The sequence below is a fragment of the Cricetulus griseus genome, chromosome 7 (genome assembly GCF_003668045.3).
Source record: "Cricetulus griseus strain 17A/GY chromosome 7, alternate assembly CriGri-PICRH-1.0, whole genome shotgun sequence".
Classification (NCBI taxonomy): Eukaryota; Metazoa; Chordata; class Mammalia; order Rodentia; family Cricetidae; genus Cricetulus; species Cricetulus griseus.
This window is the reverse complement of record NC_048600.1, coordinates 76,987,198-77,059,286: the sequence shown is the minus strand read 5'-3', so window position 1 is coordinate 77,059,286 and position 72,089 is coordinate 76,987,198. Positions and strand designations below refer to the sequence as shown.

The 72,089-nt window shown below is 43.9% G+C and overlaps 1 protein-coding gene and 1 long non-coding RNA gene across 3 annotated transcripts; one reads left to right on the top strand and one right to left on the bottom strand.

Moving 5' to 3' along the window:
- The first annotated feature begins 5,415 nt into the window (after positions 1-5,415).
- On the top strand, positions 5,416-7,439 carry LOC107978349. Of its 2 annotated transcripts, none has more exons than XR_004770789.1 (3): positions 5,416-5,554; positions 6,154-6,337; positions 6,763-7,439. It is a non-coding gene; the product is annotated as an uncharacterized LOC107978349 (long non-coding RNA). The 2 variants fall into 2 exon arrangements; XR_004770788.1 differs by lacking the exon at positions 5,416-5,554 and adding an exon at positions 5,827-5,916.
- A 24,667-nt stretch (positions 7,440-32,106) lies between these two features.
- On the bottom strand, positions 32,107-71,735 carry Cdrt4 (CMT1A duplicated region transcript 4). Its single transcript, XM_035448121.1, has 2 exons — positions 71,681-71,735; positions 32,107-32,570 (listed from the first exon to the last, which is right to left on the bottom strand). The coding sequence occupies exons 1-2, from the start codon at positions 71,733-71,735 to the stop codon at positions 32,107-32,109; spliced, it is 519 nt and encodes a 172-aa protein (XP_035304012.1).
- Between the last annotated feature and the right edge of the window lie 354 nt (positions 71,736-72,089).

Sequence of the window (72,089 nt, the reverse complement as noted above, 5' to 3'; positions counted from 1 at the left end):
GTGCCCCTAAAAAGGACTAAAACAGTACATACATTTCATGCCATGTGAACATCACTATAATAAAACAAAATCAGTAGAAAAGGAGATAAAACTATAGTTAGATAAAACAACATAGTAAAACACAAGAGACATCCAATGCCACTAGAAGAAGCGTCCTCAGTATCCTCCTTTAGATTCCAGGCAAAAGAAATAGCTCTGTTTCAGTAAGGCATGCCTTGAAAATTGAACAGAGGGATGAAAAAAATCAACCAACAGCATTCTCTGCCCACCCACTGAGCCCATAGGACCAGCTCTGAACTGTCAGGCCACTTGACATGGTCAAAGGTTGATTCACCGTGGCACCCATCATATTATTAAAGATAACAGCTGGCGTTTATTGAGCCCTTGCTCCCTGTAGGGCGCCATGGTTGGCTTTGTGCTTATCAGGTGGGGCTGAAGTGCTAAGGCTAGCCTTAGGACAGGGCTGAGCAGCCAGACTACAGGACCGATATTCAGTGGGCTGACAGGCTGCCTTCCTGGGTGGTCTTTTGCAGTGAACAGTGAGTCCAGGAATGTGGTTGGTTGAAGACTGATAATATTGAAGAAATTGCTTAAGAGAATATGTGCTTCTGTGTAAAGTCAGTTTGCTTTTCAACTAAGATTCCTCCAAAGAATTCAAAGAACTGGGACATAGCTTTCATGAATCCAGTGTTCTAACTTGCCAGAAGTATTTGCTTTGATGAAGAGCAACAGCTTCCTTGGAGAAGGAATGAGCCAGTTACAGGAATTGATAAGCCAGTGGATCTCAACCTGTGGGTCACAACCCCTTGAGGAGTGAGTGACCCTTACATAGGGGTCATATGTCAGATATGCCGCAGATCATATATTTACATTATGATTCATAACAGTAGCAAAATTACAGTTATGAAGTAGCAATGAAAAAAATTTATGTCTTGGGAGATGGGGGGGTCACCACAATATGAGAAACTGTGTAAAAGGGTTGCAGCATTAGGAAGGTTGAGAACCACTGTGATAAGCCTTTGCCATGGACAAGGGAAGGGCTTTTTGTGAGCCTTGTTCCCACTGACTCCCTCCATTTTCCTAGCCCCTAACTAAGACCCCTTAGTTACAGATAAAGTCCAGGAGAAACCCAGACTGCCTGGTCTTACTTCTCCAAACATTCAGGTGCAGCAGCTTTCCTCAAATACAGCATCCAGTGTTTCCTCCTCTGAGTTACCCAGCAAGGGTCTTTCTCTCCGAATCTGAGCCCTCCGATATCCTCACTGCCCTCCCAGCCCTCTGCCTCTTCATTTCTCATTCTTGTCCACTCGTACCATTTCCCAAAAGCACTAGCCGAGCCCGTCACATTGAGAACTGGCAGACAATTGGCCTTTTTGGCATCTTCTTTGTTATGACTCATGCCTCCCATTACCAAACCCCCATCAATGCAGGGCCACCACCTCCTGCAGGACACAGCAGCTTGCCTTCAGGAAAGGTTCCAAAATGGCCATTTGAGTATTGCTTCATTGTACAAGTGACCCTCAGTCCAGAGACCTGCACTCTCTTTCAGAGGGACAAGTTTTTGGTTCTCCATTAGCATTGGGGCCAGGTGGTCACCTGGCTGCACAGTGGAGGTGATGAGGGAGAGGAGAGGCATCTAACTTGTTAAATGCTTTCCCTGGAGTTAGCCCTTTCTTTGATTCTCACTGCCAGAGACAAATGGTACTGCTGCACTTCCAGAATATTTGGAAGTTTCTCTGGTGTAATAGGCTCAGTTTTTCTCCCCCTCACCCCCAAGATGAGAAATAAGCTTGCTGCACTTAATAATTGTTACTACTTCTCCATGCATATTGGACTTTCTAAAACATATACTCCTCTCCTCTATTTGTACTCCTTTATCCGTACAGACTCCTGCCTTCTTCTTTGGCCTCTCTTAACTAATGCTGATGAAGTGTAATGACATTTACCCACACTGCCCCCTTTTCAGGGTAGGGTTGAACCCAGGACCTTGTGAATGTTGTGTAAAAGTTTGACCAATGAGCTGCATCCTCAACCCCCACGCATCTTCTTAAATAGATATGCCAATTGGCCATTTGCCCTTCATTGCAAAGGCCTTTCTCGCCCCATTGCATCTATGGTCATTAGCTATATTACAGAGCTCAGGTCAATCAATCAATCAGTCACTGTGCCCTCTCCTATGGAATAGAATTACCTTGAAGACACACAACCAAGAGCCTGAAACCTTAGGTGCATTTGCATAGGCAAGGTAGGAGATGAATCAAGCTGTACTCTCTGTCATGTCAAGTGTTTCCCACTGCGTCTGTGTCTCCTATTGGTTTGCAGACATCCAGTGTCAGCACGGAATACCCAGCCCTTACCCTAGATGATCTCAGTGCCCAAAGGGCACACCCAGCCCTTACCATAAATGTTCTCAGTGCCCAAAGGGAAAAACAGAAGACCTTTTAGGTTGTCACACAATATACAGAGCCTCACACCTCAGGACCCACCCTGATGACACAGTGGTAAGGGGGCTACTTCTCCATCACAGGGGAGTCATTAAGCTCCACTTCTGCTCTGAGCTTCTTCGAATCCAGGCTCACATCTCTCCTGCATGGCACTCTCACCTGCTAAGTACCTTGGAGAAAAGGAAGACTACATCCAGAAGCATGGGCGATTCCTTCCTTCCTACTGGTATTGTTTGGATTTAGTCATACTGGTGAAGAGTTGGAGGCCTTGATTCAAATAACCGGAACTGCAGGTTTCCGGCTTAATTAGGTCCATTCTGATTATAAGGGGTGTGCTCTCAATGTCCAGCCTGAGAAGACAGAAGCAGACTGAGTGTTCCTCACGTACATAGTTTCACAGAGGAATGTGCAACCCACTGCTCATTTGAGAAGAGTGTATGGCATGCCTTCTCTGTCCAAACTCTGAGTTAGACTTGGAGGCACAAGGCTTGGTGCTAAGAAAGCAGTTTGTCCTGTCTTCTGGGAGCCTGAAATCTATAGAACAGGTAATAGGTACAAGCCCCATGTATGACAGACATATGCCAGGCTGGGAAAGAGTAGCTTTGATCTCTGGAATGGTAGATGACTTCTGCTAAAGGCGGCATCCTGCCCTACTTTACTTTCTGTTGCTGTGATAAACATCATGACTTGAGGGAGAAGGAATGTGTTTGCCTACACTTCCAGGTCACATCTGTCACTAAGAGGTGTCAGAGCTGAAACTCAAGCAGAGACCAAGGGACACTGCCTCCTGGCTCCCTCTCTCTGGCTTTCTCCATTTGCTCTCTTACACAGCCCAGACCCAACTGCCTAGGCATAGTACAGCCCATGGAGAGCTGGGCCCTCACACATCAACCATCAGTCGAGAAAATAACCTCAAAGAAATGCCCACAGGACACGCTGATAGAAGAAATTCCTCAGCTGAGGTTCCAACTTCCCCGATGTGTCAAAGCTGACACCAAGACCAACCTTCACACTTTGGTTTCTATGAGTGAGACTGTGGCAAATCCAGGGTCAGGGAGAAGCCCAAACTACAAGTAGAATTCTAACCCCGTTCCATGTGGCCAGGCCACAAAGCTGTGGTGGAATGGTGGGAGGTAAGAGAGGCCAGGCCTTGTATGGGCTCAAAGGTCACACAAAGAGTTGAACCTAGGACAGATGTGCCATTCACAAGAAACTGTCTCTGATTAGCAAATATAAGAGGGAGGTCATTGGAGATCCTCAGAAGGAAGGTGGCTTTGATGATTAATTCCCTGAAGGTGAGGAGCAGGGTGGAGTGTAGATTTTCCCTGGCATCTGTGTGGTGACATTTATCAAAACAGAATTGTGATACCCAGCCAGATTATCTCTACTTAAATTACAACAGAAAGAGAGACAGACAGACAGACAGACAGACAGACAGACAGACAGACAGATGAAGCTGATCAGTCCTTTAATCCCAGTACTTGGCAAGTAGAGGCAGGCAAATGCTCTATGAGCTCCACTGTCTGAGGACTGGTGGGAGACAGACTGAGGGAGAGACACACAGACACACAGACACACAGACAGACAGACGAGACAGAGAGAGAGAGAGAGAGAGAGAGAGAGAGAGAGAGAGAGAGAGAGATCAGCTCCTCTCTGTATCTCTATAGTGTTGCTTCATAGACAAGAAAAAGCCAAGCAAATCCATCTCCTCAAACTGACCCCACAGACTGAGCCTGGCTGGACTACGAAGTGGAATGTGAGCCCCTCTCAGTGCCTTGAACTCCCAAACAAGCACATACTGAGCACCATAGCAGCCTGCAAATTCAGCCCAGGGCCATTGCTTCTGTGGCGCAGAGGCATCCTGTCTCCTCAGTGTGCAGCTCGGTCTCCCTGCTCATCTGCTTCCTCTCTCCTGGTCCTAGTTCAAAGGCCACCAGACGCTGAGACCTATAATACTCTCCTAGCAGCAGAGCTTGCAGGCAGTGTCTAACTACAACCCAGTTTCCTGGATGTCTCCAAACTTGCACAGACAGAGAAGCAGTGATGTCCCAGCCTCCAGTTACACAGATAACCCATGGGTGGAGATGCTCAGAAAGGAGGGTCACCTCAAAAGTCATGGTTGAACTTAACTGTGAGTGGGACTTGAAGCCGACCCAGTCTCTGTTAGTGAAGAAAAGACACAGGTATTCACTTAAGTCCCTACAATTCAAAGGACATCACAGTCTTTACCCCACAGTGTAACTGTTGAAGCTTTGTCCCTCTAGTACCTCAGTTTGCCTTCAGTCAGAGGAAGGGATTTTATAGTGGCAAACAAGTTCAAGTGGGGCCACGAGGGTGGGCCTTAATCCACCATTATTGGTGTCACTACAAGAAGAGCTCAGCAGGGCACAGACCCACACAGGGGAAACCATTTGAAGACATGGGGAAGAAACGGTATCAACAAACCAGGAGTCAGAGTCTCAAGACATCAATCCTATCCATAAGTGGGTTTCAGAACTCCAACCTCCCAGACTGTGAGAACCTCAATCTCTCTGCTTTGGTTACCTCACTCCAGAGAGCAGCCTATTCAGACCACTAAAGTGTGCTGACAATGACATAAAAAATGTGCTATGGGCGTGGGAGGGGATGAGATGGCCCCTGAGGATCGAGATTTCCCTTGATCTCCAGAGAGGTCTGGCTGGATCCTTATCTCTCTAATGTACCACCTCCAAAGCCAGAATGGCTCCATAGAGAAGTCAGACAAGAAAGATGCAAGCACATCCAAGAGGAAAGATAGAGCGAGGGTAGACACACGGAGCACAGGGACTGGCGTGGGTGGAGGATAGAGAGTTTCGATACAGGAAGAATGAAACCAGTGGCAGAGGCAGTGACTTACAGCAGGTCTGGACCACAGAGAAAAAGACAAGTTACCTGGAAAGGGGGAAGTAGAGGCAGGGGAGTAGGGGTAGAGCAAGGAGGAAAACAGAAAAATGTGGCTAGCTCTGCTCCCACAGAGAGAGCAACCCCATTGCAATCTGTGACCTTTATACTACATCCGGGCGTCAAATTACCATACAGTGCTCCGAAGATATGTGGGCATGGGTGCAGCAGTTGAAAATGAAAGTTACAAGGTTTGTAAGGCAAGGATATGACTGACCAGATGCTGGAAACAGGTGGGGACTGGGAGGGAGAACAGCAGTGACCACCCTGGGGACCGGTGAGCAACCCTGGCCCTCCTGTCTGCTCATCTGAAATATCGATCTTGATCTTTGAATGCATTAAACAATGCAGGAGCCCAAGTGCACTGCATCCACCCCCCAGCTCTTAAGAGATCTTCTGTGAAAGTGTTCCTGGAAGAGGCAGTTAATGCCTACACCCACTTGTCCTGTGATTCATTGCCGAGCAGCAGGCCAGCTCACCTCCTTCATGGGAGTCCTGTGCTGAGGTCTTGGAATTCTGAAGGGCCACACGCCTCAGGGAGGTCAAACAGGAGGTATGGATGCCTACGTAAAAACCATACATCCTGCCCCTGTCCATTCACACAGGGCCTGCTGTTTAACCTATTGTAAGGTGGCTTTCTCAGGAGCCTGGGCTTTCTGCAGGCCTAGAGGCTGAGAGTGTACAAACGTAATTTTATCCTGGTTTATCCAGGTTATGAGCACAGCAGAAAAGTTGGAAGTTGGCAGTAGCTTGGATATTGTGTGGTTTTAATGCTGCTTCTGCTTCATAGGTGGGGAAACTGAAGCCATCTGGGATTCGAGTGCCATAGATGACACCGGAACTTAAACGCTGTGGCTCTGAAACCAGAAGGCACAACACGGCAGCCACTGGAGAATTCCCAGCCACTGGAAATACTTCAGTTTTAAACCTTCAGAGAGCCGCAGGACAAAAGTGAAGCAGAAAAGAAATGACGGGTAATGTTGGCCTTAGTCGTGCATGACACCTATTCCAGTATGTGCAAAATATAGCAGGTTTCTCTGTGCACACTTGTCAAGCTGCTAAGTTAGAATGGTCCGTGTGCCTGCTTGGCTTGGTTGAGAAGAGATGGCTGGGGCAAGAGTGGGTGGGTAGAAGCAGACTCTGCATACCACCATGAAAGGCTTCTCCAAAGAGAGCCACCAGTTGTAGGCCCACGAGGCTACACATTTAGCAGAAACTCTATAGTCTCCCCAGGGCGTTACTAGAGCAAGAAATGTTCCCGCAATAGAAGTGTGGGCTGTGGTAGACACTGTCCCAGTCTGCAACAGACAGAGGACTTTGTATCCAGCCACCCATTTTTAGGGTGCTTTTTGCTGACAGTGTATGGCTGTGGGCAGCTGGTATTCCATCTATCTGTTAGGTGGCTAAATGTGGGTGGCACTGCCAACTCCTGAGTTGGAATGCTGGAACAGAAGTGCCCGGGTGGAAAAGAGACCGCCTCACACTGGAGGACATGAGAGGTCAGCCCAGATGATCAAGTGGAATGCCAAAGCCCCTTGGCTCGGGGAATTATGCAGACTTCCAGAGCTGTCAAATTCCGGGAATCCATTCCTTTCCAGCAGTCTGGGATTCCCTGAAACACTGCTTCCAGTTGGTTTTGCCTCCACCTTCTCTACAAATGTTAATGTGCATCTCAGGACCACATGTTCCTTCTCTGAGCCTCTGAGGCAGGCTTCACATCAGTGTCACTAAACAGGTGAATCTACCAGAGCTGCTGAAGAGCAGGTTACCAAGGTAACAGAGCCCCCAAGCAAAGTTGGTATGTTGCCAGCAATCAGCAGGCCTCTATGAGTGCCTATCAAGCCAGATGCTCACACTGATAGCATTTAACAGTCTCCTCTGACAGCAGGTGGTCACCTGGGCTAGGTCAAATTAAGACATGTTGTAATTACAAAATACACACCAGAAATCCAAGACCTAATACAAAAAAGGGCAAATGGCCCAGTGAAATATTTACATTGAAATTGAAATTATTCACACATTGAGATGATAATGTTAGTCTTTTGTTGGGTTTAATAAAGTAGACACTGAAGTTCATTTTAACTGTTTCCTTTTCCTATCAGAAACCACTGTTCTTGTGGAAGCATTTCATTTAAGGAGGCCACGCCTCCTGGGATTTAACTCCAGTGGTATTGTCTGGGATTGGGCTAGCAATGTGGTGATTGGTGGCATAATTATGCCTGTTAGTTACTGACCAGGATAAAACGTGGAAACAAGTGTGGGATGGAGCTGATGTGGGACATGAGGCTGTCATCATCCCAGTCCCTTGCCTTATTCACCCTCTTGGAAGGCATGGCTGAAGATCCATAGCCTAGACTCAGGTCCCTCAGCTACTGTCACTGAAGAGTGAGGAGGAACACCTGGAACAAGACATTTTTCTGATGAGGGCTGGGGTATTTGTTGCTTCTGTCTCATGCTTTAGAAACAAACTTGGAATCTAGGGCTGAACACATGGCCTAATAATACAGTGATTCTCTATTCTATGTCCTGTTTTAGTGGCAGGTATATAAATATACACAGATGCCAAAACTGAATAGAACCAAATGCATGTGTGTGTTCTGCCTATACTATTGCCTGCAAATACATGTGAATCTATAATTATCTCAAAGTTCAAGGCCATACCGGTGCACCATGCTGAAAGCAGCATTGTTCATAATGGCCGAAAGGCAGAAGAACCTAAATGTCCATTAATAGATGAGTGGCCAATGAAATATGTATATATGTATAATGGAGAATATTGTTTAGCATTAAAAGGGAAGGAAATGCTGCTGCATGCTACATCGAGAATGAGCCTTGAGAACAGCATGTTAAATGAAGCTATACATAGAAGGGCAAATAATAAACAGCTCCACTTACATGAGATTATAGAGTATTAAGACTCATAGGGGCAGAAAGTAGCACAGTGGTCACCAGCAATACCTACAAATAAACCTAAACAAAGAGGAGACAGATTTCTGCAAGGAAAACTTTAAAAGACTGAAGAAATAAGTTGAGGAAAATACTAGAAGATTGAAAAGTCTTCCATACTCTAGGATTGGCAGAACTAATATTGTGAAAATAACTATATTACTGAATGCACTATATACAGATTATATGCAGTTCCCATTAAAATTCCAATGGTATCCTTCAAAAAATTGGGGTAAGGGAATCTTGAAATTCATTCGGATATACAAAAGACTCTGAATAGCCAAAGCAAGAAAAACCAGGCTGGAAATATCACAATAACTGGTCCCAAATTATACTACAGATCCATAGTAAAAAAAAATAGTAATTATGCAAAACCAGACAAGTAGATTGAACAGAATAGGGCACCCAGAAATAAAGCTATATTGCTGTAGCAACCTAATATTTGGCAACACTGTCAAAAATCTATACTGGAAGAAAAACCACTTCATCAATAAATGGTGCTGGGAAAACTTAGTATCTTTTCATAGAAAGATGAAACTAGATCCATAGCCCTCATTTTGCACAAAATCAATTCAAAATGAATCGCATATCTTAATGTACAGCCTGAAACTTTAAAGCAGCATGCAGAAAACATAGAGAAAACACATCAAGATAGAGGCATGGGCAAGAAATTACTGAAAAGAACTCCAAAGCACAGGACATAACCCTGATGATTGACAACACTTGTGCACAGCAAAACAGTCACCAGAATGACATGGCAGCTTCCAGAATGCAAGAAAATGTTTTTCAAATATACCACAGAGGAGTTAATATTCAGAATATATAAAGATCTATAAACATTATATACCCAAACTAAATCATCCAGTCAGTAAACAGACCCATGAACTGAAAAACAGTCCCCAAAAGAAGGAACACAAATGGCCAGTAAATATTTTAATAGGTGTTCAACATCCCTAGTCATCAGGGAAATGCAAATCAAAACCATTTTGAGATTCCATCTCACACAGACAGAATGGATGACATCAAGATAACAAATGACAATGGATGCTGGCAAGGGTGCGGAGAAAGAAGCTTGTACCCTGCTGATACAAATGTAAACTCTCTGCTCTACTAGAGGACCCAAGTTTGATTCTCAGCACCCACACCAGAAAGCTCACAGCTACCAGAAACTCCAGCTTCTGGGGACACCAACTCCTCTGGCCTCTGAGTTTAAAATATTTTAATGAAATCAAGCTAAAAATAAACCTAATGTATATACCAAGGTTCTGGGTCAGCATACCAAGAAGATATCTACACATCCATGTTAAGTGATGCACTATCCACAACAGCTAAAATGGAACCAGCTTAGATGTCTGTCAACAGATGCTTACACAAAGAAAATGTGGTGTAAGTACCCAGTGGGCTCTTATTCTCCTGTAAAGAAAACATGAAATTATGAGATTTTTTTCCAGGAAAGCAGATAAATCTGGAAATCATCATAGTAAGTGAAATAATCTAGGCTCAGAAAGACAAACCTTATATGTGGATTCTAGATTTATATGTTCATAATTATGTACATAACCCTGTATCATGAAACTTCAAAGGGTAACATGGGAGTGACCAAGAAGAGATCTTACGGAAGTGAGGAAGGAGGGAAGAAAAAAACAGGAAGTGATGGAATGAATACATGTGACCTGAAAGGAGGAATGGGGCTAAGAGGGGAACAGGGTACCAGCAAGAGGCAGCAGGAGACAGGGGGCAATGGGGAAGGGAACAAAGAACAAAATGTAAGTCTAATGGTTGTGGTGCACACCTTTAATCCCAGCACCTGGGAGGCAGAGGCTGGTGGATCTCAGAGTTTGAGGCCAGCCTGGTCTACAGAGTGAGTTCCAGGACAGCTGGGGCTAGGCAGAAAAACCTTGTCTAGAAAAACCAGAAAAATAAAATAAATAAAAGAACAGAAAGTATTTCTGAAAATGCCATTATGAAATCCATTACTTGCCATTCTAACTTAATAATATTTTAATGATATATGTATTTTATCACAGACTTTAATGTATTTTGAAATGTAAAGCCAACCAGGCTGAAAGATAGACAGCTTGCTTTTATCGTTCATTCTGTCCAGGGGAAATGGACCACCAATTTACTGAACATGTTCACTGCAGCTAAACAGACCTCCAGCTCCTGGGGCAGAGGCTGGGTAACACAGGTGCATGGTCCCGGGTGCTGGGTAGGTATGACCATGTTGATCTACAGTGCCCGGACTTCACCTTGAGGAAGTCAAGTACCCAGACGGCTTTTTCTCTTGTGCTGAAAGATAGAAGTATACCTCTGTCACAGAGTTAGTGTTCGTCAAAAACATTAAGTGGGAGTCAGGAAGTCAAAAGTCTGAGTGAAGGTACCCAGGCCTAGAGGGCAAAACAGTCGTACTGTAACACACAGAGACTAGAGCACTATTGATCATCATTCTCAATACCATTGTGAACAGGGCTTTACTGCACAGATGAGCTGCCCAACTCAACACTGAAGTAACCCTAAATTTTCCAATTGGTAGGAGTCCTATAAAGAACCCCTTAAATAGGATTGGGAAGCTATCTATAACCCCCTAGAGGTTGCCTACCCAAAGAAGGTGACTTCAGCATGCTCTACTGAGTGTCTCTGAGAGTAAGGAGACAAGAGCTACATTAACCAGTGCAAGACCGGGGGCCATTTTGGGTAATGGGGTCATTCCCAAAGGAAATTATTTCTGTTCCCTTGAAGTCACGTAACCTGGCCAGAAGCCTCCAGACTGCATGAAATGTGTGTTTAAAATACCAGGTACCTCAGAAATTTCTGGCCATCGGGGCATTTGTTTAGACAGGTCATGGCTCTACTCCTCCATTACAGCTCTGCACCCTCCACCAGGGCTCTGCACCCTCCACCAGGGCTCTGCACCCTCCACCAGGGCTCTACCCCTCCACCATGGCTCTACCCCTCCATCATGGTTCTACACACTCCCTTTAAACACTCAGCCATCATCTGCCAGCAGCTTGAGGCTGCCCCTCTGGCCCTGACACAGAACATGAGACCTTTCTGTAGGATTCTGCTCACTGGGTAATGTTCCTGCCACCACTGTCTCCAGAGCCAAGATATTCCACTGTTTATGAAAAACAGCATTGTTTTCCTCTTGGCTGTATAATGCCATGGGAAATTTTTGTGTGGTGATGTATAAATCCCAAAAAGTTTGGCTTTTGTTTTTTTTTTTAAGAGTTCCCTAAATTGTGGGTGGTTCCTCAACTTTGTTAGTATTTGCTAAACAGTCCTTGTCCATAAAATGCAACTGTAAATTCCCCACTGAAGCACTCCTCCCCAGAGATACCCTGGGGATGTGTGGATGCTCTCATTAGTCAGTGGAGGTGGTTGACTTTCTTCAGTGAAAGACTTCAGGGTTAGAAATTTACACTGACCACAAGCCTGAGCTGGCAGTCAGTGAGACAGTGTTCTGCTAGGCTGAAACCGCTGTAAGAAAGCCATTGTAATTAGTCCCAAATAAATCATTTGTTCTCGAGAAACCTTTCTTCATTGTTTCACTCTGGCCACGAAGAATAGTCTTGTGAACACCTCACTTAGGCATGTGGTGATGCGCTGATTTTAATGCCTTGAAAATACATAATGTGTGCTTAATTCTGCATTGGTAAACATGTTTTTAGATGTGTGTATTTCAGTAAAGCAAAACCCCAAGTGTGCATGGCAAAATGTTAATGGTGATTTCTAAGTAATAGAACTCGGTTTTCTTAAGCTCCTATATGCATACTTTTTTGGGAGAAAATGTGTATTGAATCTGAAACTGAAAACTAAAAATGCCTTAAGGAAAAGCAATGCAAACGGGAGGAGCCTGTGACAGATCTGGAAAAGGCTCACCTGTATCTGTAGTTTGCAGATCTCAGAGTTCTGGTTCAACTTATGGACTCCTCTGCATGTATATCTCAGGCCTATGCAGGAGAAAGATCACCAAGGAAGGACAGGCTTTACATTGTCCTGTGTGACTGGGACAAAATACATATAATGTGTACAAGTCTCTATTTGTATCAATTTTAATCTATATATTTTTTTACTTTTGTGTGTTGGTATTTTGCCTGCATCTGTATCTGTGGAGCACATGGGTGTCTAGTGCCTGTGGAGGTGAGAAGGAGATATAAGATCCCCTGGGGGAGGGGTTGTAGATGTGGGAACAAACCCAGGTCCTCTGCAAGAGCAGCAACTGCTTTTAACTGTTAAGCCACCTTCGGCCCCTGAATCTATAAAGTTTTAGATCTTATTTTTCTTTTCACCAACATGCAATGATTATGGTTTTTTTGTGGAAGAAATTGTGCTATTTCAAAACATGCATAGAATGTGTACTAATGAAATCAGGGTGGCTAACATGTCCATCTCTCCATTACTTTGTTTGGAGCCTCAAAGGTTCTCTCTTCTCCTTCTTCACTATATATAGTTATTACGGCTTGTAGAACCCACCATTCTTTAGATAACCCACCATGCTGTAGAACACTAGAACTTTAAAGAGATGGACAATAGATAGATGATATGTGATAAAATACATAGACAGCCAGATAGAAAACCAGATACCACTGCAAGCTCACTGAAAATGAGCAAGGAGTCCTCTACCTAGCCACTGACTCCAGTCCCTCCCTGCCTTCATTATTCTTACCAGGAGAAATAATAGCCCAGAGAAAAGAAAATGCTAAGACAAGCTAAATCCATGTACATATGGAATTACATGATGCTACTGAAAGGGAGAAATCAGACACAAGGAAGGAAGTGGCTGAGGTGGAGAAAGCCAGTGCAGCTGGGTTGTTGGGTTGTCTTTTTGTTTTTGTTTTGTTTTGTCTTTTTTTTTTTTCGGTTTTGCAAAAGGAGGAAGAATGCGGAGTAAAACTGCTTGAACAGCTGCTGTGTCCCTAGACAGGCAGTCATGGAGAAGTGGAGAGAAGAGCAGGCCTCGTTCATCAGGAACTTCAACAACGCACAGGCTTGACTTCTGGAAAATGTTAAGTGAAAAGTTCTATTCCTCTCCAAGGCTTAGGACACAGGGTCGCACCTCGTTGGAATGGATTAGCTGAGAAATGAGTCCTACCTCTAAAGTTAGAAGGCCCAAATTTAGCCAGCCCAGGAATTGTCCTATTATGCTAGATTGGAAATCCGGTTGGCTTAGAAGATAAAGTGGTGCCCTTGGGCAGTACCAGGCAGCACCGGGCAGCATCAGGCAATGCTGGGCAACACCGGGCAGCAATCTCTTTTTGACTGAGCACTGTGGGGCATCCAGAATCAGTTTTTCCCAGTGATCCCAAGGGCTCCACCATCTTCCCTGAGAGATTCTAGATTAGAGCTTCAAATTGGCTGGTGCCCTGGGTGCAGGCTTCCCTAAGGCTGCTATACAAAGATCCACAAAGAAAGAGGTGCTCTCCTTCTGGAGGCTGGAAATCTAGATCAAGATGCTAGCAGGGCTGTTGTTCTAGGGACTTTGAACAGTGTTTTCTCCACATCCACATAGTGCTTTTCCTGTACATCTGCCTCAGCATCCAAACTCCCACTGTTTGTTGTCACACTGGTTTAGGGTTCACCCTAATGTTCACATTTGACATGGTTATCTCTATAAAAATCCTATCTCCAAATAAGGTCACATTCTGACAAACCAGGGGGCAGAGAATTGGCATATAAATTTGAGCAAGTAACAGACAGACCCTCCTGTAGCCTGTGTTCAACCTTGTTTCCACAGCTGCCACCTTGGAGGTCGCTTCTGGGGACTCTGTCCCTTTATCTTCACACATAGCCAGCTTCTTGCAGTCACTTGTAGCTGTCTCCAAGGAAAGGGAAGAAGGAAATGGAACAGAGGAAAGTGGCCCCTTGGCACACACCAGCATGTCACTCACCCCCACCCTCAGATCCAAGCATAGGTGACCATCTTTCACCTAGTCACTGTGACAAATGTCCACATGTTGTTTAATTTTGGCAGAAAGTTTCCATAATTACAAAAAATAAACATATACACATATATACACATGCAAATATGCACAGTGTTTGCTTTATCTAATGAGCTCCCCGTGCAATAAAAGCCATTCAACATACATTCTTCTCTTGGTATCCTCTGGGAGTTAGTTCAGGGACATACCAAAAATCTATGACTGTTCTAGTCTCTTCTGCAAGACAGCATAACATTTGCATATAATTTATATACATTATCTGTGTACATTTATTGTTTATAGGCATCCCACTTCAGTTTCTGGTGCTGTGATGAAGACCATAACCAAAAAGCAACTTGAATAAAATGGTTCATTTCATTTTACATTTCACAATCCATTGTGGAAGGCAGGAACTGAAGCAGAAACCATGGAGACACTGACTGTTCCCCATGGCTTACTCAGCCTACTTTCTTATAAAACCCAGGACAACCCGCCCAGGGTTGGCACTGGTTCCAAATGTCTGAGCACTGACCTGATGCTATTAAAGCCCCCCTGAGACTCACTCACCGAATTGATTGCCCTCAAGATAGAACACTTTTACCCCATGGGAGAACTACTGGATTCCCATGAGAGGTGTCTGTAGCTCTGAACCTGCCGCCAGCTCTGAGGAGCATGATGGCCAAGGGGTGATATTCTGTGTGTCCAGCTTGTTCAGCATGCCTTAGGCCCCAAGCATACGCATTCCAAGGCCTCGGGTTGCATGGCAGTGGTGTACCCAAGCAGCCAACTGCTAGCAGTCACTCTGAATACACTCTTGGGGGACAGCATGTACCTCCTGTGGTAGAGAGCCCACAGGTCACACAGAATAAGCATATGGTGTCCTCAGTACTCCACTCCCTCTTCCACTGATGGGTCTGTGATCATTTAATCTTAGACAGGGCCTCTGGGTTGCCTTGTCTCCATCAGCTCAGCCTGGAGAGGATCCCATAAGTCTTGGAGGATCCTGAGCCCAGTTGCATTAGGTTTATTTCTCCAACAATCCAGGAGGAACCCCTATCACTAACTGTGCATTGAAAGTTACCGTTCGTAGGACTATGGGAGCTGTGTCTCTTCTGATCTCCTCCCCGCAAAGTCACTGCCTCCTTTAGTCCCAACTGTGTCTTCCAACTCCTGTTCCCTACAGACTACTACTTTTTATCAACTTCTTTGACATTTGGTCTGTTTCTTATCTGTGAGTATGCCAAGCATCCCATCCTAACCTGCCTTGGGCTCCTCTCTGATGTGTTTTCCTGGCAGGTCCCAGCAGTGAGAAATTTGGTTTTATCACGAACAGGTTTCCTTTGAAGTAAATTGTAGTTTTCAGTACATGCTTGCTGAGTAAGGAAATGAATGCAATTTGAGCCTTTTCCCAAAATGTCTCATTCACTACAGAGAATGGAAAGTTACCTATAGAGGGTGAGTAGTGATGCCAGCTAAACTTGGTGTCAGGAATGCTTTCAATTTTAGATTTCTTAGAAGTTTGGAATAGTTGCATATAGGATAAGATATCTAAGGTTTGAATGAGAATGACCACCATAGGCTCCTGTATTTGAATGCTTAGTCACTAGTTGGTGAGAGTGTTTGGAAAGGATTAGGACTCGTGGCTTTGCTGAAGGAGAGGGTTTTGAGATTTCAGAAGCCCATGGCATTTCCAGTTAGCTCTCTTTGCTTCATGCTTGTGGATCAAGAAGTAAGCTCTCAGCAATCCGGTGCCATGCCTGCCTGCTGTTATACCTTCTCCATGATGGCCATGGACTCCCACCTTCTGGAATTGTAAGCACACAATAAACTCTTCCATAAGTGGCCTTGGTAGTGGTATCTTCTAACAGCAATAAAAAAATAACTAAGGCAGACCCAAATGTAAATATGAAATTCATGTGTGTTTTTCTTTTTCTTTCCTGTCTTTTTCTGCACTGTCTAATATTTTTAGAACATTTGTATTTTGATGGTAGCATATCGTATGAGGTCAGGTATAGAACTGTCTGCTTGTGGAGTCATCTTAGCATGCAAAATATTTCCAATCTGAGTGTATTTTGGATTTGGGAATTTTAAAGATACCTGACTTGAAACTGTAACCAAGCCAGGGAATATGGGCAAGATACAATAATGACCCATAAGTGGGAGTTGATTAATACAGGTCCAGGCTTATTGCACATCTAAGAAGTAGAGAATTTTGCTATTATGTATGAGTTCTGAAATCAGTACCACAAGATAAATAATAGATAATAGATAGATAGTGTCTTAGTTAGGGTTTTTATTGCTGTGAAGAGACATCATGACCATAGCAACTCTTATAAAGTGAAGCATTTACTTGGAGTGGCTTACAGTTTCAGGGATTCAGTCTACTATCACCATGACAGGGAGCATGGTGGTGTGCAGACAGGTATGGTGCTAGAGCTGAGAGTGCTATATCTTGTAAGCAACAGGAAGTCAGCTGATGGTCACACTGAGGGAAGCTTGAGCAAAAGAGACTTCAAAGCATGTCTCCACAGCGATACACTTCCTCCAACAAGGTCACATCTTCTAATAGTGCCACACCTTTTGGGTCCATTTTCTTTCAAACCACCACAGATAGGTAGGCAAATAGATGAATGATAAACAGGTTTATAATTGGTAGGGAGATTATAGATAGATAGATAGATAGATAGATAGATAGATAGATAGATACCCACTATAAACATTATATGTAAATGGATGAATGATAAACAGGTTTCCAATTGGTAGAGAGATTATAGATAGATAGATAGATAGATAGATAGATAGATAGATAGATAGATAGATAGATAGATACCCACCATAAACATTTAGTTGCCTGACAAACAACATGCATGGAATACCTTTTCTTTCTCTGTTTTTGATCTACTTCATCCAAACAGCAAGTCCACTTTTAGTCCATTTAGTACACATCTTGGTTTTAAGCTACAATAAGAAAAAACATTGTCATGAAAGTCATGACAGTTGCACTGGTTCAGCATGTTATAGTCCAAGAGCATCCTCTGCACAGCACTCTTGTGTGGACCAGTGATCTCCTAAAATGGAATTCTTTGTATACCGTACCATCTTTTCTCACCAACAATAATAGAGTTTCCTGGTACATATCCTGAGTTCCTTTAGGGAAGTCCACACAGACTGGAACCAGAAGTGCCTGTTAGCTCACGCTAAGTTCATTCCTCCCAGCAGCTCTCCTGGCTTAGCACATCCTGGAGTTGCAATGAACTTCTCCTTTCATAGCTCCCTTCAAGTAATCTAATCATTGGGCAGCATTTTTGCACTCGAGGACTTGGAAAAGTGTTGTGGTAAGACACATGCACATACTTCCAAGTTATATGGAACCACACTGGCTTGCCAAGCAGTACCCCAGTGTTCTGCAGACCACTTGTTCAAATTCATAATTCCCACTTTCCTGCCAAGGTTCTTACAGGCAAAGTCTGCAGGAGTAGAACTCTTCTCTGGTTGGATTTTTATGATCCACATGGTGACAGCAAGCTGCAGAGCTACATGTCCTCATAAAAGCATCTTTGGCCAGGCGTTGGTGGTGCATGCCTTTAATCCCAGCACTCAGGAGGCAGAAGTAGGAGGATCTCTGTGAGTTCAAGGCCACCCTGGTCTCCAGAACTTGTTCCAGGACAGCCTCCAAAGCAATACAGAGAAACCCTGCCTCAAAAAAAAAAAGCATTTTGGGAGGGCCTCTTTTAGAATATTGACTTTAATAGAGGCCAAATTTTAGATTATTTCTATTAAAATGGGTTGACAAGACACATACAAATGCATACACGCAAACACCTGAATTGCCATGATGGCCAGTTTCTGGAGTGTGACTACTCTGATGGTGGTCAGTTTTAAACTACTAATATAATGTCGCTAATTGACATGTACAATTGCCACCACTTTTAATGAGATTTTATAATGAGTTAGAGACCTTTTAAGACTCACTGAATCCTTGAATGTCACTGTGATAAAAATGGAGATAATCTGAACAGTTGCCTCGCAGTGTCTGTAGGGCTTGAATGAGGTAAGATACATGTCATGGTCTACAGCAGTGTCTGCCACTCAATAAACAGCCATAATTATCATTTCCCCTGGCCAAGCTCCACTTCACAGATGACAGGAACCTCTGCCATGGTGGGCATGACTGTGGATAGAGCCAAGACCCTGAGCCTCCAGCTGGTCCACCAAAGAGGGCAATGCTACCCTCCATCTTCTCATCCTAGCCTCTGATTTCTAAGACTTCCCTGGGACTGATGCGTGGTGAACTCTAGGAAGATAGAAATGCTCCTGAAGCATAAGGACCTTCTGCAATTGGAAGAACAAGAAACTAAAAAGAAGAGCACAGAGTCAGTAAGAACAGGGCACCCAGATTGCCAGAACTCTAGTTCTGGATCACATCTATAGCACCAATACCCCTGATGACGTTCCACAGGCCAGGAGGCTCACCCCCAATTCAGGCCCAGCAGGACACTTGGGAGATGTGATTGATACTGAATTCCCAGGGAAGATGCTCTGGGCTGAATTCAGGTGACTTTCAGCTCACAGCTCATTCACTCAAATCAAAGCACTCCCAGTCTCATGACCATCCCTCTGCATGTCAGCCTGGTCTCTGAAAATAGGAGGCAAGAGCCCCAGGGTCTGTACATTGCCTCTGGTGTGTGTGAAGTTGACTGAACTCATCCTGGACAAGAAACAAAGTGTAAGCACCCATGGTGCCAAGAATTCAACCACTTGGAGGAGGGGAACGGGCATCCAACAAAAGGTTCCCAGGTAAGGGTCCCAGTGAGTCAGATCCTTTTGTAGCTGCTTCTCCAGAGAATGAAGTTTCACTTCCCAGACCTCTCAAAGAGGCTGCAGAAGGCCCAGGACAGGGTACACAATGGGAGCTTAAGACTCTATGAGAAAGGAGCAGAGAAGGAAAAATGTCTAAAGATCTGCTTTTGTTTCTTACATTCACCCACTCAAACATTAACTTCATACCAACCTCCCACTGCCTCTGAAGACCACAGGAAGACCTGGCTGATGCAGAAGAGCTAACCAAAGTGTATCTGCACTAGCTTGAGCCACAGGGTGGCCCCACAGTCTATCTAGTGTGTCCTGTGCAACCATCAAACACCAAGGGTACCAAGGGTGGGATTTCTTTTTTCTGATTTGCATTTTCTTTCCTTCCTCCCTCCTTCTTTCCCTCCCTTCTTTCCTTCCTTCCTTCCTTTTGTTTAAACAATATCTTGAGGACAGCTACATAAGTTGGAAAGTTCAAATCCTAGCCCTTCCTATCATACCTGCAGGCGGTAACTAAACCTCAGCACCTCTTCAACACTGAGGTTGAGCACAGCAGGGCCATGACCTCAGGAGAACTGAAGGCAGGCAGGAAAATCGTTACTTTCTGTACGTTGCCTTCCTCCTCGCTGTGACAAAACACCCGACAGAAGCAATCAGAGAGGAAAGGTTTAATCAGGCTCAAAATTCTAGAAGGTACAGACCATGATGACAGGGAAAGCCTGGTGACTGCAATGACTTTGTTCATAATGGTGGAAGCTTGCAGCATGATTTGTTCCCGTTCTATCAGACAGATCTGGAAGCAGAAGTAGCTATCACTTTCAAAGCCTGTTAGCTAGGCCATGGTCTCAAAGGTTCCATGGTCTTCCAAAACAGCTCCTCCTACTGGGGACAAAGGAAGGGCTCAAAGACGTGAGTCTGTGAAAGACATTTCACGTTCAAACTTTAGCGCCTTCCCACCCATGGTCATGAAGTTTCAGCAGGAAGACAGAGCTGGCCAGTGCACAGCCTCAGGGACCTGTGCTCCCTCAGTGTTTCTGTTGCTGAAGAGAAAAGATAGCAATTTTGCCACTTAAACTTGCCTACATTCCTGCCAAATGACTCAGGGTGGGGGAGAGACTGAGAAAAAAACAAAACACAAAAAACTTCAGAAAATCCCTCTGGCTTACTCCTTCCACATATTAAAAGATTGTGAGGCAAACTAGGTGCTGGTGGCACACTCCTTTAATCCTAGCTTTCAGGAGGTAGACACAGGAGGATCTCTGAGTTTGAGGTCAGACATGTCTACAGAGTGAGTTCCAGGACATCCAGGACATCATAGAGAAATCTTGTCTTGAAATTAAAAAAAAAAAGATTATAATGCTGTGTTAGTGACGCAGTTTAATTCTTGGTAGATCAATGAGTTGAAATGGTCTGAGAGAAAAAGAGAAAGCTTAGAATTGGATCTGAAGCAACATGCCCACCACAGTAGGGAATACAGTTCAGTAAATATTGCTGGCAAATCTGGCTGAGCATGGAGTGGGTCAAGTCAAGCAAATCTCTGCCATGTCTTTATATAAAAGATTACAGGTGAAAGTAGATATTTAAATGAAAAAAGTTGACAAGAGAACCATAAGATATGTGAAATAATCTTTGCATATTATCTTGAGCAAGGCCTTTATAATGGAAACAGAATTAAGAAGTCACAAATAGAAGTACTAACTAGATTGACAGTAAAATATTTAAATCTATGCAATAATACTAAAATGTCAAAGTACAACTGAAATAATGAGTGAGATATTTAAAAGACAGATTATGAACAAGGAGCTGACATACAAAGGGCTTAATACAAAGACTTGACTTAGAGTCCACAAGTCAAGATCATAACCACAATTGTGTGAATGAGCAAAACAATGGGGGGATATAAAAATGAAAACCAAAGGGGCCTGCTTGGTTTCCACAGGGTCCTTTCACTGCACAGGCAGAAAAGAGGGGGCCAGGCAAGCTACAGGGCACTCTCCAGCACTATTCACAATGGCTGGGGAATTGAAATCCAAATATTCATCAAGAGGACAAATAGTTAAACGTTCTCAGCGCTATACCCTTAGCAGGTATGTAGAAGAATGGGATGACTCTCAGTGCTCAGAGGCAACAGCCTCTGAGATCTCAAAGAGCTTGGGAAAACAAGAGTGGAACAGTGTGGATTACAGAATGTGTTTGTATGCGGGCGATGGGCGGGGCCATGCGTGCATTCACTAGTCTATGCTTTACTAAGCAACTACTGTGTGCCAGACACCGTTCCACACACGATGGACACAGCAGTGAACAAAACAGACAAACCCTCTGCTCTCGTGGAGCGTCATTCAGTGAAGGAGACCAACAGCAAACAATAAGTAGCCCCTATGCTGTGCCACACGGTACAGAGATGCAGAGAAAATGAATGTGAGGAGAAGAGAAGCAAGGCAACTTACATGGGGCCCTCAGAAAGTAACTCCCATGAGCAGCACGCGTGGGTGGAGACTTGAGGAGAGTATGGAAGAGAACCAGGCCGCTGGAGGAAGGTTCTAGAAGGCTCAGGAGGGCAGGTAGGAAGGCCCGGGGAGGGATCTTACTAATGTGGATAAGGCTTAGCAAGGCCACAGGAGCTGGAGCAAGAGCTACTGAAAGGGAGCTGCAAAAGGTACAGAGAGGTGAAGAGGCTGTTGGCTAGACTCTCACCTCAGGAGTGTGTGAAGTGATTTACTTCAAATTCTGAAAACAGACTAAGGAAAGATGCACATCATCTCATTAATGATGGTTGCCTTTAGGAGGCTGAACAGGGCTGGGGGAAGGCAGGTTGGGAACTCCCCTGTATTATATTTCTTGGACTCATGTGTGGTGTGTGTGTGTGTGTGTGTGTGTGTGTGTGTGTGTGTGTGTGTGTGTGTGTGTGTGCGCGCGAGCGTGCATGTGTGTGTGGGGGTGTGGGTGTGTGGGTGTGTGTGTGGGTGTGTGTGTGTGTTTCCATGTGAGTGCATGTGCACATGTGTGATAGCGTCTATAGGGGTCAGAGGTGACATATCTCAGTCATTCTCCACCTTATCTTTCAATAATATTTTTATTTATTCTTTGATTTTTTTTATATATTTACACTGTATTTTGATCATGTCCACCCAGCATTACCTCCAACTCCCCCCAACACCCCTGCAATCGCATCACCCTCCCACTTCCATGCCTTCTTTTTTTATTAATAATCTCTTGAGTTCGATCACTGCTGCCCGTTTGCACAGGGTGTGGGGCCACCCAATGGGGAAGGCCTACCTAGAAGCCTACCTTGGTTTTTGAGACATCTCCCATTGGACCCTGAGCCCACTACAGGATTAGGCTGGCCAGCCAATGAGCTCCAAGGATCCACTTGTCTCCACATCCACACCCTAACTCTAGCCCTGGAATTTTAGATGCATTGGGGATCCATGCTTGCACAGCAGGCCATTTATAGACTGAGCCATTACCCAGAATGTTTATTTTATCAGACATAAACACTTGTCTCTCACATCTGTGCCTTGATTGAGCTGGCCTTCCCTCCTACCTGCATTCACTAGGCACTGTACAGAACAAATTCCTGTGAAGTTAATCTACTTAAGACAAGCACTTATCTCTGTTACTAATGGCAGCAGCTTCACTGAGTGGCTCTGATACAGATCAAAGCTGGAATGTGCCCAAAGAAGGATTTGTCCCCCTGTCCCTAATGCTGCTGAGATTATGAGAGCACTGGCTCATCATCAATAGGTTACGCTATTTATGAGTTCACATCTCATTGGCCTGGTTGAAAGAAGCAGGCCATTGGTTGTGCCTGTGAAGAATGTATTTTTCCTAGGGATCTTGAGATTAATCTCTCCTTCTCTTCCTCTCCCCTTCCCTTTCCCTCCCCCCTCTTCCCTTCTCTCTCTATGCCTCTTGGCCACCATGAAGTACTAATGAGCTTCCTAGGACTCAGAAGGAACAGAATCAGCCTACCATGTACTGAGACCTCTGAAACTGTGGGCATGAATAAACCCATTCTCTTCTCAGCTTGTAAAGCTATTTTGTCACAGCTACAGAAAGATAACTAATGCATCTAGTTGAGGGTTCCTCATAACTGTAGCGTCATTAGCTGGGGTTGTCACCATAAACCACCATGTAGATGCTGGGAATTTAACCTGTATCCTCAAAGAGCATCCAATGCTCTTAACTGCTGAGCCGCCTCTCCAGCCCCACAATGCTGTTTTTTTCTAAGTGCAATGCCTCCATATGCACATACCTGTGACACACAGCAGAGGCAAGACTCTTTACTTACTCTTCCACACAGAGGGAAAGTGTCTCCCCTCCAGAGGTCCCGTATAGTTGCAGACCTGTTGATTATACAATCCCAGAGGGCATCACCTACTCTGTGTCATTATGAATTTGTATGTTTATTGAAACAGTTTTTAGCCCATGATTAAAAAGCCTTAAGATACAGTCTGATTCAGAACTCGGATATACAACAGTGATATGTGAGAGCAGAGAGATGTCACCTCGGGAGCTCCACAACCCACCTTACACACCCCACTGCCAGTCCTAGGCCTCAAGCAGGGAGTCTCCCTTTGCATCCCCCACGTGGGCCTTCAGCCCAATTCTGAGAGCTCGCTGTGCTTCAGGCTGCATGGACTGCCCGGCAGCTGGCAACACTGATACATTTGAGTTCTGCTTCTAATCAGGTCAAAATTCCATGGCTGCTTGCTGGGCACGTGTCCTGGGTGGTGACTGCAACCTGCCCTCTTTGGAGGGGCTGTGATCTGCCAACTCAAGGAGGATCCAGGCTGAGGATTGTGGAGCCAGGAGGGTGATGGTGTCCATGTGGTGAGGCTGGGTGTCTACTGAGAAAGGCCGAGGCCCAGAAGGATGGTTCATTTCTCTACTTGTGGAAGCTCGCAGTCTGTTTACCTAGGTCTCTGAATCTCAGCTGCCGGGTTTCACCTAGTAGCTGTCCCTCAGTACTGGCATCAAGTGAGAAAACTGAACATTTGAGTCCTTCCATAGAGACCTAGCCCTTCATATCCATAGGTACTGGCTCCAGACTCAACAAACTTGATGGACAGTATTTTTCTTCTCCATTTTTTATTTAAATTAGAAACAATATTTTTTACATGTCAATCCCAATTGCCTCTCCCCCCCTTTGTCCCCTACCCCCCCCCAACTAACACCCTACCTATCCCATACCCTTTCTGCTCCCCAGGGAGGGTGAGGCCTTCCATAGGGGGTCTTCAGAGTCTATCACATCCTTTAGGATAGGGCCTAGGCCCAAGACGGCTCAGGGAGTATCCCTCTATGTGGAATCGGCTTCCAAAGTCCATTCCTATGCTAAGGATAAGTACTGATCTACTACAAGCCCCAAAGATTTCTGAGGTCTCCTCACTGACACCCACATTCATGGGGTCTGGATCAGTCCCATGCTGGTTTCCCAGCTATCAGTCTGGGGACCAAGAGCTCCCCCTTGTTCAGGTCAGCAGTTTCTGTGGGTTTCACCAGCCTGGTCTGGACCACTTTGCTCATCACTTCTCCTTCTCTGCAACTGGATTCCAGTTCGGTGATTGGCTGTGGGTATCTGCTTCTACTTCCACCAGCTGCTGGATGAAGGCTATAGGATAGCATATAAGTTAGTCGTCAATCTCATTATCAGGGCATTTAAGGTAGCCTCTCCTCTGTTGCTTAGATTGTTAGTTGGTGTCATCCTTGTAGATCTCCAGACATTTCCCTAGTGCCTGATTTCTCTTTAAACTTGTAATGGTTCAATGGGCAATACTTTTAAGAACATTTTAAAAAGTATTGAATACATGGAGCTGTTTGTTGTCATTGATCACTAACCACACAGAATAGTAACATTTACATAATCTTCACATTATCGTGTTTAAAATCTAGAGGTGATATAAAGTATATAGAGGATCAGTTAAAGTCCTCTGCTCTGCTAAGCCAGTATAAAGACCCAGTCATTCTAATATGCAAGATTGGACAAGGTAGGCAATAGGAAATACCCTATTGAGTCTTTTCTAGGTCATAGAACTAGACACATCTTAGGAATAAAGTGTCAGTATCACCGATGGCATTGTGTCTATGATGAAAAAACTAAGGAAGCGATTAGTAGGAAAAAGTGAGGTGCAGGTGGCTACAACATTTCTAAAATTAATAGAGGAATTGCGGCAGGGGTGTTAGAATTAACATGGATGTACTGAGATCCACGTTCAAGGTGGAGCTGGCCCTTAGCAGAGAACAGAAATCAAGTTGAGGTTATGGCCTCCTGAAAGTAACCATATCTAGTAGCAACTAGCATTCTGCTGCTGCTCTTTTCCACAGGCCTTCGAGGTTTGACCTTCATACCCTGTCAGGGCTATGCTTTGGGAAGCTGCAAGGTCCTCAATGGCTATGTTGAGGTAAAGAGAGATAAATTTTTACTGGGATGGGATAGGTGGCGAGGGTGATGAGTGGCCACTGGGTTAGTTTTGTGGGGTATGCAAGCATTTCTCAGAGCTTTATTGGACAAAGTCCTCTACTCCTGATAACTGAACATGAAAAGAACATGCCCTCCTAAAGTTTATAGAGGTTAGAATCCTCTTTGACAGATTGTAAGGAAACCAAGCAGCACGGTTTTATTTTGCAATTACAAAAAAGATAATGGAGAATAAAAGGTAATAGAGGAAGGGAAGGGAGAGCAGGAAGCAGAGATGGAGAGAAGAGAGAGCAGGAAGTAGACAAGGAGGAAGGGAAAGAAGGAAGTAGATGAGGAAGAAGGGAAAACAGGAAGAAAGTAAAGAGGAAGGAACAGAGAAAAAGGAAAGAACCGCTGTGATAATGTCCAGATTGAAGTGCACCCCATGCTCCAGCTACAGAGACCTGGAACAGCAAGCTGGCTGCAGAGTTACCATCACAGAGATGACACGAAGGACAGAACTGGCCCTTTTGTGTGACAGAACTAGGGAAATGGAAGCTGGACTCTGAAGGACACTGGAGGCTGAGGCCTGGCACCTTCCCAGGTCGCTCAAGAGCCCTCAAGGTCTCCTTTGTTTCTGTGCAGTCCTCCAGGACAGAAAATCAGGCCAAGGCCCTGGGACAAACTGCAAATGCTTAGCACTTCCTCTGTACTGTCACCAGGAGCAGAAAATGAGATGCTCTCCCTGAAAGCCAGCCTGAACTAGGATCAGCTCCATGGTGCTACAGAAACAAACATGGAAACCAGGGCTGAATATAAACTGGAGACAGCTTTGCAAAGTTTGAAAAACTCACCCAGCCACGAAAATTCAATTTGGCTGCAGCTTGGACATGACCTCACTCTTTTTTATGAGCAGCTGTCCTGACACTAACCCAGCCTCCTCCCATAATCCCCTCTGCATGAGGAAGGGAGGTCATGAGCCCTCAACAAATACACTCTTGCAGCGCCCCATGTGCCTGCATAGCGTGCCTTACACCGTGCCGGGATGGTATGTTTGTCCAGTGTCTCTACCACAAAAATAGAATCCCATGTCTGCCATGTCCACCCAGGGCCCTGGCTCGCTGCCTGGCACAAGCAAGCACTTGGTGTGCATTTGCAGGATTCCTGTCAGCATACTGCCTTGGGGTTGTGAAATTATGCCCTTCTGATAAATGCTAGAGAAAAGAAAGAATAAACTTGGAATTTTGTCACACGGGCTCAAAGAAATGGTCCTTTTTAAAGGAACAGAATAACCAGATGTTTTTATGATTTTGTGTCCAGTGTTCCTTCTATTTTTCCAGGATCCTAAAAGAAAAGCTCTTAAAAGGTATCCATTGTATACGTTACATGAATAATAGTATTAAGACCCAGAGTAAGCTCCACAACAAGGCTGCCTCTTCCTGCCTACAGAAATGTGTTGTTTATCAGCCTCTTGTCACTGGAGAACTCTCTTCTCGGTACTTTAGTTTCGAGTCTTAGGGCTTGTTCTTATAAACTCCTTACTCAAGTAATACTTGAGTACCAGTTCCAGGCCAGACCACACACCAGACTCCAGGCCATATATAGGAGAATATGGCCAGGTTTGTCCAATACCAGTGGGGCCAGAGGCACAGTGCAAGCTGACCACATGAAGAAGGGTCTCGGATAAAAGTGTTTTACAATGTATCCTGACCTCAGCAATCACAAACCAAAACCCTGCAGGACTCTCGCTGATAAAATCTAAGGCAATCTGAGAGCAGAGCAAGTATTAAATACAGAAGTGATGCCACACTTGGTGTGGAACGGCTTGGGGTCTAACCGAGGGCTCTCCTACTTCAGTCATTATCCACTTTCCTAGGTAAACATGCCTCGGGCTTCTAAACAGTAAAATGGATACACATGAGTTCCAATGTGCAAAAGTGTGAACAAAGAGTCAGCCACACTCAGGCCAACTTCCTTCCAGCTGCAGTTGGCTCTCATGCACTTGGCACATGTGCAGAAACAGTGCCAGGAGTCAAGTTCTAGGCTTGTCTGAAATTCTGTGTCTTTTCAGGTCCCTATAGCTACTAAAAATGATAGGTTGTTCTGGGTCGTTGAAAAACTGAATAAGAGACAGAAAGTGAATACATGGCATAAGCTGTGCTGAGCCCTCAGAAAAATACCTGCTAGAAACACCAGAGGCGGGGTAGAAATTTCTATTGCCTCTGGAATATAAAGTTAAGGTCATGACACCTACTCTTGGCTTGTGTACCCACCAGAGGTAGCTGCATGTCTGCATGTCTCCACCCTGCGGCATGGAGAGATCAGTCATAGTTAAAGTGGGTCCCAGAATATGAGGTAGTGTAGAATATGGGATGATGAAATTCCAAGTGCACTTTCCTTCTGCAGCCTTTACCAGAAGGGGCATAACTTGACACTTAACATGTTCTCTGGTTCCGTGTTTGCAGTGCGCTGCCAGGCACCCTACAAATGTGTGACAAGTGTCAGGACACAGTAATACAGGTGTTCTATATTTCCCCTTGCTCTTCCCAAGAACCTAGGCATGCCCTACCTAGGTTTAGTAATGTCACTGTGATTTCCAAGAAGTTGACTGAGGCCCTGGGTCCCAGATAAAGGATATGAGCCGGGGAGGGGTAGGCGGTAGGAAGAGCATTTTCAACAAACAGAAACTCAGCTTCAAGCTCCAATCAGGTTTCTGTTTACTTCCTTTCCCCAACAACCCTTCTGTGGCTTTCTTATATTCTATGCTCTATCTGCCACAGAGTTCTAAAAATGTGCCCTTTGGTCTGTACACACAGGGCGAAAACATGACTTAAAGCCAAAAGAACCACGTGGTGTTTGCTTAGACACAGCTTACAAAACATTTTATAATCTTTTTACTACAATTGCTGATACACAGAGAGAGTAGCTGGCATGCTAGGGCATTTGAGCCTTGTTCTTTATCTCCCCAGATGCATGGTTAGTAGCTGATTGGGATTTCAGTGCAGGGAGCTGCTCTCTTTCCTGTTCTGGGTCCTCTACTTCCCATGACTGCTTAGCTACCTTGAAGGAGCCCTGGAAAAAAACAGAAATCACCTGCCTCGGATGCCTGTTATGTTCTTCCTATCCTAAAGGGGAAATGATATAACTGTGTGATAGCTACCCCCTCCTGCATAAGGAGGACACTGAACCACAAAAAGGAAAGGCACACTGAGCATGCTGCATCTGCCTCACTTTAGATCTCGTAAAGTATCATATCTGCTTAAGTCCCATCTCTACCTCCCACCCCAATTAGAAAGGTTGCAGGTGGCCCCCAAATGTCTGCTTTGCCACACCCATATCAAAACCTCTATTTGGAATTGCCCTGAAGATTCCTGCAGCCTCTTATCAGTCAAGCAGGCCTAATCTCCATCAAGACGTGCCCCAGGCTGCAGCTAAGGAAGCTCCAGAATGCAGAACTGCTTGATGCCCAAAGTGAAACTGACCGGCGGCTTGGATATGCCACTGTGGTTGAACATCAACTGTCTGACACCCCTTTGGAATTCACAAATGGTAAATATCATATTGTGCACAGGAAGCCAAGGAATCTGTGTAAGAGGGCCGAATGAACTGTGTCAGAATGTGGCCTTAGTTACCAGCAACAGAGTGCACATTCTGGCCCTACACAGACTACAAACGCAGGCAAATGAATTGCAGCAGCAACTCTGCTAAGCAAAAATAAATAAATAAATACAGAGAAGATAAATGAGAGGAGGCTATAGGCTGTGCAACATCAGAGGAAAGCCAGATCCTTCTTCAAGATGCCATTTGCTTGCTCAGAGTAACCTGAGATACCCCAGGACTCCCTGGCTTGAACAAGCAGATGAGGTTACATGGAAATAATCCACATTCTACTTCATGCATGCCCTGCCTGGTCCGGATGGATGTCAGAGTCCTGGAAAGGATCCATGTTTATTTCTGGAAACACCAAGGATGAACAAAACTGGTCCCAACAAGTGTGTTCCGGGCTTTCCCAAACCTCAAGCCTTCAAGGCCACACCTAGAGCAGTGGGACCTGGATTCCAGTGGGCTGTGAATCCAATCAAAGACATCACCTACACTCTTAGTCAAACCATCTTTGGGGAGATGGACCCACTGGTCCCCTTTCCCATAGCCCTCAGGAAGGGCTGAACCAAGGACACATCAAAGCACTGCACACTGTAAGTCACTGAGTGCAAGGATCATTTGCACGCCATGACCAAAGCTTTCTTGCACATCGAGCTAGTCTTGCCCAGCAGTTACTTCCCCAGCAGCATCCCCAGTTATCTTGTAAACGCAGCAAGTGGCCCAACCTAGACTTAAGCTGAGTTCTCCATTTCAAAAGGAATTGGATTTTTTTTGTCTTAAAATTGTCCCATGAGACATGATATACACAAAGCCCAGGCCCTTTCCATCAGGGCAGAAGGTATAAATGATATCCCTGGCACATGCCTAGGTTGCTACACTAGGCTGAGAATGAAATTATTCTAAATCCTGCTAGCTAAAAATCAATTACTATAGAATACGCTTTTAAAGAATCTATTAACTACAAAGAAAACAATACTGATATGCCTATATGGGTTGCCACATCACTGTCCTTAAAGGAATTAGGAAAAATAATCATAGTAACCTGGTCCCTGTTCACATTCAAAGAGGTACGTAATTGCCCACACTCTCCTGGAAATGCCCATGAAGGGATAAAAGAGGTTTTGAGGTTTTTGTTTTGGTTTTTTGTTTTTAATTTGTGTGTTTGGAGATAGGGTCTATGTAGCTCATAATCCTCCTGCCTCAGTTTCCCAAGTTCTTGAATTACAGGTCTCTACCACTACATCACAGTCTTAAGATAAAAATTCTCCTTAGAAGAATTATCTTGTGTCTCCAGGGCACAAATTATACTTACTGGAATTCATTGGGAAAAATCTATGCTTCTACAGAACTCATACTGGCCAAGGGTTAAGAACCCATGACTGGATTGGGAGATTCTAGTTAGCAGTGGTGTTCAGACAGACCTGAATAGGAGCCAGAGACCAAAACACTACACCCATGAGTGATGCCAAATGTTTGCAATCAATCGAGAAAAACGCATTGCAAGAAGAACTAGGCTTTTTCAAATGGCAGTTGCAACTACTGGTACAACACACTCTGTACACCTGGAGCTGGAGGAGATGGACACTAACTGCCTTGAAAACACACAGAAACATGAGTAGGATCATTCATGATGAAAGATAAACCCAAACAGGGGGCTGACCATGCCTGCAGACAAAGCTTCTTGGCTTGGTGACTGAGGAGAATTCACTTGCTTTGGAGCCAATTCAGAGCATGAATGGGGTCACTTTGAGTTGCCATATAACATCTAGTGCCGGCCAGGAATTCACCCCTGAGTCCTAATCCTTTCCCCATCATCTGCTCCCCAAGCTAAAACAAAGAAGTACAAGAGTGAGAGAGTCTCAGTAAGATGGCTCAGTGGGTAAAGATGCTTGCTGCTAAGTTTGAGATTCTGAGGTCAGTCTCTAGGACCCACATAAGGGGAAGAGAGAACCAACTCCCCTAAAGTTGTCTTCAGACCTCCATGTGTGCCATGGCACAAGCACTATGGAACACTCACCATGACACACATATATGTACACACAGTAAATAAAGTAAAAACAAAATACCTTTTTTTTTTAAATGGAGAGGAAACCTCCATTTCTCAGCACAGGCACTACACACACACACACACACACACACACACACACACACACACATTTTGTAAGCCCTCCAAGCGAAAAGCACTCCAGTGCCAGGTTCGGGTGCCACAGGGAGCATCAGAGCCACATTGGGGGTCACCTGGCTGATTTCCTTTTGGCTTCAGAGATCATCCTCTTGTACTGAGAGATGGTATGGCTGGGGATCAGCCAATGGATGGCATTCTTCCTTATGCCCTACCAAGCCCTGCCCACAGAGGACGCCAGCGGGAGACTGCATGGTTAGAGGAGGAGAAGGAACTCACTGGCTGCTTCCTGACGGGTCCTACTGTCCCTTTCCACCTCTGGCAGCTTCCCCTCTGATCCCTTTCTGTCAGCCAGGCAGTGGCAATGCCTTCCAGCATTTGAATCTAATTTTCGAATTTTCTGACACTCACTAACCCAGCCTCACAGATGTCTTTCACTGATACTAGGGTGACAGAGACCCCTTCTCAGAGGTGGGGATAGGAGCCTGCAGGGGTTCTCCTCAGCACTGAGTCAGCAATACAAGCTGGGCAGAACCCACTCCCCCACATCAGAAAGTCTGAGGTTCACGGCACATCTCCCTTCTGTAGGCATCTAACTCCCAATAACTCCAGGGACAATGCCAGTTCCCACAGGGGCTACCTCTGTTGTTGATAACTGAATTTTAATGCCTTTCTGCCCTCTTTAGTCACCTGGTTGAATGATGTCACTGCTCTGGTTTCTGTCTGCTGTCTGGATGTGGACAAACATACCTTCAGTCAGGCCTTCAGCAGCTACAGCTGCCCCACCTCAACAAACTCCAGTGCTGGGATTGGTGTCTGCCCACCCACCAACAGCCCACTTTCTGATAAGGTCTCTGTCTGCCAACCTATGTATAAACAGGAACAGGCGCAAGTTTCAAGGACCCACGGTGTAATTTGTAGCAAATGGTGTGAAACTGTTGTACATTCTCAGGGGGTGGCTGCAGGGACCTTTGCATGCATCTCCTGGCTGGACTGTAGTAAGCCATAGGGGAGCTTCCACATCACAGGCCTCCTGGAGAAAATAATCTTGTTGTAGTTTGATGTGGGACCCTCTCTGACTTCCAATTGTGATTGTGTAGGTTCTAGGATTATGGGAGCAATGTTTGTTGCAGAGTAAAGTTCCCGTGTGGATAGCCTGGCGTCTGACGGGGCATCCTTCACGATTTCTGAGGACTTGGATGACTTCTTCCTTTTCAGCTGCATGTAATTAGGTTTGCTCAGTCTCTTTGGCTTGCGGTTTTCCTCAGCAGCATGCATGCACTCCAGCTCTCGGACTCGGCTTTTGTCAATGAGTCTCTTCACTGCCGGCGAAGTATATGTGACATAGGCTGGCCAAGGTTCGTGATTTTCAAGCAGTTTCAGAGGGAGTCCGATGTTTTCTGTGAGTTCCACTAGAAAACAAACAAACAAACAAACAAACAAAACCCAGTGGTTTAGGAGTGTTTGCATGCTCAGTAATTCATTTCATCAAAGAACTCCAGGGATTGGGGACCACAAGTCTCGCCCCCCCCCTTTATCTAGTGGGAGTAAAACCCAATCTAAAGATAATAAATAGAATGATATTCTACAGACTACATCGATTAAAGAACAGCAGAATACTACTAAAGAGAGAGACTTGCATTGAGCAAACTTGCTTTCGAATGCTTTTATCCAATTGTTGGTTTAAGCCCTAAATTCTATTGTCCTCAACTAACTGCTTAGAGATCTGTTGCAAACTGTAATATAGTGACCCATGAGTGTTCACAGAGGTTCATCCCAGGGCCCCCCATAGTGACCAAACTCCATATGTGTTTAAGTTCCTTATTAAAAAATTCTGTGTAATGGACATGGAAGTACAGACTTGTGAAATCAATACTCAGGAGATTGACGCAGGTGGATCACGAGTTTGAGGACAGACTGAGCTACATAGACAGACTATCTTTAATTTTTTTCAGTAGGAAAAAAAAGATGCAGTATTTTCACAGAACCTAAGTAGTCCTTCTTTGTGCTTTGAAATTACCTCTAGAAAACAAAATACTAACACAATCAATGCTGGATGAGTGGCTATTACACTGTATTGTGTAAAAGACAATGTTTTGGATGTACCATTAATTGAGATGCCTACCATCAATATGAGATGGATATGTTTGTTACAGTTTGGAAGAATATAGCTTAGAGGTCTAGAGTTTGCTGAGAGGATGCTCACCTCGAATGCATGAGGTCAATATTTAAGACCAGCACTACTAAAAAGAGAAGTGTTAGCTGGGTGTGGCAGCTTAGGCCTATAACACCTGAACTTAGTGGAGACAAGAAGATCAGGAGTTTGAGCCAACCTGAGATACATGAGGCACAGCCAAAACAAGACAAAGAAAGAGAGTGAGCAGGAGAGAGACAGAGAGAGAGAGAGAGAGAGAGAGAGAGAGAGAGAGAGAGAGAGGAAGGAAGGAAGGAAGGAAGATAGGAAGGAAGAAAGAGGAAAGAAACAACAGCAAATTAGATTTAGATCTTAGAGCCTTAGAGCCTTGGCCTACTCAACCTGAAATAGGATGAACATTGAACAAGTGACTTCTGCCCTTTCTGAACTCTGTTGCCTCATTAGAGGCATTGCCTAGTTAGAATGAGACCACTTTCCAAAGGTTTCCTTGCAGATTAGCAGTAACTCTGCCAAACCCTTAGCAGCCCATGACAGGCAGTAATTGTTAAAGGGCAGCTATTACCTTCCAGCTGTGTGTCTGGATGGTACTGTATGTATCTCGTCCTTATTGCATCGTATAATGGAGACATTCTCCCTATTTAACAGAGGACAGCACTGAGGTTGCTAAGTTTGTACATCTTACTAATGATAGGTCTGACCTCAAGCACAACACATTCCTCCCTGTGACTGCTGCCCAGAAGAACTGATGTTTGAGACCATGGTGGGTGCTTTGTTGAGAAGTCTACCCACCTGTTTGCTAGTTCCTTAGCAGGTACCAAGTCATGGGCAAGACAGACCTTCCTTCTCGAATCTTGGCTGCACTCTGTGTACCAGAATGACAAACACCTCCCCTGAATCTGCTTCTGCCCCATTTTCCCCGGTGGTGCATCCTTTCCCGGGTTTTTTAGATCATTTCAGTGGGTGTTTGGGAGGCAGAAGAGTTAAACAAATTCATCTTGCCATCTCTAACCTGAGTTCAGGAACAACAAAGAAACAAACATGGTAATTGGTGTAGTCAAGAGAAATAGCTCCCAGCCCTTGTGTTACTCTCCAAGATTTCCAGTTATCTGAAAATATTAAGCAGAAAAGTCCAGGAATAAATAATTCATTCATTTTTATAATATAGCATTATAATTTCCTATTTTTACTAGTTATTATAGCTAGTTTCAGTGAGCCTAATTTATAAACCTCTCATAGGTACTCATACATAGAAGAAAACACAGTAGATACAGAGTTTAGTACATTAGACTGTTTCAGACATTCATAGGTGTTAGAGGACACATCCCCTGGAGAACAGAGACTACTATACATAGTTATTCCTTTGCTGCCTTGGGGACACTGAGAAGCTGGAATTAGTTTGGGAAGAGATCTATCAGTAAAGAATGTGCTACAAAGGGTTCCACATCCCTGCCATGGTCATGTATTCCACCACCTCAAGAACACACTTGCCATTGCTTTTCATGAAGAAAGACCTATGGAGGCTCCAAGTACAGACTTGAATGTCACCTCCTTCCTTCCCAGCCCTTCCTGGTATGTTCAAAGCAAGTGCAAAGATCTTGAAGATTGGGCATTCACATGACCATGGCAGAAGCAGAGCAAGCAACAGCCATGACAAACATGTTTCGTTTTCTACCAGCTCAAGAGCAGACACCCCCCTCTGCTCATCCCCCAGGCTCCTCCTGTATTCTTCCACCCCAGTTTTCTCTCATTGTCATGGTTTCCTTTCTATCACACATCCAAATGGCTTTGAGAAACGTGAAAGCCAGGGCCTCCTCAAGCTGACCTGACAAGTGATCAGTAGCCACCTTGAGGATCCTAAGTCTTTGTAATCTATCCCTTCAGGGAGAGCTGGGTGAGTCCTAGTGCCTGCTAGTGTGGCCTTGCTCCTGCTCCTTAGGTTGCCATGACCAGTTCGTCAGGAGCCCTGCTTTCAGATCCCCTGGCTTTAGAGTGGGAGCACTGGGCAGTCTTGGAAAGCCCAGGTCTTGTTCCTACAAATATGGCAGTGCCTCACCCTCTGACTTGTTCTTCCCAGCCTGCATCTGGGTCAGAAGTGGCAGAGATGGTCAGGCAGCTGCCAGAAGACACCTAGAGGGGCCTCCAAGAAGAGACAGAAATCAAAAAGCCTTAATGTTCTGTGTGCTCATGAAGACAGAAGATTTGGTGGGCACCATGGTTACTGGTTCTCAACCTCACAGGTCCATCTACCTGGAGAGGTTTTCCAAGCAAGCAGATGCTGGAGATCAAATTCAGGTCCTCATGTTACTCATTGCTAGCACTCTATTGGCTGAGCCATCGCTCCTATGCCCCAAGAATTTATTATTTATTACTCAGTTTTTCCATCTCTACGGCCTTTAAGTATTTGAAAGGGCCATGGAGCTTTACAGCTCTCACCTGCCAAAGCCCCATGAAAGCATGCTGTAGATGACTGTTAATGAGTTCCCAGAAGATGCTGATGTTTCTGGGCACCACAGCCTGAGAACCCTTGGCCTAGGGTCAGTGCTTCCCAAATCTAATAATTCCTACAATTGCCTGCAGAGCCTGTGGCTGTGCCTTACTCCCAGATGCTCCAATTCAGTGGATTTGCTTCCACAAATTCCAAAGGATGATGATGCTCTTGATGCATGAACCACACTGAGTACCACCCTGTGCTCAGCATGAGCAGCTGGTGCCATTTCTGTCAGCTGCAGCAGAAGTGAGCTGTGGTATGCCAACTTGTTCCCATGTAGACCTCTCACCTCTAACATAGGAAATGTCCACCTTTTCCACACCTTTTGTTCTCTCAATCAAAGAACTATTATGGGAATTGACTATGTCATTAACAGAAACTTTAAGCTCTGATGGTTTTGTAAAGTAAATTATTCATAAATTCCAATATTTTATTCAAAACACCTATGAATGATAGCATCCTGGAGATTTGTTCACATTAAAAAAGAAAAACAGAGAGAAGACAAAAGCCAGTTTTTGTCAAACCTTTTAGATCCAGGTCTTACAGGATTCTCCACTGAGTTCCAGTGGCAATATTCCACAGCAAGGCATTTTAAAATTCAGTATCAATATAGCTTTTTGAGGCTCCAGAACAAATGTTCAAATTGTCCTCTAACCTAGAAAGAGATACTTGGAATAATTTTAAAGTAAAATTTAAGGCATCTTAGTTTTCCTTCTAAGACCACAGGTTCTCAAACTTTAAGGCCATCCATTCCAAGTATCCTCAAACAGAGAGCATCCAAGTGGCCACCAACTCTTGCCTGTCTACCTTCAGTGAAAGAGTACTCAACTTACCACCCATGTTTGTAGAGCTATTAGAATGTGCCCCCCCCCCCAACACACATGGTGCCAGATTGTGGAAGCACACTTGGAGATGATAATATTCAGGGGACTAGGAATAATTCCTTTCACCCTTGCTTCTAAATTTCTGATTAACAAATCTGGAGAAACTATGAAACCTGGTTCCTAGTAGACCCTGTTCTAGCACCACTGTGCTGTGAGCAACCCAGAACCTCACATGCTATCCCACTGGGCTTCTGTACCACCGCCCAGAGTGGCTGGTGAATAATGCCATCAAAAGGTAGGTTTTTCTCCTACCTGCTGCAATAGGGACTATGGAAACTCGAGAAAACAGATGATTGAGACAGTTTCAAAATGCATGGGGAGGACTTATTTGTTGAAAATAACAAGAGATAAATAGTTGACATAAGTCTGAAGACAAACTGTGGCCTTTCACGATTTCCTTCAAGTCCAGCACAAAGGTTCTATTTTGTCTTGCTGTAAATGAAATGCAAAGCCACAGTCTCCAGACAGAAACAGCATTGATGGCAGGGGTGGGAGGCCACGCTGAAGTAGCTTTCTTGTTTCTCCCACAGACACCAAGGTCCATGTTCAAGCAATTGGATGTCAAAGGCAAGCACTCCTCAGGCCGCACTCAATTTCTCGTCACATTTTTGGAATCTAGTCTAAGATACTAAATTTAAACACAAAGGAGTGATATTGCCCTGGAATGTGGCAAAACTGTGGCAAGGACTGTGTTCCTTAGATTGTTAGGGCCTCTGCTGTTACTTATGAAACCAAGACAGCAGTGAATTCTGGCCCTGCTTCTTTTAGGGAGTGTCTTTGTTAGGGTTTCTATTGCTATGATGAAACACCATGACCACAAACCAACTTAGGGAGCAAAGGGCTTATGTGGTTTACAGTTCCATATCACTGTTCATCACCGAAGGAAATTAGGACAGGAACTCAAACATGGAAGGAACCTGGAGGCAGGAGCTGATGCAGAGGCTATGAAGGGGTGCTGCTTACTGGCTTGCTCCCAATAGCTTGCTCAGCCTTCTTTCTTATAGAACCCAGGACCACCAGCCCAGGGATGGCACCAACTACAATGGGCTGGGCCCTCTCCCTTCAGTCACTAACTAAGAAAATGCCTTAGAGCTGGGTCTTGTGGAGGCATCTTCTCAATTGAGCTCCTAGAATCATTGGAAAAGGATTCCAGTGTGTGTCAAGTTGACCTAAGACTAGTCGGCACAGGGACACCTAGCTGTTTTAAGGAGATGTCTGTATAGTAAAGTGCTTCTAAACCAGCACAATCCAGAATTTGCTACGAATTGGGAGTGCTGCAGATTTTTAAAACTATGGTGCTGACTCTCAAACCTTGGGGTTTGCCTGGAATGAGAGGCAGAGCAGGAATCAAAGCTTCCCAGAAGGGCAAAAGGCCATGAGGAAGGTGGGTAAAGTGGGGTTGGATTTGATCAGTGCACTATTAAATACTTGTATTAAACTATTCCATGGAACCCCATTATTAAGCACAAACAATGAATGTGTGTGTGTTACAAGTTAACCAGAACATTTTAAGGAGAGTTAACTTTAACTGTAAACTTGACACAGCCTAGAGTCATCCGAGAGGAGAGCCTCACTGAGGAATTGCCTAGATCCAACTGCCCTGGGGAAAAGGATATCGATGAGTGTTGTCTTAACTATTAACTGGTGTGGGGACCCACTGAGAGCAGTGTCATCACTGGGAAGGTGGTTTTGGGCTGGGAAAAAAAGCTAGCTAAGCATGATCATATGAGCCAGCCAGCAAACACTACTCCGTGATTCCTGCTTCCCTCCATGATGGACATGTGAACCAAATAAAGACTTTAGCTTTTGGCTAGAGTACTTTCTCACAGAAACAGTGATGAGGTGAATACCGGGTGATTTCCATCATTCAGTACAACTTATGACTGGACACTTGTGAATCTATCCCCCAAACACTGACAATTTTTGTAAGGTGATATTAACTACCCAGAGACAGGACACAGGACTAGAAGGTTGTCTACGTCATTGCCAGTTTTCTTTCTGTGTTTACTTGCTGTGTGCTGTATCTCAGTGTCCTTTCAAACGTTTAATGGGGCCATGGTGCACTGTCACAATCACGTGACAATGGTGAATGGACTTGGATCAAAGGCAGAAGCAAGTCAGTGGCTTAATAGAGCTGCAAATGAGGGACTGGCAGTGTGGATGGGATTCTCCAAAACTGATTACCTCACTCTCTGTCTGCCACAAGCTGTGCTCTTATCTCAGGAAACCATCTTACAAAAGGATTTTGTGGTTCCAGGCAGGATTAATGGATTAGTACACTGATACAAGTCAACTCCACTCAGGCTTTTTGCCTGATGCTGTAAGACAGTGTGTGCTCATGAGTGAGATGCTAGCTCCACTTGATGTTGCCTAAATTGTGTCCCATAGGATGTAAGAACCTCTCAAAACGTTAATAGGCACTGTTTAAGAACAAGGAGGCTGGGGAAGTCCGGGACAAGGGCCACCCATACAGCCATATAGGTTATTTAGCCGGGGAGTCACCATTTAGAGGATCTATTTTATACAGGATTACAGATATATTGCCAACCAAGTTTGTTTAAATACCACAGTAAATGCCTTTCCGGCAGTATTTCTCGGGGCTTGTTATATGTTGACTTGCTTTGCAGCCTTTCAAGAGGCAGAGTGAACGTGCAGAATAATCTTTGACATGTCCATCATTCATTCGTTAGGCAGGAAATCTCATGGAACTGGGAATCAGTGAAACATTCATGCAGATTTGTAAACAAGGTCCTTCCCCAGCCTTTGGGATTGGATGCCTTAGGGAATGCTACAGTATAAGAGCACGGGAGGGTAAAGATGCTGGGGCATGGGTGGCTCTGTCCTAACTATAGCCTTCAGATATCCTCCCCCGAGACCCACAAAACTATCCAGATGTAGAAGGGAAAGCCAACATGAGGGCCTGGTGTTTCTCTTATCAGTCTATCTCTCTCTCTCCTGTTGTCTGCATGCTTATCTTGCTGGGCTCATTTGCACCCTTTCTCCCAGTGCTGTCCCCCGAGAATCTTTTCCTTCTTGCAAGAGACGTGCACTCTCTCTGAGGCCTGGTGCAAAGGCTCCTTTCCATTCTGCCTTCTATCTTCCTCAGCTGTCCATTTCCTTCCCGGCCTTGGTTCTTTTTCTGCTGTCTGGCCACTCCCCAGTTACTTTTGGCAGAGGAGGAAGCTGCCATTAAGAGCAGAAAGAAGTGTCTTGGAAAGCTGATCTCTGAAGTGTACCGGGGTGAGAATCAACAGTGCAGTGCATCCTGCGTCCAGGGGCTGGTTTCCAGCCAGAGTGACCTTCAGGAAGCCTGCTATGCTCCCCAGTGCAGAACAAGGGCCTTCACAGGGTCCCTGCATTTCACACCTGGAGGAAATATTGAGTGCACACCAAACCAACTTTCGCCTTATCACTGCTCACCCTGCTTTCTCACCTACCCTGTTCCCATGAACACCCCCTACCAACCCCATGGGCCCTGGAGGAGGGGCATACAGGAGAGTCACTAGATACGCTGAGGAGCACCAGGAACCTTAGAACTACAGCGACAGACAGATGAGGAGGGACAAGTTGGTCTTTCAGGAAAGGAGAGCATTGTCTGTCCCTCTCCCTGTGTGACAGTGCATAGCCACCTTTTCTTCCTCACCACCGCCTCTCTCTACACACACTCTCAAGAAGAGAAATAAGCCTTAACCGCACTCTCTTACAGATCAACTTCCAAGTGGTGGACCACTTTGACAGTGGTAAGTTCTGACATGGACCTTTTTGGGAGAAACCAAGGATCATTACTCCATCTGGTGTGGTGCCATGCAAGTCCAAACAGAGCTGCCCATCTTCTAACACCAGCCTGCCATTACTGGATCGCACCTACCAAGTACGGGAGGAGCTATGTTTCTGGCTAATACTGCTATATGGTATACATGTTCTTTAATGATTAATGTCATAACTTTCAGATGCTGTTTCCAAGCATGGAAACAGTCTGTGCATCTGCAGACATACAGTACTTATTCATTTCACTGAATCTGCAATGCACTAAACAATGTAGGTCCTACATTCACTCCGAGCCCCAGAAACATAGTGCATACACACATTCATCTCTTGCTCTGGTGTCTACCCCTCTCCTCATCCAGGATCTGCAAAGCAGGTTTCCCATACTTCTAAGAGATCAAACAAGACTGATCTATGCTGTCCATGTCATCAGAAAGAAAAACAGAGAAAGCCTTGTACATAAATCTAGACATATCCCATCAGGCAGTCTGCAGCCAGATACTGAGTAGATACAGCACATAGTCCCATGAGGAAAACAGAGCAGCTTGGAAGGGTGAAATGGAATCAGGAAGGAAAACTGATTTTGCAGACTCCTGAAAGACAAGGAGAGTGATGGCCAGATCTTGGTCTTAATGACAGCCTTGGTATTTCTCTCTTCTCTGCTCAGGACACACTCCTCCCATAGACAGATCATTGCTGTCTCCAAATGGTCTGCTTTCTGCACAGGAATTATTATACTGAACAGGTTGAAGCAACACTCCCCAAATTCCCTACCACAAGATGTTCTGAGCATTGCACAGCTCTCAGGAACAACCATCAACATTTATTTTATCTTTTTTCAAGAAATACTCCCTCTAACATACTGTTCCTTTTGAAAGACGTAATGTGTCATGTATACATCAAGTTCCAGCTTATAAATAAATTTCTAGAATAAACCAAACAGGCACAAAGGGGCCTTTCTACCTTTTCCTGCATGGACATTTAGGGTAGACTTGCACATCAACCAGTTAGTCAAATAGGGAAAGATATGGAGAAACAATCCTAACAACCCATACCCAGGAAACCAAACATGAAAAGATTTAGGCATTCTGTGCCCAGAGACCCCTGTACTGCCTGACAGCTGGCCCCATGAGCAATGGAGCTGTGAAAATGCATGGCCGCACAATGACTAATCAATCAGAAAGAGGAAGTCCTGCTCCCACTGGAACAATGGGGCATTGTGAACCTAGAGAACCATGGGGAAACAGCCAGCATTTCCCAGGGCTGATCTCAATCAGCAGCCCAAGCAACCTCCTCTCAAATGCTCAGAGATTAGGAATGGAGTCCAGGAACCCAAACTTTGGAGAGAGTTGACTGACACTTGAGACTCTTCTAGAAGCAAAGAATTAAGGCAATGACCCCTCCTTAAGACTCCCTTATTCTTTTGTTATTGACAGATGGGTTCCAGTTCATGACAGAATGTGATAAAAGACTGTAAAACAACATGCACTCAACTCTCAGGTCACAGGCGACTCCAAATTATGATTGATTCAAATTCCCAATTGTCAGGGATGAATCGCCTACAACTGAACAACAATCCAGTTGTCATACTGAAAAATGTAAGAGTTTGCACATTGTCACAAATGCCCTTCATGCACACCCAGCAATAACTGTCACCCTAACACAACTTAAAGAATAGAAATTAAACTGAAGGATGGTGGAGCAGTTGACAAGGAAGACAAGCTCAGATTGGGAACCTGAGCATTGTGCAAATTGGGAGATGGAGTGAAGTACGTGGGGTTCGTAGCTATGTGTAGACTCTGCCTTGTAGTAGGGTACCACACTGCTTTCCATCTGTGATCTGCCATCATGGCCACTAGAAAACTGTGAACAGGAAGTAGAACAAATTGCCAGCCCCTTAGGAAAGCATTCTGAGACATGTGCCATGGAGAAGGTGGCTATCTCTTTGCATATGTTTCCCAAATTTAAGTACATATTTTGTCAAAAGCATTTGTATGTGTTCTTACAATAGACATTATATAGCTACACTATACTAAGTTTGAATGATATATTTTTTTAAATCTCAAAATCCCAATGTTATCATGCATCTCTGGCCCCACCCATCCTTACCTGTATCCTTTTGAGCCTATCACTTTCTCTCAGTCACTATATTGCATTTGTTCATAGTGTTAAAGAGTTCTCATAATTATTTTAGAGGCTACTCAACAATCCATCTGAGGAATGAATCATTATTAATGATGCCTCTGTTTGGGGATTTTAAGGTGTTTCCAGATTTAGTCACTATGAGCAGTGTCTTTTAAAATACAGAACTCAAACAGCTTTCTGATTTTATGACGCTCTGCACAGCTAATGCTGCCTGCTCAAGGTTTCTCCTCAGCAAAGATTTCCACATGCCAAAGGCATTTCCCCTCCACTGTGAGGTGAGCTCTGTCCTCCTCCCACTCCTCCTCCTCCTTTATACTCATGGACAAAACAAAAAAAAAAAAAAAAAAAAAAAAAAAAAAACAAGTGAGATGTCTGCCTGGTGGACTCTAGACCCCAGAATTACCAGCTCCAGGTCTCCTCCTAATTTCAGTGCAGCCCATAATAAGAATAAGAATAGGAGACAAAACAGATTTTGTGACCACCACTGAGGGAAGGCGAGGCCTCCAGGGAAGTTCTTCATGCTGGAGGACTGTATGGCAAAAGCCCCCAGTTGTTGTTCCTATCACAGAAGGTCAAAGAAGGAGCTGGAAAGAATCAGTTTACCTGGTGACTCAAGCCTATAATCCCAGCTGCTCAGGAAGCTAAGGCAGGAGGGTTACAACTTCAAGGCCAGTCTAGTAACTAAGTAAGACATTGACTCTGAATAAAATAGTATTTAAAAAGTAAAAACTTCATTATAGTCAGAGTTATAGCTCATGAAGGTTATACACTCTGCCAAGCATCACAGAGACCTACATCCAATGCCTGGTACCAAGAAATAAATAAAGCAAAGTCAAATAAATAAACAAAAGCACCCCAAGAGACCACTCATGTGGCCGTGTCTACTGTGGACAAGGAGATTGCAGAAGAAGGGGATGCATTCACGAGGTAAACAGGAAAGCTGGGGGCTTCATGATGTGACAGGAAGAAAAGCAACAGGACCAATGAGAAATAATGAGAGCTCAAGCTGCAGGAACAGTGTGGAACCCACCAGGAGCCATCTCCAAACCCCAGCGGTAGGCAAGTACCCCAGCTTACGGAAGTCTCCTTTGGCAGATGCCAGGTGACTGCCTCACAGGCTAAAGAACCATGGGAAGCAAACCAAAACCACAGCAGGCACGGACTGTTTAGTGAAGAAGCCACCAGCATCACATGTCCCCCACAGTAACAGGGGCCAGCCCAGCACTGTCACACAAATACATGTCACACAGAGGCCCTTAATGAAGCTTCTGAGTCTTCGAGAAATTGTCACTCAAGTTACAGTTAGTGAACTAAGCCAGTGTCAAAATGACACTCTAGGATTCCACTCTGGGGGTTCATTGGTAGCAAAGCTTAAGTTATGTGAGCAAGTAAATTCTGGAGATCTGCTGGGTGCATTAGTACCCACAACTAACACAGTGTTCCCTTACAATTTTGAGGGTAGATCTCACATTTCAATTAAGGGGCACAGGATGCTCTGATGGGTGTATGCCTTTCCTACAGTAAGGCTATCACAGATATATACAGATGTTCAAATTCAAGTTGTAAATAGGAACAAAATTAGATGCAAGGACATCAATATTTGGCCTCAGAGGTGAGTAAAAAGAGTTTATCATGGACTGGGGAGAAGGCTTGGTGGGTAAAGATTGCTTTGCAAGCACAAGGAGAGTTTGATCCCTAGGTCCCATGTGGAAAAGTTGAGTGTGGAGGCGGTGCTAAGAAGGTAAAGACAGACTCACTGCACAGCAGCCTAGCCTGCCTGTTCCGGGTCACCTAAGTGGGAATGGAAACTAAACTCCTCCTTCACTCTTGCACCTCAATTTCAGGATCTGTTCCCCAGACATGTCTTCCTACTTTATTCCCTTTCTGGTTTATTCTCCATTTGAAAGAAGCAAAGAATGTACCCTGTCTCCTAAAAGGAAGCCCAGAATGTCCCCCACCCCAGCTGCCACCCAAGTCCACAGGTTTCTGCCAGAAAGCAGGGTTTTTGTGGGTTTTTTTTGTTTGTTTGTTTGTTTTATCTCTTCTCCTGTGATTCTCAAGTCATTCTCTTTCCTTGATCCTCCTCTGAAGGTCAGGCCACCAGACTACACAAGCCTTTTCCTCACAGTGTTAGTTCCTGATCCACCACTATCACTATTAGTAGGGCTTCATGTCAGAGTTCCATGCAAACTTCCGGCCTCAACATCCCTGGGACTAATCACCTCCAATTGTCAATGTCCTACCTATCAATCCATCTCCTTAGTGTCCTCACTTCCTGCTGTATTCTGCTTAAATTCCATGCTCCCAAATTACTGTTCTAGGCAACCCACCTGTGAGGGTTAGTCTGCTTTGTCAACCTCATTGGATTTAGAGTCCATATGGAAGCACACCTCTGGATCTATCTCTGGGTGTTTCCAGAAAGGTTTATCTGAGGAGGAAAAACCTATTCTGAACATGGTTTGTACCATGCTATGAGCTGGGATCCTCTGCTAAGTGAAAAGGAGAAAGCAAGCTGATGGCAGAATCCATCTCTCTCTGCTTGCTGGCTGTAGGTCCAATGTGTCAGGCTGTCCTATAGTCCTGAGCTATGCCTTCTCTGCCATAGTGGATGGCGTCTCTTCTCAGGTCATGAGCTGAAGCAAAACCTTGTCATGTTGTTGCCTTTGTCTGGATAAGAAAGGAATTAATACACCACCTTGGCCCCTCTGTCTACCACATTTTCATGGCAAAGCCCCAGCACTAGTTAAACAAAAGCTGGTCCTTCCGCAAGTGCCCCCATCTCAGTCACTAGACCTGCACAAAGATGAACCTGTCTCACATGAAATGTCAACAGCTGACATTTCTATGCTGTACTGGGTATCAAGCACACTCTAAACGTTTTATGCTAACTAATTAATTCTGACAAAATTCACTAGAGCCTGTGGAGTCTATGGAGTAACCTGTCCAAGGTCACACAGCTACTAAATGACAGGAATTGGGATTCACACTTGGGCTGTTTAGCTGCCAAAGCTTTCACTTCATTATTGCCTCAATCTCAGAAGCGTGTCCCATTGCTAGCCCACTCTAAGACCTCCACTTAACTGATCTTTTCAATTTCTCATTTCCTAAGAAATGGTTTCAGACTCCTGTTACCTGCTTCCCCTCCTCATTCTCAGCTACTGTCTTTTCTAATTCCAGAAAGATCCAAGAATCCACAAGATCCAAGAAAGCTCTCATCTCCCTCTAAAATTCCTACCAACTTCCGACCATGTACTCCCAACCATTCTGCCTTCCTTCCACTAGGTGGATGAAGTGACCCTACTGTTATAGAAGAACGGCTTTCCACTTATGCCCCAGGCCTCTACCCTCTCATCTCCCAAAACATAATGGTCTTTGGTAGAGCTGGGCATTCTTATCCTATAGAAACATTTTCCCACTTAGCTTTCATGACAGCATGCAGAACAAATCTCTTCCGGCATCACTTGGTAACCTCCCCCTTGGTCTCCATTGGCTACTTCTGCAGTCTTTCTCCATTTCATCTCCACACAGCCATCCCCAACATGACATCAACAGTTATTTGGCTCTATATCTCACTAAATGTCGAGTATAAATCTAAATGCTGAGTGCACCTCTTTATTTGTAGGACAATCCCACCCAAACCTTTCATTGTCCTGACTTCTCCCAGATCTTGCAAACCCCTTGCAAGTACATAAGGAGAAACACAAAATGGAGAAGATATGATGTAACTGAGGTGAATGGATAGTCCTGGGAGAACAGATAACCCTGACCTCCAATTAAAAGAGCAGTGTCTCCTTCCCTAAAGACCAGGAAAGAAGTTGTTTAAATTGGAGAGCAATCTTCAATCAGCAGTTTTACAGGAATCTTTCTAGGCATGAATATACACAAGTAGCACACAGCAGAGCAGAACAGCTAGCCACATAGAAAATATGTGTGGGTATCACGCCAGGAAATCTGGGAGTCCTGACAAAAGAATTTTTTGTCGGGTCAGAAATCCAACTAAACAACAAAGGTTTTAATGTGTCTCTTTGGCATGGTGGAAGGATGCATCAAATATTTCTAGGATCTAGGAACAAGCCCTTTGCAGTGTCATGTGGGTGTCCTCTCCGGGGCAAAGGCTTGACCTTTGAGAGACAGCCCTCTCCTTGACGTTCCAGGGGGTGACTGACCGAATTCACCAATGTTTCCATTGTGATGATACCACACATTAAGCAGTTCATTTTGAATAAAGTATAGTACAAAATTAACAGGGTGAGTTCACAAAAGACCGGGAACATGAGACAGTAAGAGGACTTGTGGATTGCTGTGACGATGAATAAGCTAATTCACACTGAGTACTAAACACAGATTTAGCCACACACTAAAGGCCCCTTAGTTAGGCTATTGTCATCATGGTTAATATTCCGGATGGGGTGTCTCCCACAGTGCCAACACAACATGATGCAATGTCCAGGTTTGAAAAATTAACAAAATTCATCTCACCAAAAATGAGTCACTGCATGGAAAAAATAAAGAGAGCCTTGAAATAGTATATAAAAAGATGTGCTTGTGGGACCCCTCTCAACACAACTGATCCCCCATCACCCATTTTGGTCCACCCATTTTATTTTCAAGGGCCAAGAGCACTGTTTACACAATCTGTCTACCAAAATAACACTCTGTGGGGCTGATTCCTGAGCTCAGGCAAGTCTAGAGTATCTGTATTCACCTGCAGCCACACAGATACACATATGCACTTAAACACACATAGTTCTGAGCATAAGAGTGTATGAGCCATGCACATATGTATTCATGAATACATACATAAGCACCTGTGTAAGTCACCAGTCACATCTGTAACACCTGCACATATACCCCGCTCACACCTTTGACATTCTTTATCCCATCTGAGACCTGTTTCATTCCTGGGTGTCTGTGGTCATAGTCAATAATGACTTCAGAAGGAAAACTGGGTCGAGAAACATTATATTCCTACTGGAAATAATCTGGGACTTAGGTAGGAAAACAATGCTAATGGAGTCATAAGGTGAAACAAAAGAAAATGGAAGTCAGGAAAATGTCCAGGTTCCCCTCTTGTCCTAGTAAGCTTCAGGTGTTGACTTGACCCAGCCTAGGGTCACCTGAGGTAGTCTCAACTGAGGAATTACCCAAATGAGACTGGCCTATAGCCATGTCTATGGGATATAGTCTTCATTGTTGACTAACATAGGAAGGTCCAGCCCACTGAAAGCAGTGCCATCCTGGGCAGATGTTTCTTCTGGGCTGTATAAGAAAACTAGCTGAGTGATTGCCTGGTAGCAGGACAGCAAGCCACATTCTTCCATGGATCCTTCCTTGAGGTCCCCACCTTGAGTTCCTGACCTGACTTCTCTCAATGATGGGTTATGACCTAAAAAATAGACCCATTTCCTCCTCGAGTTGCTTTTGACTGGAGTATTTTATAACAGCAACAAAATGCAAACTAGAATACCTCTTCATGATGTACCTTGAATATTTTTTCTGAGTATTTTTTACCCTGTTTCCTCACTCAAGACAGGTAGCATCCTAACTGATAGGATGTGATGCTGATCCACTAAGAGCTACATTCCTTGCTTTCATGAAGACCAAACCTCTGAGCTATTGGCACGAACTATATTCTGTAATTTATAACTTCAGTCTGGTTTCATAATAAACAAGAAAGCTACCAACAGTGCTGTCCAGGATGAGGACAAGATGAACTCCAGAGCACACAGAGCAGTGTGTTTTTCAGAGAGGAGAAAGACCTCATGTTGCTGTTAGAGTCTAGGGATCGCCTTGTTTCCACAGTGTGGAAGTTAGGCGTAACTAGATTAGAAACTCAGAAATATTTACCCATTTGATATGCTATACCAATGAAGGAAGCCACCTCCCAGGAAGAGTAATGACAAAAAGAGAGCTCATTCCTATGCCTCTCATAGCCTTTAGCTTAGGAGAAGTGCTGGACAGAAGGACACACACACAAATACACAGAGAGCACATACACACCACATACATAACCACACACACACACACACACACACACACACACACACACACACAATGAGTAAAATCTCAACCTCAAAGGGAGGTTCAATGCACAGGGCTAAATAGTTACTCAACAGCACAGGGCTAAATAGTTACTCAACAGCAACTGGGACCATAGACCTGTGCTAGACAGACTACACCCTACTATTCCCACTATTCCTACTATTTGTTTTTTCCATTGTTTGTGGTTGATGTTTGAGAAGAGGTCTCACTATGAAGCCTTGGCTGTCCTAAAACTTGTTATGTAGACCAGGTTGGCCACAGATCCCCAGAGATCAGCCTACCTCTGTCACCACAGTGACAGATTTAAAGGCAAGCACCACCATTCCCAGCCTTCAGTTCATACCTTTACACATTATCCATAAGCATGGCTGTGTCTGGGAACATTTACTTCTAACAAACAGAATATAGTCAAAGAGAAAGGTCGTCACATCTGAGACTAAGTTAGAAAATCAGCTTCTATCTTTTTTTTTTTCCTTTTTCAAGTGTATGTGAGTGACATGCTTGTGGGGGCGTGGGGTGCACGTGCACATGGAGGCCTGAGGTTGATGTCATGAATTATCCCTGGTTATTCTTCCATCTTATTCATTGAGGCAGAGCTTGTCTCAAACAAGCCTAGTGCTCACTGGTGTGGCTAGCCTCACCAGTCAGCTTGCTCTGGGGATCCCTTGTCTGCTTTCCTGGACTGGAGTTACAGGTGGGCCTTTTCACCCATTAGTCGTTTACATGGGTTCTGTGAATCCAGACTCTGGTCCTTGGGCTTGCTAGGCAAGCGCTTTAACCACTGAGCTATCTGCCTGGTTTCCAGTTTCATCAGTTTCTTACACATGACGCCCACCCCTTTGCTTACACTGAGATAGAAGCTGCCATGTTGAGTTGCCCCATGTAAAGTTGCCCTGGGAGATTTCAGCCCACAGCCAAGCAAAGAACTGAAGCCCTTAGTTTGATAGCAGATAAAGAACTTAAGCTTACCAATAAGAATAACCAGGTGAACCATTTGGAGGTGGATTCTCATGAAACCATAATCTCAGCCAAAGCTGTAACTCTTGTTTCCTAGAGAGACCAGGAGACAGAGGCAGACAGTGAAGGCACATTCAGATTACACACACACACACACACACACACACACACACACACACACACACACACACAGTGAGCTCAAGGTATTAAGTAACTAAATTTAGGGTAACTTGTTACATAGTGAGAAATAGCCAGTATAAGGAAGGCTCTTTGCCAGGTAGTCTAAGAAAAGCAGCCTGTGAGTGAGACTGGGGCAGAGAAGGGTTTCCTATGCTGGAGCACTGGGAGAGTTGATTAGATAGTTCCTCCTTCCTTTACTCCCATCTCTAGGAGACAATAGAATTTCCTACCAAAAGAAGTGAACTTCTATGTGTGATGGTTTTAGTCTTCACTGTCAACTTGACTGGGTTTAAAATCACCTAGGAGACACACCTCTGTACACATTTGTAAGGCTATTTCCAGAGGGATTTAACAGAGGAACAGAGAGTCATCCTGAATATAGGTGACACCATCTGGTAAGCTGGGTCACTATTGAACAAAAGAGGCTAAAAGGAGAAATCAACTTGACATCAAACATTTCTCTGTTTTCAGAATGGAGATGCAATGAAACCAGCCGCCTCACTCCCACCACCATGCCTCCCCGCATGATGGACTGTGCCCTCAAACCATGGGCCAGAATAAACCCTTTTCTTATGCTACTTTCCTGGGGTTAATTTGTGAGAGCAATGAGAAGAGTAACTAATACCGTGTGTAAGAAATTGAAGTCTATTGACTGCTCCAGAAATGAAGGTGTGCTTCTAACAAAGCTGATTTTGACAAGGCCATGTGGTCACCCATGCATCAATACTACCCTGTGGGGCCAGGGTTGGAGTTGGAGTAGGGATGGAGGGAAGGTCTGGATGGTTAAGGTGCTTGCCTCACACATTCCTTGATGCATATAAAACACTGAAATTTTATGATTTTTTTTTCTTTCTGAAGATCAAGTAAATGTACATGGTATCCAAAAGGTTTTGTGAAAGTGTCAAGATCAAAACACTAGGTCTTATCACAGGACTATTTTCTCAATACTGCTACATAAACACTACCCGGGTTCTACCTAGGCCTTCAAGACCAGAGGCCATCTTCCTTTGCTACTCTGTGAGCACACACACACACACACACACACACACACACACACACACACAGGATTATAAGGGGGTTTTAGGAGTAGGTTTCCCATAATCTGAGAGCACAGATTGTAGAACAGGGTGGGCTTAAAATACCTGCCTGCCACATGCCTTGCTTTGACTTCAGCTGTCTGGGCTAACAGGTACGCTCCTGCCCAGAATATGGAGCTCCACAGTGGATTCCATAAAGCCCAAATCTTCAAGGACCCCCATGAGACTTTTCCATGAATTGCTCATCATCCCAGACACAAGAATAAAGAAGCTGTTTTCCCGTACAGAAGGCCCCTGTGACTCACCACACCCCCCTCCCCAAAGGTCTTATTCAGCTGAGGTGGGAGACCCACCCTTCGAGTCCAGTTTTCCACACCCATGTCACTTTTCCTCTCTGTGCCAACCCATATACTAGCAGTAAGAACTGGGCTTCCCTGCACCTGTCTGTCTTCCATCTCTAACCCCTGTGTCCCTGTCCCTCCTCTCATAGCAGCAAGCCAAAGAACTGGAAGTGTTGTAGGTCATTACCATCCCACCAAATGCATTCCTTCTGGATTTACCCTACCCAAGAAAACACTGCCATCCCCCAACCTTCAAAACTCTCTTGTTCTCATTCCCGGATGCCACTCAAAGGAGAAAAGCTAACTTTTGCCCTCTGGGGTGGGAAATGTGAAAGGCACTAGCCTAACCAAGCGTGCTACTATATCCAGACCGCACATCCCTCCCAGGCGCTGCGCCCAAAGGGGCACTGATCGGCTTTTCCATCCACGGAGTGGAAATTCTAGACGCAGACGCAGAAAGTGTCCAGACCAAGCCTGCATTCGCTCCTCTGCCAACGGCCGTAAACCTGTTTCTGTCCCGCTGGAGCTGCAGTGTGGAGCCAGAAATCTGGAAGAATTTAACACGTAGTGGGTTCGGTTCAGACACAGGAAAACATTGTTCAAAGTAAACACTAGAGTCCCTCCCTCATCATGCAGGAATGTGGAGCCGGCAGGGTCTGAGCTCAGCTGCTTCTCAAGAAGCCCCTGCTAAGCCCAGTCCACGCCCTGCACCAGGCTGCACACACACAAGGGGACCCTCTGCCTAGTCTAGCCTGCAGGCAAAGGCAAGCTCTGCCCCTGACCTGAGAAGCAGGGAGCCCTCGTGAGGGGAGAGGGGCTCATGATGCTGTGGGACTTTCCATTTCCTTTGCCTCCAAGCGCTGTGGAAGAGTTGCTTTTCCTGGCGAAGAAAGAAGGCTCTGTAGTGGCAGCAAGGGGCTGTCTCCTGCCCGAGTGTGTGTGTGTGTGGTGTGTGTGTGTGTGTGTGTGTGTGTGTGTGTGTGTGTGTGTGTGTGTGTGTGTGTGTGTGTGTGTGTGTGTGTGTGTGTGTGTGCTGTGTGTGTGTGTGTGTGTGTGTGTGTGTGTGTGTGTGTGTGTATTCCCTGGACAGGACAGGACTGGGCCACCGACATGCGCTTCCCTTTCCCTGCACCTTTAACTAATTCCATCTCTCCAAAGCCCTGTGCCAAGGTCCTCGCCCCACTTCCGCTGACTCTGGAAAGTGGAAAGAAAGAATTGCTTTATCCAAGGGCTGTAAAATGGATTCCAGAAAGTCGGTTCATGTTTAATCATTTGTGTCACTCTGTCCCTGGGCCTAAAAAGTGCAGCCTACATTCCCTTCACACAAACGCACAGGGCTGAAACAAATGGTTGCAAGATTTTTCACAGCGCCGGGAGGAGGGGAAAATCTGAGCGAGGAAGGGTTTGAGGGATGCAAGAAGTTCACACGTGTCTATTGCTGGGTTTTGAAAGTCCTCAAAAAAAGCTCGTGTTGAAATTCAAGCCCTGAGAGGACTGATGATACTCTTGGGAGATTAAGACAAGATTGCAGTCTGTTAGAGGCCAGTCTGGACTACATAGGAAGTTCTGGAAGTGAGGCCCTGTCTCATTAGAAGGAATAAAGGAGGGAGGAGGCAGGGAAGAGAAAATAAAAGAGGGGAGGAGAAAAGGGAGAGGGGGAACAAGGAAGGAAGGATGAAAAGAAGGGAAAATCTAATTCCCAATATGAGGCTGTAATGGTCAATGTTGCTAACTTGACAGGATCTTCAATCACTTAGGAGACATACCTCTAGCACACCTGTAAGAGATTGCCTAGAAATACTCCCTGAGCCAAGACACATGGCGGGTGGGCCTAGGCCCTATCCCAAAGGATATGATAGACTCTGATGACACCTATGGAAGGCCTCACCATCCAGGGGGAGCAGAAAGGATATATGATAGGTAGCGTTTGGGGGGTGGGGGTGGTAAGAGAGGACAGAAGGGAGAAGGGAACTGGGACTGTCATGTAAAACAATCTTGTTTCTAATTCAAATTAAAAAAAAATCTGAAAAAAATGTGCCATGATTAAAAAGAGAGACAGAGAGAGAGATTGCCTAGATTTGGCTAGCCTGAGAGCATGCCTGTAAAGGGTCCTCTTGATTAGAATCATGGGAGTGGGGGGTTACATGATACCCACCCACGGAGGGCAGCTCAGGGACTGGGGTCTCTGAATGAAAAGGAAGAAGCAAAGTGAACACAGGCATTCAAAGCTATGGATTCCTTCCAGACCAATATGGTTTGATGAAGCAAGCCTCCCTGAAACAGTGTCCCAGGTGATCCAACATCTAAAACAGCTAAGATGATATAACCTTACAGACTACAAAAACAAGGACCTGGCCAGGTTTCTGTGTTTTATCATGATCCCCATGGCATGGGCATCGCCCCCAACGAGCAGGAAGCAGTTTGGAATGAACAACACCCAATTTCCCAAATATTGTTTATAAATTTTTGTTTTCATTTAAATGGGTTGGTTAAATGGTTAATGATCACAACCAGTATCTTTTTAAAGGTAAAAGGGAAATTATGGTATATAAATAATACTTTGTATTGAAATGGATTTTCATTTATTGATACAAATTTAAAGTTAATTTTTATATGTAAATTTCTCCTCTTGTTTGGTATTGTTTATACAGATCTTTTAAAATGTAATGCATAAAAAGTGTAATGCATAATTAAATACAGACTGTATATAGTCAGGTATAATAGTCAAAACTTACAGTTAGGTTAGTTAGGTTTTCTAGATATACAGAGATATATTTGAGATGGATAGATATTCTTCAAACCTTTCAAAGACCTACAGAATATATAGCATTTTAAATGGTTTAGGGTTTTTCATGGAAATGAGACACAGCTGCTCCTGGCACACCAATTATGTCTGAGAGGAAGATGGACATCAAAGAAACTCATTATGGATTTGCTTTCAACATGGCAAGATTAGCCATTTGGACAAGAAACTGCTCTTTCCTGGACTGTTTGTTACTGTATAAACTGGACATGTAGGACCAACAGGAAAGTGACTGCTGAACTTACAAAACAAGATGGCCAGTCTTGAAGGGTTCCTGCTTCATGGAATAGTCTGCCAGACATTCTGCAGGACACAGAGGAAATTGGCTGACAAACTGCCAATGCAGGCAGACAGTTTAAAATTTCCTGCTTTCACTGTGAAGTCTGCCAGACACACTGGCCTATGAGCTAAAGATGGATGATCCAACATTACAGAGGAACTTTGGGTGACTGTCCAGGCAGTGAGATGTCTCTGTCAGATTTAGAGTTTATATATTATCCTTCTGTGGTCTTTGATGGAGTTGAAAACAGATAATTATGGTTATAGCTTTCTTCAGTTATTATAAAAGATGGTACATATAAGACCTTAGACTCACAAAGATAGGATAGATGATAGAACATTTTCTTTAAATCTTGCTAAATGTTAATGGACTAAACATTGTAACTATAGTTCTTACTTGGTAACTGTTTTGTTATATATTTTACTATGTTAATGTTAAAACCCTTTTTTTAAAATTTAGACAGAAAAGAGGAGATGATGGGGGAAGTCCCTCTGTGTATATATTTGCCTTATTGGTTGATAAATAAAGCACTGTTGGCCCATAGGGAAGCAAGATAGGTGGGACTAGGAGTCAAGGAGGATTCTGGGAAATGTAGTAAAGAGGAGTCGCCATGTGATCCTGGAAAGAGAGGACAAATGCCACTGGCGTCCTCGATAAGTCTTTATAAAATATATAGATTAATGGTTTATGGTTGAGACTTAAGACAGAGCTAGCAATAAGAAATCCTAGTCATTGGCCAGCAGCATTGTCACTAATGTTAATCTCTGTGTGTTATTTGGGGGCCCTAACATGGCAGCGGAACTCAGGCAGCTTGTGGAAAGAGTTATTGTTACACTCATGTGCCTCTGCTTGACTGTGGATTCCATATGCCCAGCTGCCTCAAGCTTCTGTTGCCATGACTTCTCTGCCATGATGGACAGTTCGACGGAACTGGTACAAGCACAAAAACAGACACACCATTGGAATAGAATAAAGAGTCCAGAAATACACCCACATAGCTACAGCCACCTGGTCTTTGACTGTCAAAATATACTGGGAAAAAAGAACAGCCACTTCAACATATGGTGCTGGGGGAACTGACTATCCACACTAGAGCAATGAAAGCAGATCTGTGTATAAAAATACATTCAAGACAAATCAAAGGCCTTAATGAAGTCTGTAAATTACCAGGCAAAAACATAGGTAAGATACCTCAAAATATAAACAAGGACTTTCTGAAAAGACTTCAATGGCACAGGAATAATCCTGAGAATTGACAAATGGTATTACATGAAATGTAAAAGCTACTGTACTACAAAGGAAACCATCATAAGAGCAAAGAGACAGCCACAGGATGGGAGAACATCTTTGCCAGCTACACATCAGATAGGGAGTCCATAGAACATATAAAGAACTGCAAAATAAAAATCCTTCTGATCTGTACACAGACTAACGAAATGAAGAGACAGTTCTCAAAAGAAGAACACAGTGAGTGATAAGGGCCTAGAAAAGTGTTCCAAGTCCTCAGCATCAGATAAATGAAATTTAAAACCTGTCAGAATAGCCAACACCAAGAAAATAAATGACAGGCAGAGCTGGCAAGGGTGTGGGGAAAGAACTCCTTGTACATTGCTGTGTGAATATAACATAGTACAGCCACTATGGAAGTCAGCACGGGAGTTCCAAGAAGCTGAAATTGTACCTGTTGTATAGCCCTGCTATATAACTCCAATGTATATACCAAGAATCCAAGTCAACATACCCATGCACTGGTCACAAAAGCTAAGAAGTGGAACCTTCATTTCTATCAACAGATTCATGGGTAATGACCATGTGGCACTTATACACCATGAGATTCTATCCAGCCATTAAAAAAAACGAAAATATGACATTCTCAGAGAAATGGATGGAACCAAAAATCCTTATGTTAAGTGAAATAAGTCAAACCAAGAAAGACAAATATCTCACATTTTCTCCCATCCATGGAGCCTAGATTTAAATGCACAGGTGTTTGGGTGGGACGATGGCTCGGCAGATTCAGCTGTTGATGCCCTATTATGGGAATCTGAGTTTAGATTTCAGAGCCTATATAAGCTGGGTGTAGCTGAATACATCTGTAATCCCAGCACTCCTACAGCAAGGTAAGAGGCAGAGACAGGAGACTCCCCCTAAGCTCTTGGGCTAGCTAGCCTGGAAGACGGCAAGCAAGACCCTATCTCAAACAACATGGAAGATGAGGACCAATGAGATTATCCTTTAATGTCACATATACGCACACACCTAGTTCCACTCACACTTTGTGCATGTACACAGACACATATACATATATTATACATTGTATGCCTGTGTGTGCAACATGTAAGTCCATGCAGGCACAAAGGGGACCATGAAGGGTCCCTTCAGTGAAGGGAAGAAAAGATCTTAAGGGAAGATGGAGAGGGAGAAAGGGACAGAAATGGAATGTGGTAATTTGAAGGCAGAAGACAACTGTTTGTAGGAAAGAAGGGGACCAGCACGATAGGGGAAGGGGGTGAATAACATTAAAGTGAAGTATTATCCATAAAAAAAATCACATGATCAGGAGAGAGCAGCCCAGAAGGGGGGGGAGAACATCAGTGGACAAGGGAGCAGCCTGGAAGCAGAGAGAGAGAGAGAGAGAGAGAGAGAGAGAGAGAGAGAGAGAGAGAGAGACAGAGAGAGAGACAGAGAGAGAGACAGAGAGAGAGACAGAGAGAGAGACAGAGAGACAGAGACAGAGACAGAGACAGAGACAGAGAGCACATCAGTGGACAAGCAAGCATCCCGGAAGCATCGACAGCAGCAGCTTCCAGAACCTATCTTAAGAAATGCCTCCGGGAAAGCACACCTGTGTCCCAGCCAGCATTCAGTGCCATTCTCTGTACAAGAGACCCAGATGCATCAGTGACTACTGGAGCCTCAGACCAGCCTACACAGAGAGGAACGACCTCCAGAGCAATGACATCCCCCACCTGCACCTAGAGGAGTGACCACCTGAGCTTTCTCTCCTCTCTCTCCTCTCTTTCTCTCTCTCTCTCTCTCTCTCTCTCTCTCTCTCTCTCTCTCTCTCTCTCTCTCACACACACACACACACACACACACACACCTGGGGAGGAGCAATCACCAGAGGCGCTTCCCTGCCTGCACCTGGAGGAGCAATCAACTGAGGCACAGACCCCAACTACACCAACTAGAGGAAGAGAGAACCCCCCTAAACCCCAGCCACCCTGAAGCACAGATTCCACCTGTACGATTGGAGGAAGAGGTAGACAACAGTGTAAGAATATATTCAACAACACAAAGAGCAATATGACTCCACCAGAAACTAGTGGTTCCACAACAGCAAGACCTGAACATCCTAATGCAGATGAAGCAGAAGAAAAAGACCTTAAAAATAACTTTATGAAGATGATTGAGGCCCTTAAAGAGGAAATGAAAAATTCCTTTAAAGAAATGGAAGAAAAGATGAATAAAAATATAAGAAATCAACAAATCCCTTAAAGAAAATCAAGAAAAAGTAATCAAACAGGTGAAGGAAATGGTTCAAGACTTAAAAACTGAAATAGAGACAATAAAGAAAACACAATTCGAGGGAAATGTGGAAATGGAAAATCTGGGTAAATGATCAGGAACTAACAATGCAAGCATAAACAACAGAATACAAGAGCTGAAAGCGAGAATCTCAGGCATTGAACAAATGATAGAGGACATAGATTCATCGGTCAAAGAAAATGTTAAATCCAACGAATTCCTTTTTCTTGCCTTTTTTGTTATTTTTTACATTCCAACCCCAGTTCATCCTCCATCCTCTCCTCCTAAATCCAACAGATTCTTAACACAAACTATCCAGAATATGTAGGACACCATGAAAATATTGAACCTAAGAATAATAAAGACAGAAGAAGTCCAACTCAAAGGCACAGAAAATATATTAAGTAAAATAGAAGAAAACATTTCCAACCTAAAGAAGGGCATGTCTGATAAAGTACAAGAAGCTTACAGAACTCCAAATAAACTGAACCAAATAAATAAATAAATAAAGTCCCCTTGCCACATAATAATAAAAACACTAAACATACAGAATAAAAAAAAAAGAATATTAAGAGCTGCAAAGGGAAAAGGCCAACTAACATATAAGGCAGACCTATCAGAATTACACCTGACTTCTCCATGGAAACAATGAAACCTAGAAAGTCTTAGACAGGTATTATACAGACACTAAGAGACCACAGATGCTGTCAAGGACTAATATACCCAGGAAAACTTTCAATCACAATAGACAGAGAAAACAAGATATTCCATGACAAACCAGATTTGAACAATACCTATCCACAAATCCAGCCCTACAGAAAGCACTAGAAGGAAAACCCCAACCCAAGGAAGTTAATTACATCCACAAAAATGCAGGCAATAGATAATCCCATACCAGCAAATCCCAAAGAAGGGAAACACACACACAATACCACCACCAACAAAAACAAAAATAATAAGGACTAGCAATCACTGGTCATTAATATTCCTAATATCAATGGACTCAATTCACCTATAAAAAGGCACAGGTTAACAGAATGGATACAAAGACAGAATCCATCCTTCTGCTGCATACAAGAAACACACCTCAACTACGAAGACAAAATGTGTATTACCTTAGAGTAAAGGGTTGGGAAAAGATTTTCCAATTAAATGGATCTAAGGAACAAGCTGGTGTAGCTATCCCAATATGTGACAAAATAGACTTCAAACTAGAAATAGTCAAAAGAGATGAAGGACATTTCGTATTCATCACAGGAAAAATCCATCAAGATGAAATCTCAGTTCTGAACATCCATGGCCCAAATACATTACTAAAGCTTAAATCACACATCAAGCCCCCCACACTAGTAGTGGGAGACTTCAACACCCAACTCACACCATTGGACAGGTCTACCAAACAGAAACTTAACAGAGAAATAAAGGAACTAACAGATGTTATGACTCAAATGGGCTTAACAGACATCTATAGAACATTCCACCCAAACACAAAAGAATATACCTTTTCAGCATCCCATGGAACCTTCTCTAAAATTGACCACATACTCAGTAACAAAGCAAACCTCAACAGATTAAAAAAATGGAGTAACTTCCTGTATCTTATCAGATCACTATGACTTAAGTTAGAATTCAGCAACAACACTAATTCCAGAAATCTGACAAACTCATGGAAATTGAACAATGCTCAACTGAATCACCACTGGGTCAAGGAAGAAATAAACAAAGAAATTAAAGACTTCCTAAAATTCAATGAAAATGACCGCATAACATACCCAAATTTGTGGAACACGATGAAAGCAGTGCTAAGAGGAAAGTTCATAGCACTAAATGCCTACATAAAAAAGCCGGAGAAATCCCACACTAGCAAATTAACAAAACAACTGAAAGCTCTAGAACAAAAAGAAGCAAACTCACCCAAGACAAGTAGACAGTTGGAAATAATCAAATTGAGGACTTAAATCAATAAAATAGAAACAAAGAAAACAATACAAAGATTCAATGAGACAAAAAGTTGGTTCTTTAAGAAAATCAACAAAATAGACAAATTTTTATCCAAACTAACAAAAAGCCAGAGAAAGAATATGCAAATTACCAAAGTCAGAAATAAAAAGGGGACATAACAATGGACACTGAGGAAATCCAGAGAATCATCAGGTCATACTTCAAAAACCTGCACTCCACGAAATTGGAAAATTTAAAGCAAATGGACAATTTTCAAGATAAGTACCACATATCAAAATTAAATCAAGACCAGATAAACAAATTAAATAGACCTATAACCTCTAAGGAAATAGAAACATTCATCAAAAGTCTCCCAACCAAAGAAGCCTAGGGCCAGGTGGTTTCACAGCAGAATTCTACCAGAATTTCAAAGAAGAGCTAATACCAATACTCCTCAAAGTGTTTCACACAATAGAACCAGAAGGAACACTGCCAAACTTTTTATGAGGCTACAGTTACCCTGATATCCAAACCATGCAAAGACTCAACTAAGAAAGAGAATTACAGACCAGTCTCCCTCATGAACATTGATGCAAAAATACTCAATAAAATACTGGCAAATCAAATGCAAGAACACATCAGAAAAATCATGATGACCAAGTAAGTTTCATCTGAGAGATGCAGGAATGATTCAACATAGGAAAATCTGCCAATGTGATCCATCATATAAACAAACTGAAAGAAAAAAAAACCCACATGATTATTGGTTTAAAGTCTCTTTATTTCCAAGCACAGCCGGATGAAACACAGGCCAGAGCTAGGTTAAGAACCCAGCCAGCGCAGCCAGAACAAAGAGAGAGCGCGGTCCCCACGTGCAGCCTTTTAAGAAGCCCCTCTTACGTCATCCCGGCTTTTCTTCACCCCGCCCTTATGGGCGAGTCCCCAGGTCCACCTGGTACCTGCCCCAGGACTATTGGGCGGGGCTAGGGTTACTCCCTACACATGATCATCTCATTAGATGCTGAAAAAGCCTTTGACAAAATCCAACACCCGTCATGATAAAGGTCTTGGAGAGATTAGAGATACAAGGAACATACCTAAACATAATAAAGGCAATATACAATAAGCCAACATCAAACTAAGTGGAGAGAAAGTCAAAGAGAGTCCACTAAAATCAGAAACAAGACAAGGCTGTCCACTTTCTCCATATCTATTTAATATAGTACTTGAAGTTATACCTAGAGCAATAAGACATCAAGGGGATACAAATTGGAAAGGAATAAGTCAAATTTTCACTATTTGCTGATGATATGATAGTTTATATATCATATATAAACCCAAAAGTTCTACCAGGCCACTCCTACATATGACAAACACATTCAGTAATGTGGCAGGATACAAGATTAACTCAAAAAAATCAGTAGCCCTCCTATATACAGATGATAAACAAGCTGAGAAAGAAATTAGAGAAACATCACCCTTCACAATAGCCACAAACAACATAAAATATATTGGGGTAACACTAACCAAACAAGTTAAAGACCTATATGACAAGAACATATCTTTAAATCTTTGAAGAACAGTACTGAAGAGGATATCAGAAAATGAAAAGATAGCCCATTTTCTTGGATAGGTAGGATTAATATAGTAAAAATGGCAATCTTACCAAAGCAATCTACAGATTCAATGCAATCCCCATCAAAATCCCAGGACAATTCTTCACATACTTCTAAAGAACAATACCCAACTTCATATGCAAAAACAAAAAGCCCAGAACAGCTCAAACAATCCTGTACAATAGAGGAACTTCTGGAGGCATCACCATCCTAGACTTCAGGCTCTGTTATAGAGCTACAGTAACAAAAACAGCTTGGTATTGGCATAAAAACAGACAGGTGAACCAATGGAATCACACACCTATGAACACTTGATATTTGACAAAGAAGCCAAAATGGTGCAATGGAAAAAAGAAAGCATCTTTAGCAAATGCTGCTGACATAACTAGAGGTTGACATGTAGAAGAATGCAAATAGATCCATATCTATCACCATGCACAAAACTCAAGTGCAAATGGATCAAAGACAGATTTCAACAGAAATCCAACCACACTGAACCTCCTAGAAGAGAAAGTGGAAAGCAGCCTTGAATGCATGGGAATAGGGGACCCACTTCCTCAGTATAACATCAATAGCATAGGCACCGAGAGCAATAATTAATGAATGGGACCTCCTGAAATTGAGAAACTTCTGTTAAGGGAAAGAACATGATCAACAAAACAAAACAGCAGCCTACAGAATGGGAAAAGATCTTCACCACCCCAACATCTGACAGAAGGCTGATCTCCAAAATATGCAAAGAATCAAGAAACTAGATATCAAAAATACCCAATAATCCAATTTAAAAATGGGGTACAGATCTAAACAGAGAATTCTCAACAGAAGAAGCTCAAATGGCTGAAAGATATTTAAGGAATTGTTCAACATCCTTAGCCATCAGGGAAATGCAAATCAAAACAACTCTGAGATACCACCTCACACCTTTCAGACTAGCTAAGATCAAAAACACGGATGACAACTTATGCTGGAGAGGATGTGGAGAAAAGGGAACACTCCTTCATTGCTGGTGGGAGTGCAAACTTGTACAGACGTTTTGGCAGTTTGGCAGTTTCTCAGAAAACTGAGAATAAATTTACCTCAGGACCCAACAATACCAATACCACTTTTGGGCTTATATCCAAAGTATGCACAGTCATACCACAAAGACATTTGCTCGGTTATATTCACAGCAGCATTATTCATAATAGCCAGAACATGTAAACAACCTAGATGCCCCTCAACCGAAGAATGGATAAGGAAAATGTGGTACATTTACACAATGGAGTAATACTCAGTGTTAAACAACAACAACAAAAAAAAAACCAATGACACCTTTAAATTTGCAGGCAAATGGAAAAAACATCCTGAGTGAGGTAACCAGACCCAGAAAGAAAAATATGGTGTTTACTCACTCCTAAGTGGATATTAGGCATAAACCAAAGGACAATCAGCCTACAATCAACAATCCCACAGAAGCTAGGTAACAAAGAGGACCCTAAGTGAGACATACATGGATCTGCCTAAGAAGGGGAAATAAACACAATCTCCTGAGTAAATCAGGAAGGTGAGAGGAAGGGGGAAGGTTGGACAGGGAGAGGGGAGGAAAGAAAGGGAGCCAACATGAGGGAACAGGATGGTAGAGTTTGGGAAAGGGCAGAGAAGGAGAGCAAGGAAAGAATTACCTTGATAGAGGGAGCCATTATAGGATTATTGAGAAACCTGGCACTAGGGAAATTCCCAGTATCCTATACACAAGGATGACCCCAGATAACACTCTAAGCAATAGTAGAGAGGGTGCCTGAACTGGCCTTCCCCTGTAATCAGATTGAGGACTACTGTAGTTATCAATATAAAACCTTCATCCAGTAACTGATAGAAGCAGTTGCAGAAATCCAAAACTAACCACTGGGTCGAGTTCCCAGAGTCCAGTCGAAGAGAGGGAAGAGCCATAATACAAGCAAAGGGGTCAAGACAATGATGGGGAAACCCACAGAAACAGTGAACTAGTAGGAGCTCACGTACTCTGGACTGACAGCTGGGGAACCTGCATAGGACTGAACTAGACAGGTGACAGTGGGTGGCTTGGACAGTTTGTGGGACCACTGGCAGTGGCACAAAAATCTATCCCTAATGCATGAACTAGCTATTTGGAGCCCATTTCCTATGAAGACATACCTTGCTCAGTGTAGACATGGGATACGGGAACTGGGTCCTACCTCAATGTGGTGATGGGACAGCCTTTGTTGACTTCCCATAGGAGACCTTACCCTCTATTAGGAGCAAAAGGTAGGGTGAGTGAGGGGAAGATGAGGGGAGCAGGAGGAGGGGAGAGAGGGAAAACTGGGATTAGTATGTAAATAAATAAATAAGTGCTTTACTACCAAAAGAAATCACATGATCATCTTAGTAGATACAGAAAACTCCTTTGACAAAATCCAACTGGAGAGAATAGGGCTTGTGGAAACATACCTCAACATAAGAAAGGCTATATATTACTCATAGCCAACATCATTTATATATGGAGAAAAACTCAAAGCAATTCCATTAAAATGGGAATGAGATGGAGCTGTCCACTCATCCTCACTCCTTTTCAACGTAGTATCCAAAGTACTAACTGGAACAATAAGGCGAGAGAAAGAAATTAAAGGGATACAAATAGGAAAAGAGGTCAAATCATCTCTGTTTGCAGATGATATGATAACATATGTAAGAGATTGCAAAATTTCCAATAGAAAACTTCTAGAAACAATTATTAATTTCAGCAGAGTGTCAGACTAAAGATCAACTTATAAAACCAGTAGCTAACAAGAAGTAGTGGAGCATGCCTTTAATCCCAGCACTCAGGAGGCAGTGGAAGGAGATCTTGACTTTGAGTCTCTCATGATCTGCATAGTGAGTTTCAGGACAAGCAGGAAGACATAGAGTGACTCTAAGAAAAATATCAGCAAAAAATCAGTAGCCTTTCTATACACCAGCAATATACAAGCTGAATGAGGAGATCATGGGTGCATTTCAATTTACAGACTCAAAGACAAATATATTGGAATAAACCTAAGGCAGTGAAAGACCTCTACATGAAAACTAAAAAATTCTGAAAGAAATTGAAGAAGACATTAGAACATAGAAAGACCTACCACCCTCATGGATTGGCAGATTTAACATTGTAAAAATGACCATCCTTCTAAAAGCAATTTACGAATTCAATGAAATCTCAATAAAAATTTTCATGACATTCTTCAAAGAAATAGAAAACAATCCTTAAACTATATGAAACTAGAAAATACCCTAGGTAGCTGAAACAATCCTGAGCAAAAAGAATAATATTGAAAGATTTACCATTGTAAATTTTAAGGTATATTACAAACCTAGAGTAATAAAACAGCATGGTAGTGACACAAGCAGAGATGTGAATATCAATAGAATAAAACAGAAATCCAAATGTAAGCACAAATAACTGCAGCTATCTGATATTTGGCAAAGATGCCAAAACACACACAAGTAAAGACAGCATCTTTTTTTCTTTTACAATAACCAGTATTTTTATTTTTTATTATTTTTACATATTCATTGATGGGGGGGCAGTGTACATGCCATGGCATGTGTGCGGAAGTCAGAGGACAACTTGGGGGAATTAATTCTCTTCTTCCATCATGGGATCTAGGAATCAAAATCATATTGTCAAGCTTGGGGGCATGCACTTTCATTGAAAGACAGCATCTTTAAGAAATGGTACTGGGAAAACAATGTCCACTTTCAGAAGAACAAAATTAGACCTGTATCTATCACACTGCACAAAAATCAACTCCAAGTAGACCAAAGATTTCAATTTTAAACCCGAGATTCTAAAAATGATAGAAGAAAACATAGGCAGTAACCTATACGGTATAGGAGTAGGAAAGGACTTTCTGAATAGGACATGATTTGCCCGAGAATTATGGCCAACAGTTGAAAAGTGGAACTTCATAAAACTAAATACCCTAATTGGTCATCCAATATCAAGTGGTCAGCCTTAAAATCATATAAACACAAGCAACACTAAGAGACCCAGCAGACTGTATTTAGGCCAGGGCAGTCTATGGGACCTCTAACAGTGGAGCCAGTCTTCAACCCTATAGCACAAATGGACTCTGTGAGCCCATTCCCTATGGAGGGATACTGTTGTAGCCCAGATACAGCAAGGAGGGCCTGGGCCCTCCCCCAAACGATATGACAGACTTTGAAGGTCACTGGTAGAGGGCCTCATTGTCCCTGGGGAGGAGTTGGGGGATGGGCTGGGGGGTTGGTGGGGAACATGGGAGGATGGGAGGGCAAGGGAATGGGGGTATAGATATGTAAATATGAATGGTAATTAAAGAATTTAAATTAAAGAAAGAAAGAAAATAGTCACAGAAAAAAGAGCACATCAATTTGAGAGGGAATTAGGGGAGACTTGGGAGGGGTTGGAGGAGTGTGACATTGTAGGGGCTAGAGAGAGAACATGGGAGGGGCTGGAGAGAGAAAAAGGAAGGAGAAAAGTGATATAATTATGCTTTAATTAAAAATTTTTTAATGTCACAATGAAACCCATCACTTAGTATAGTAACAAGCTCTTTGTCAATGGAAATGCACATGGTCTGTGTGGTGAGGTCACAGGAGTGACTGTCCAGATGTTCCGGGACCCAGAACAGTCGTACCAAACTATGATATCACTGGAAACTCTTCACTCAGTTTTAGACATTTTCCACCTCAGTTCAGTCAGCCTTTAGTGGTGATTTATCAAATTTTGTTTTTAAAAGGAGGCAGGAGCCTTTTCTTCACTGAGTAGTAAAGCAGGTGGGGTTTATTTTGGCTTTCAGCAAGTTTCCCTTAGATGCTCTGATATCCTATTTAGGCATCTCTGGGAAGGCTGTTTTCTCCTGCTGTCCTCAGGGATATCCCCTCTCCTTATATTAATTCTTGGCATCAAGAAGTGTATAGTAGCAGACCTTTCTAACTGAATGGTTTTTAAGCACCAGCTGATAATGTAAAATTACAGTGATTCCCTACAAATACCGTCAGTGTTGCTACTTCCTATTCCCTGCTCATCGCGAAGCCCATGCGGGCACCTTCTGGGTTTCACCTCCCAGGCTGGTCATCTTGGGATCCAAACTCACTTCTTCTCCCAACCCACTTTTAGAGAAAGGGACCCAACAGTCTACCCTGGGCTTTTCCCTTTGCCCCCTCTTCCAGAGTTGTCTCTCTAGGCCTCTAGGCTAGGTCTTCCTTGAACTTCAGAGCCATCCATTTATTGGCCTTCCAGACACCTCAGATGTGTTACATGGACCTTAGACCTTCCCCCAGTTCAGATGAACTCTTGGTAACCCTCATCCCATCACCCCACAAAACCATCCCCCTGTGGCTTGCTCTTATTAAACACCACTAATTAGTCAGTTGGTAAAAACCTAGAAGTCTTTTCTCCTTTACATCTCCCTCAAGACTCAATTTATCAGTAAATCATGTCAATTCAGCTTGCAAGCATACTCTAAACCCATTGTTTTATGTATAATGGCAACTGTTGCTGTTAACAGAACAATAGTAATAACAACACACAAATGGTGGCCCCATTTCACCTGTATTAGCTTACTGAGTCATCCCTACAAACGAAGAGTTGAGTGTCAATATTATCCCCTCTTACAGATTAGAAAGTTGAGACAGAGTAAGCTTCAGTGACTTGCTCAAAGCCTATTAGGGTGGAACCAAGACTCAAACCCGAGTATGTGGCACCAGGGACGTGTGGTCAAACACTTGTTCCCTCTGTTGCCTCAGTGTCCACCCAGGTATTCCACAGCCCCCAAACTGGCTTCCTCCTTTCTACTTCTTGCCTTTGTGGAGCATATTTTATACCCTCAGCAGCCAGAGTAACCTTTCATCAATAGGCACTAGTGTGAGTATCATTACTCAACCTACATATCCCTCTCCAGGAACCTCCCCAGCAAGCTAGGGAGTGAAGCCTCAAACTCCATCCATGACTGCCTCTATCCACTATTCTCAGGTCTCCCACTCACCCTCCCCAAACTCACCAAAGCCTGCAGATTTCAACTTGGCTGGTTAGGTTATTCAGCTCACTATTCACTACCCTATCACCTCATGTTATTGTCATACAGTACATATCACTGTTTGGATTTTTCTGTTTTATTTTTATTTATGCCTATGTGAGTATGTGTGAGTGTATGCCACATGTATGCAGGTACCCAATGAGGCCAGAACAGGGCATCAGATCCCCTGGAGTTGGAATTAGAAACAATTGAGAGCCACCAGACACAGGTAACGAAAGGAGACAAAGTTTCATGAGGATGTAGAGGACTGGGAAAGGAAGTTAAAAAGACTCCTGAGGCAGATGACTTGTGGTCACTTCATTTTAACATGTTCTGGCACAGACCTGACCAGTTTGGGAAACAAATGTGACCAGTGGTCTGGTTCCTTAGTGTTGGGACCACCTAGAACACCTATGAGGATGCAGGCTGCTGCTGGGCTCGCCAGAATCTCTAATTCAATAGATCTGGGGTAAAGGCCAAGAATCTGCATCTCTAAAAATTCCCGTGTGAAAACCAGTGTCAGTAGTCTAAGCCCTTGAGAATCCCCAAACACACCATTTCCTCACCCCAGAACACCATGAGGACAGCTCCAAGTGTCAGGGTGCCATTTGCTCTGATGATGTGAGGTGACCGGACTGACAAGAGGCACAAGAGGAGAGTCCTTGAAGGACTCTCTTTAGTTTTGAATGGTGAACAGGCATGACTGAGAAAAAGGAAGAAAAAAAAAAGCAATGAGGAAAAAGCTATAGAAAAGGATATTTAAAAAGTGACAGCCTACACATGGGGCGTACCTGTGCTGTGGGAGAGGGCTATGCTAAGTGGGTTTGAACAAGTGAAAAGTATAAAGGGTCTCATGTTGGTGGACTTTTGTGCTGTGTATTTCCTCTGCTTAGATCAGTAGTTCTCAACCTTCCTAATGCTGCAACCCTGTAACACAGTTCCTCATGTTGTAGGGACTGCCAACCATAAAATTATTCTTGCTGCTACTTCACAACCGTAATTTTGTTAGGGTTTTGAAACAAAATAAATATCCATATGCAGGATATCTAATATGTGACCCCTGTGAAAGTATCGTTTGACCCTCCAAAGGGGGGTCATGACCCACAGGTTGAGAACCAATAGCCTAGCCCATTCACACTCAAGAATTCTGTCTGTGTCTTGCAAGTATTTCGGAGACTGTGGAATGACTTCAAGTAAGGACTTGCACTATCAGCTCTCTTGAGAAAACATTTGTAGCAGAGACCTATAGCTGTCTAGCCATCAAAGAGGAGCATCTGCCTCCTGAACTCCACAAGGGGGCAGATGCTAGAGGCCACAGATCTGTCAAGAAATCCACTGAAGCTGATGATGGGTCATTTGTGGAGAGTGCTGCTAGAAAACGAGAGGGCATTCCACAAATGACCCGGAGCTGAAGACTGTGGCATGAAGGGAAGTTGAAGGCACAAAGACGATGAATGGGGAAATCCAAACACTGATGATGCCCTGTGCCCTCTTCTCATTCAGACTTCACTATAAATAACATTTCTTTAGACAGGGAAATGGGCTTTAGAAGAAAACTAGTCACTCCATGAAAGTGGTATGTTTAGTAAATAAGATTAAAATTCAAATCCAGGGCAGTCGGATTCTAACCTGGGTTTCACGCTATGATTGTCTGTGCAGAAATCCAAAATAATCTATGAATAGAATTACTGAGTTCAGCAAGGCTAGTAGACACAAAGCCCACCTACCCAAAAATACTTGAATTTTTCCAATTTCCACCAACAACAAGAAAATAAAATTTCTAAAAAGAAATTCAATGACAGTGTGGCACTCAAAAACTGGAGTAAAATTAAATTAAAAACAAGAACAAAAATTAAGATCTCAATAGAGAGATGTATCATGTTCATTGTAAAAACACAACAGCAATTACAATACAATGTCATTTCTTCTACATGTGGCCCATAGATTCAATGCAACCCCAACCAAAAATCACACTGGGGGTTATTTATCTTTTTGGAAAAATTGGAAAACTGATCTAGATTTTTTTTTTTTTATCTCTCAGCTCTTAGCAAGTTTTGTTCTATTCTGTCCACTCCCACTCTTCCCACCTGCTCTGCCATCCTTGTATTTTTAAGAGGAAAACAAAGGCTGAGAGTAGAAAAGGTGAGAGGGGGGAGGTCAGTGAACTTGGGCATGGCCTTCACACTGTGATCTAAGGCTGTGATAATTAGACAGTGACATATCAGAACAGGAAAACAGACAGAGGTCACTGAACAAGACACCAGCTCTAAAGGCACCACACAGTTGTGGGCGAAGGCTCATACTATCAAGAAATGCTATTGCTATGTAAGCAATATGACTGTTGTTATGTAAGCAATATGTTAAACACTGTCTTAACTTCTTTTCCCACTTCATTCCCCTTGACTCTAAGACACAGATTAACCGCAACTCAGTAACAGTAAATGAGCCCATGAGAGAGTCAAAGAACACATTAGGAGTCAATTCTACCCTCTAGATTCCAGGGATCAAACACAAGGCAATTGGTTTTGCAACAAGTGCTTTATCTAAGCCATCATGCTGGCCCACATATTTAAGATGTTTTCCTCTTAAAAATACAAGGATGGCAGAGCAGGTGGGAAGAGTGGGAGTGGACAGAATAGAACAAAACTTGCTAAGAGCTGAGAGATGAAAGACTATAGAAGAGCCACTGTTATGTAGGACCCATGAACCATTGCAGAATGACAGGACGGGGTTACAGGGTTGGGATGGAAGTTAATGTGGTTGGCTAGCCTCATTAGCATCTATCTGAGGTCCTGGGATGGAGGGGAAGGAGAAGATCAGGTTTGGCCACAGACAAGGAGGACCCAGGTTGAGGGCAGGTCCTTTGTGGGTGTGACTAGAAGACCATAGACACCTGCAAATTCAAGGATGCAGACCATGGCATGCAAGGGCCTCCAAGGCCCAAAGCATATTTCTACACCCCAAACAAAGCCATTCTTTTCCATGTTCCTAAAAACTCTACAACTACAAAGGTAAAGCAAACATTTGTTTTAGAAATAAACAATAAAAACTGAATCTAAGTTGGCATTTTTTTGCAAGCCTGGGCCTGGCCGGCATCGCATTCCTGCTGTCTGGCTTCAACCAGGCACTTGCTAGAACTTGGCCCTGCTTTTCTCCATGCGCAGGTCAGTGACCTCCCAGTACATTCAACACAGCCCACTCTAAGTTCTCCAGTTGTCTCCTCCACAGGGACCTCCCCTGCCACCAGTGACTATATATAGCCCATCAAAAGCCATGATGCCCATTCCACCTTGAAACGCCTCCTTCCCAACCCTTGGACTCATGTCCTGCTTCCCTTCCTAAACTGTTCTGTCATAGGAGACATATGAGTGGCCTGAGGACAACTAGGACAGAGGAAGCATCAGAAAGACTGGTGTCCAGCTGGGGGTGGGAGCCAGAGGATCGTTTAGGCTGAGTTGTAAGGTTGGCTGGTTTGATCAGCTAAGGTAAAAGTGAGTCAGCAGAGGACAGGCCAAGCCGTATTTCAAAGTTAAAGATGCCCAAGTCAGAGGTCAGAGCACAGGCTATCAAGACATGGCATAGAGGGTTCCTGCTGGGAAATTGGTGTCAGATGATGCTGGGTTCAAGTCCTGATTCTAGTATGTATAAACTGTGTGACCTTAGGCAAGGAAGGAACTGTCCTGCCTGGCCTCATTCTTTTCTATGACATGCCTGTGAGCATCAGGAGAGGGATAAAGTAGAAATGAAATGGGGAGTGTGGGGTGTGGTGAAGGTCCAGGCTAGGCAAGCCGACAGGTTTTAAAGTGTCAATCCTCTATGTCCCAAATACATCTTGAGCCTTTCAAAGGTGGAGGCCACTTCCTGGCCTAAGCTTGGTTCTTGGTACCCAGAAGGAAGTGAGCATTCACACGTGTGCTTTGGGCTATCAGCCCCATGAAGCATTGGTTACTTTTCTAAGCAGTTTGTGCCCCTTCCTGTGTTGTTGGAGTAATGGAAATTATTCTGAGTGGTAGTCCTATAGCTTATGGAATTAGCCAACTAGGGTTGAAGAACAGGTCCTGGGCAGAGGAGCTATCAGCATCCATTTCGTGTCCTTTCCCTGCTTTCTTGACTCAAGATCCTCACCTTCTCCCAGCACCTTCTCCCAGCACCTTCTCCCAGCACCTCCCCTCATTTTCTCAGCAATATTTCTGTCCCTCTCCACTGTTCCCCTCCTTTCCACTCAGACATCCCTAAGTGTTACTTCTAAAGCATTCTCTTGACTGCAAGCCTTCCTTCCATTTTCCCCCCTTGCTCTTTGTCCCAAACCCATTAGTGGGTGGCTATACCATCAGTAGCTTTCCGGTAGTCATCATGGTTCCGTGCCAGTGGCTGTCGATCCATGCCAGGGCCCAGCTGACAGCAGGCTGCTACTTAAACAGAGAGCACAGTCATTGAGGGCCCTGAAAAATGCAGAAGTAAGCCAACCTCCCATTCCTGGTACAAGTCTGGGATCCCAACTACTCTGGAGGCTCAGAGGATTTGCAGGAGGATTGCAAATTCAAGGCCTGAGGGGACTTCAGTGTGAGTTTCAGGATGCTTGCCCAACTTAGTGACACTGTCAAAAACACAGGGTGAAGGTGAACTGAGGATTCAGCTTGGAGGGGGAGCACTTTCCTAGCATGCAACCTCCAGAACTATTTTGAAAACCACAGACAGGCACACACAGGCATACCAGCATACACACCAACAGCCTGA

What these genes read in the sequence shown, in the direction of transcription:
- Cdrt4 (XM_035448121.1), bottom strand. Translation starts at nt 71,735, where the DNA reads ATGGATCGACAGCCACTGGCACGGAACCATGATGACTACCGGAAAGCT. An exon ending in CTACCGGAAAGCTACTGATG is followed by an intron (nt 32,571 to 71,680) that starts GTATAGCCACCC and finishes TTTGTTTTCTAG; the next exon opens with TGGAACTCACAGAAAACATC.